General features: G+C 35.7%; 1 protein-coding gene across 1 annotated transcript; it reads left to right on the top strand.

The window, feature by feature from the left end:
• Positions 1 to 34,458: 34,458 nt before the first annotated feature.
• LUL4 (RING/U-box superfamily protein) lies at positions 34,459 to 68,250 on the top strand. The gene is made up of 3 exons (XM_089999941.1): positions 34,459 to 35,226; positions 64,499 to 64,970; positions 67,924 to 68,250. The coding sequence occupies exons 1-3, from the start codon at positions 34,664 to 34,666 to the stop codon at positions 68,020 to 68,022; spliced, it is 1,134 nt and encodes a 377-aa protein (XP_089856067.1). The 5' UTR covers positions 34,459 to 34,663; the 3' UTR covers positions 68,023 to 68,250.
• The last annotated feature ends 3,839 nt before the right edge of the window (positions 68,251 to 72,089 follow it).

Genomic DNA, 72,089 nt, shown 5'->3' with positions numbered 1-72,089 from the left:
AACATATCATAACTTAACAAATATTTTACTAATTCACATATATAGTATGAAGTTCGCATGACAAAACCTATGAACTTTTTGTAATTAAAACATGTCATAACTTCATAAATAGTTTATTAAATTCACATATATAGTACGAAGTCCGCATAAACAAATCTACAAACTTCCTATTATTGAAACATGTTGAAACTTCGCAAATATTTTACTAAATTCATATATATAGTATAAACTTTTCATAGAACTTTGCAAACTTTTTTAAGTAACTAGTCCTCATGGAGATCCGCAAATATGGGTCGATCTACACAAAATTTTGACTCACAAATTTTCTTATATTTGCATACTTGAGTCATAAATATAGTCATTTTAGTCTTGTTTCTTTTTCTCGTTCGTTTCTAAAAAGAACCCTAAACTTTTTCCTTCTAAAACCCTTAGCATTTTCTCTCTCCTCTTGTGGTGATTCTTCTAAAAAAATTTGTTGCATTATGACAAAGTTGCGGTATCCTTAGCATCGACTTTCCAGGTTAGGTCAAAATGTGAGTTCCATACAAACAACATATATGCATATTATTTTATTTCATTTTGAACTTTTTTTTTGTTTGTAAATGTAAAGCCCCAAAATTTTAACACAAAATACATTATTATTTTTTTGAAATACGATGTCTCATTAATAGTATTGCCTTAACTGAATCAAGCTCTAAGAAGTTAGTCTGCACAAGAAGTGGTGTTTACTAGTTTCTTAGAACAACATTCAAGATAAGTTCAAAAATACATAAAAAAAAAATATGAAGTCACAGCAATGGCATTATCTTAACTAAATCAAACTCTAAGGAGTCAGCCTACGCAAACATCAACATTTACTAGCTCCCTAGAACAACATTGAAGATAAGACAACCAACTGATAAAACTCGATTAGTTTAAAATCATAGTGAAAATATTGTTTTAAAATCGCTTAAACATTTTGAGTGAGTTGCAGGTAGGTAAAAACATCATCACCAAATTATAATAAATTCAAACCATTTATTTTATAAATCAATTATTTATGAGTCTAAATTAAATAAAATAAACAAATCTAAAAAGTCTCTCAAGGATCAATAGTTGGTTCACATGGCACCCCAGCAGCATCGCGCAATTGCTCCAGCTCAACTATCTGTATCTATTCATTTTAATATGGGGTTAGACTTTCACGGTCTAAGTAGCAAAATACATCAACAATGCATATATACATAACACAAAGCATATATGCACATGCAATTGATAATCACAAGCATTCAATCAAACAATCAAATTCAGGGAACATGATATCAAAATATATCACAGTAAAATATCACATAAGTAAGAGCGTGCTTTAAATACAAATGCAATTATGAACATGCATGCAATATTTGTAAAGTGTATCTACTCAACTAATGCATTGTTTCACTTTTTAACAACTCAATGGGTATGCCAAAGAGCCCTATAACCCAGTCCAAACCACTTGGGGTATATTACTCAATGCATTTTAATTAAAACTGAGCGACTGGCTAAGCTAAACCCACCTGAGAGGAGTTCAATGTCGAGAGAAACTCACCAATGACTACAAATATGATCGATTTGACTCTTCAAAGACATGGACATACCGCCTAGAACTCATTTAGGTAGTTTGCCTCTAACTTCGTGGACTGGAGACTAGTGAGACCTTATGCTCACAAAGAAAAACAAGGTCCACACAAGTTGTATCATTGCTCTCTCCAAGGCAGGCCAGAAAAGTCCAATCATGTGAGTTCAATGACTAATTCTGCCTAGAATAGCTAATGTGATTCATCATCCTGCGATTTTAACAACTAATCCCGCTCGAAAATTGCCAAGAGGGTTTCCTTTACTAAGGTTATAGATCAATATAACTGGACTGTTCACCCACACTATGTGTTTTAGGTCCATACTTACAAAACCAAATACATGTTTGTTATTATGCCCCCCACACACATGACAATTTCTATGCATGAACACGACATACTACACTTAACCATAAACACATGCACATTAAGATATCATATGCAATAATCACATAGCCACATACTATATTTCAAAACATTTTATGCAAATATAACCTCATATGCACCATATGCCCACTTACTACATGTCATAGTCCTATATGCATTGAGACATATCATATGCATACATAAACATGTTATTCAATATAAGCACATATAGTATATATTCATGTTAATCATTGTAACATAGAGGCATGCATAATCACAAGTGCATATCATAAACATCAATAAAAATATATATTAATATTCAACCATTTGTATTTTCATTTGGTTTAGTTTTGGAATTAAACCATGTCCCAACTAGTACACTTTCAGAACCTGGACAACATGAGCACAAAAGTTTCAACTCAGAACTTTAAAAATTGAATTTTATTAGTCAATATAAATGTTGTCCCAATATGATTATAGTGAGGAAAAATTTGAACATTTAATAGTAGATGCAGGTTGTGTTAGCTAAATATAACCACAAATCTTATCTCAATCCGAGTTTGAAGCAGTGATAAATAATTATTTTATTAAGTATGGTTTTTCTACTTTTGAATTGACATATCGGGTTCAATCATTCTAAAGAAGCAATGATTCAATATCTTTATAGAATTAGAAAAATTATGTAAAAATTGGTGTAAGTAGATGGACATATCTAAAACAATCTTCCATAGAGATCATGTTCAAAATCCATTGGATCTATGAATTAAAATTCATGAATTGCATCCTATTCAGGTTCTTAGACAAGCAGAGCTCTTGAAATTTTAGGTTTATAGGATAAATTTTTTGATTTTTAACTCACAAACCGTAATGAATCTGTACACTAAATTTTTATTGGGACTTTCTCAACATATAATCTAACACACATAAATTTTTCAGCTATAACCATAAAACATATTTAAAGAAATAAAATTGGCCAGACAGTATAATCGAAATACATGATGTCTGTCAAGACAGAAATCTTGTAATGACTTTCGGAGACCGTAACTTTTCATCTAAAATCGAACGGAATCAAAATTTCTCTTGAGACTTTTTAATGAGTATAGAGCATTTTTTTAAAATTTGAGAATTTTTGGCCAAGCCGTTTGAGCGTACAATAAAGTTCTTGAAAAGTATCAAGGACTCTAAACATCAAGACAATATGCTTTTTTATGGAAATTCATGTATATTTCATATTTTTTACAAAATAAATATAACAACACAATTTTTCATATATATCAGATCTAGTATGATAAATAAAATATGGTTGATCATGAATTAAGCAAATACATATCATCGATAGAATCATATAAATCATATTTTTCTAAAAAAGACTCATAAACCCTAATGGATATGATATACATAATTTATTTATGATATTTAATTTTAGCAATCATAAAATCATGAATCACATATTAATATGGTTCAGATAATTCAATACATAAATATGAGCATGAATCATAACAATAAATGAAATTTAGACATAATTTTTCAAAAAGAAACCCGAAATCCTCAAAATCGATCTTCAATATTTAGGGTTTTATTTTTTTTCAGATTTTATTCAATTAAACACCACAAATATCAATTTTAATATGATTTAAATATGATTTAAATATGTTGATCACATCAAATATGCATCCAACATAATATGAAAATATAAATCATGTTTTTAAATTTACAATCAAGAAATTGGGTTTTCTAGAAATCATTTTTGGTAAAATAACAATTCGGGGTCCCGTAGACCTTCAAAAACACCGAATATTGATATGAGCTCATGTTTGGGGTTGATATCACCTTTATTATAGCATGTGGATGCACCTATGGTGCTATGCATACATGCATAAGTTGAAGGTTTTCTAACTAAAATCACATAGAATGAAAAATCATCGAACGATCAATGTCAATGTGATGCTTTACCACCTTCATGTGAATGCCGTAATAGATGCCACATGACTGAATAGGGTTTTCCTATAAGGCATGAATATGAAAGAAGATGAAGTTTTGAGAGAAAGAAGAGAGTTATGAAGGAAATGGAAGAGAGGAGAGAAAATAAGAGAGAGAGATGAGAGTTATGATGAGAATAAAAAAGAGATGAGAGGGGGTCCTTTTCATGAGACAAATTTATGACAAGATGAATAGGAAATAGGAGGGAGAAGAGAGAGAAGAGAGTTCAGGTTTTTTCTCAATATAATTTGATCGAGACAGAATTTATATTGACTGATAAAATTTAGTCTCTGCAGTTTCAAGTCAAAACTCTTATGCTCATGTTGTCCATGTTATGAAAGTGGATTAGTTGAGACATGGTTTAGTTCCATAACTAAACCAAATAAAAATATGAATGATTGAATATCCGTATATAGTTTTATTGATGTTTATGATATGCACTTGTGATTATGCATGCCTCCATATTACGATGATTCATGAATTGATATACTACATGTGCTTGTATTGAATATCATGTTTATGTATGCATGTAATATGTCTCAATAAATATAAGGCGATGACATGTAGTAAGTGGTCATATTATGCATATGGGGTTCTATTTGCATAAAATATTTTGAAATATAGCATGTGGCCATGTGATTATTGCATATGATATCATAATCTGCATATGTTTATGGTTAAGTGTAGTATGCCATGTTTGTACATAGAAATTGTCACATGTGTATGTAGTGCATAATAATTAACATGTATTTGGTTCTGAAAGTATGGACCTAAGACATATAGTATGAGTGAAAAATCTAGTTGCACTGATCTACGACCTTAATAAAGAAAACCCTGTTGACAATTTTTTGGTAGAATTAGTCGATAAAATCACAAAATGATAGTTCACATTAGTAATTTCAAGTAAAATTAGTCACTGAACCCACGTGATCGGATTGTCCTACATACCTTGGAGAGTACAACTTGTGTGGACCTTGTTTTTCTTTGTGGAAGGAAGGTCTCACTGGTCCTCAATCCACAGAGTTAAGGTCAGACTAGCTAAACAAGTCCTAGGCAGTATGTTCATGTCTCTATAAAGTTCAGATCGAACCTTTTTGTAGCTATTAATGATTTTTTCTCTACCTTGGATCACTCTCAAGTGGGTTTAGCTCAATCAGTCAGTGGATTTTAATTAAAATGCATTGAATAATATGTCCAAAGTGCTTTGGACTGGGTTATGGGGCTCTTTGGCATACCCATTGAGTTATTAAAAAGTGAAACAATGCATTAGTTAAGTAGAGACACTTTACAAATATAGCATGCATGTTCATAATTGTATTTGTGTTCAAAGCATGCTTTTGCTTATGTGATATATTTGGATACCATGTTCCTTGAATTTGACTATTTGATTGAATGCTTATTATTATCAATTTCATGTGCATGTATGCTTTGTGTTATGTATATATGCCTTGTTTATGTATTTTAAAATCAACATATATAAATAGTTGAGCTAGAGCAGTTGCAGGATGTTGCGAGGGTATCATATGAACCAACTATTGATCTATGAGAGACTTTTTAGATTTTTAGATTTATTTTATTTGATTTAGACTAATAAATTATTGATTTGTGAAATAGATGGATTAGATTTATTATGGTTTTGTAGTATTGTTTTTACCTACCTATAACTCACTCAAAATGTTTAACCGGTTTCAAAATAATATTTCTATTATGATTTTGAAACAATCAGGTTTTATCAATTGGTCATCTTATCTTGAATGCTATTCTAGGGGACCAGTAAATGTTGGTGCTTGCGCAAGCTGACTTCTTAGAGATTCATTTAGTTAAGACAATGCAATTGATGAGACCTCGTATTTCAAAAAAAACATTCTACATATCTTTTAATTAAAATTTTGGGTCGTAACAGTAGATATGAGCATTTAATATCCTAAAGCGTATTTATGTTTGGTTGTTGTTGTAGACATTTTTTGTGTATTTTTTATGTTTTATTTAATATTTATCACTAGATTTACCATTTAGGGTTTACTATGTTTAGGTTTTTTCATATATATATATATATATATATATATATATTGTGTTGTAGATAATTTTTGTTTGTTTGTTTATCTTTTAGTCAATATTCAGTGTTTTGTGTTGGTATAATGGGCTAGGGTTTACTTTACACAAGCATTAAATAGGGGTTAGGGGGTTATTGTAGGTAGTTGGTTTTCACAGTGGTTGTAGATAATTATATTAATTGAATGTATAAATTGTATATGAATGGCCTCTTGTCATATAATATTTTAATTAGATGAATGATATGTTGTGTGACTGGTGTCGGCAATTAATAATGACCTCTGAAAGGGTTAAAGTATACTACTGCAACATTGATCATACTAATTAGAGATCTATATTGGTCTAAAAAATAGTAGCTTTAACAAATTTGTGGCTTTGATATCTTGTAAAACCTATTATGTGGAAGAGTTATTGAGCCTCTAGTATAATTATTCTCCAAATATAGATAACCAACAAATATAGATAGATATTTTAGATGATGATGATGTAGAATCAATGTTATTTAGTTGTGATATTTACTTAGTTGCTTGCAAAGCTGAACAAGAAGTTGTTTGTGAAGTTAAACAATCAGTTGAAAGTGATGTACAAGAAGTATTTTATGAATGGAATGATGAAAATCCTATAGAGAATGTGCATCTATCTTAGGCACCATTTATCAAGCTCAGTCCTTTGGCGAACATTCAACTGTCTAAAGCAAATGACAAAGCTAGGTACATGTTATTGGAGTTTGAAATTTATGCTTGATAAATAGATATGATGATAAATGTTATATTTTTATGGTTAATCTTGAAAGTAAGAAATGCAAAAATGTTACATGCATGAAAGCAAATGAAGAGATAGATACAGTGAATTTTGATTTAGTTTGTGTAATAGAATAGTCAATTAGTGGTAGCAGTGATGATATAGACGATGAAGAATTGAATGATATTGATGATGATGACTATACCATGCCCATTGATCCGTACTCATAAACAATAAGATATGACCAAAACCCTGATGATATTGGACAAATAATGGCGGTTGAAAATGTTGCACAAATAGCAATTGAAAAGTCAAACCATTGGTATGTTGTATAAGCTATATGAACATTTATTAGGTAGCAGAACTATTTTATATTTTTACACTAATGAGACGTGGTTAAACAGGTTCTCATTCATTGGATTTTCATACAATAAAGAGCAATAAAAAACCATTGAAGCAGAGACATCTCAGTTGTATTATTTGACGAGTTGCGTAACAAAAAACTTAATGATTATGAATATTTGTAGTAGCTAACAACATTCTCAAACAATCGAGAAATTGCTTTCTACAAAAGATTTAATTATCCTAATCACTGTTGTGAGTTTTTAAAAGATCATGCGATTAGTAATGTCAGATCCACAAATTTGATGAAATTATAATCAAAGTAAAGAGAATTTCTACGTGATAAATTTGATCTATGAAAATATTGATCAATTTGGCAACTTAGTATTTATCCTGACTAATTAGATTTAATTAGTATTTATTGAATTAAATACTAAGTATTTAATTATTAAGTATAATTAATTAGTGTTTATTTGGTAATTTACCAACAATTAATTATAAACTATGCCTAATTAATACTAAGTGGATAATTGCACTTGAATTATTTATTAATTTATGAATTTAAGATAAGAAAAAATTGTGAAAATATTAAAAAGGAATTTAATATTTTTTTAAGAGTTTGGATCTAGCTTGGATTTGGTTTGGATCTAATTGGAGTCGGATCCAACTAGAGGGTCCAAGGTAAAAAATTTATAATTTGGAGTATCTAAAAATAATATAAGACCCAATGTGGAAGTTTCATAACTTAGAGTTTCTAAAAGTAATAATAAGAAAAGTCAAAACTTGTAAATAATATATTATTTTTAAAAGGTAACTAGGAGTTAGACATAGTTGGAATAAAACTAACTAAAGCCCAACCAATTTGGGGGGGGGGGGGGGCGATTTGGACTTAGTTCCTGCATTGGAGAGTATGAGGGGTGAGAGCCAATGAGACTCATGGATCCCAATGTAGAATCTCTATAATTCCTACGAAAAACAAAAATGGAAAAGACTAGAAATGATAGCATTTTATAGCTTACCAAATATGTGAAAGTAATCACATGACTAAAAGGAGTCAAGGGTCAACCTTGGGAACATTTTTTTGAGAGGAGAGTTAGACTCTATCTCAATCCTCCATCTCCCTTCATGTAAACTCAACCACACATCTCACTTACACATGAGCATTTGGCTATAAATACCTCTCAAAAAGTAAAAGAGAGGCATTATTGAGCTCTCACTCTCTTCCAATGTTTTTGGGGTTTCTTCATTTCTCTCTACTCAAGTGTAGTGTGGGGAGCCTTAGAAGGACTCCATCCTACACAAGTTGTGGTAGTAAAATACATTTTTTTGTTAAAGATCAATCTCCATTGTATCTTGAGTATTATTTTAAAGCTTCTTTCCTTCCAATCCATACTAACATGCATTCTTGTAATGCATGTGGCTATGAACAAAGATTCTCATGGTTGAAACCATGAATATATATTCTATGTGATTTTCCTTAATTTTGATATAAATGCATGGTCGATGTAGATGTACACCAATACTAATGTTGTTTCATCATTTCGATTCATGATTCATGTTAGAAGCATGGTTCATAAGTGATTTATGTTGGTTTATCATGTTAAAAATATTGTTTATGCAAAATGCATGGTGTGTTGTCATTTTTTAAACACATTTAGGGTTGAATACCATGTTTATGCAAAACGTAGTGTGTTATCATTTTTGAAACATATTCATGGTTAAATAACTTGTTTATTCAAAACATATGGTGTGTTATAATTTTTGAAACACATCCTTGGTTAAATATCTTGTTTGTGCATTATAGATAGTGTTTATCATTTTTGAAACACATTCATGGTTAAACTACCATGTTTATGCAAAATGTATGGTATGTTGTCATTTTTTAAACACATTCATGTTTGAATACCATGTTTATGCAAAATGTATTGTGTGTTATAATTTTTAAAACACATTCATGGTCAAATAACTTATTTATGCATGACGTATGATGTGTTATCATTTTTGAAACACATCCATGGTTAAATATCTTCTTTATGCATTATAGATAGTGTGTCATTATTTTTTAAATACATTATGGTTAAACTATTATGTTTATGCATTATGGATAGTGTGTTATCATTTTTGAAACACATTCATGGTTAAACTATCATGTTTATGCATTATGGATATTGTGTTATCATTTTTGAAATACATCCACGGTTAAATTTCTTGTTTATGCATTATGAATGATGTGTTATCATTTTTTAAACACATTCATGGTTTAATATCTTCTTTATACATTATGTATAATGTGTTATTATTTTTTTAGATATATTCTGTAAAACCCACAAATTTTTGATATTTTTATAATAAATAAAGGCAAATTTAAGGCTAAAATATTATTTAAAACTAAGATGAGAATTAAATTGTAATTCAATCATTTATTAGGATTCAAAATAAATTTCAAGTTGAGAATTTATTCTAAATCGAGTTTTTGATTTGTAATCAAATTTAATCTGGATTTAAGTTGAAATTAATTAAAATTTCAATATTAGTCTGTATTCAAATTGAGTGTGTATTTGAATTTAGAGTCTCATTGAGTTTCGCTTTTAGTTTTTAGAGTTTTATCAAATTTGGATTTTGATTTGGGAAATTGAATTCAGATCAGATTTGGATTTAAATTCAGATTTAATAAATATTTCTTGAATATTATACTTAAATTTGAGTTTGATTCAAATCTAAATCAAGGCTTAATTGGATGTCAATTTAAGTTTGAATTATATAATAATTTGAATTTTTGTTGAAATTGAATTTGAATTTTTAAATTAAATTTAGAGGTAATACCTGTAATTCTTTAGGGTATTTTTAATAAATATAATAATATTAATGATGAATTTTATGAGAAAGAAGTATAAAAATATAAATTAGCCTAAGATGAATTATAAGAAATATCTTATAAAAAATTAAAGTTGATTTGAGCTTATTTTAGTGAAATTTGCATTTATAATTGAATTTATGAAAAGATAGAATTTAATAAAATAATTGATATATTTCCTCAAAATAAAGTCATATATGATTTTAGATGAATTTAAGATAATTTTATATGTAATTTTAATAAATTTGAATTTAGTTTCATGAGTTTGAAATCCAATTTACAAAAAATAAAAATAACAAAATTGTCCTGACAACCCTAATGAAAATCACATTCAAAATTAATTTCAGTAAAAATGACATCATTGTGATGGTAATTTAGATCATTATGAAAAATAAACATTTGAAAGAATTTTATATGAATTTGAAATAATTTGGTATATATATAGTGTCATTTTATCTAAATTGAATTTTAGTTTTAGGTATTTTTAAATCTAAAATAATAAATAAAGTTAATTAGTAAAATAATTAAAATAAAATAGAAAATTTAATTTAACTAAATTGCATAAATTAGTAGGGGTCCATAAGTGGGTCATCCTCTATGGGGCCCATCCTATGTGGCACCTCAAGGTTAAGTTGAGAAAAAAAATATTTTTTTAAACGTTAAAAACAAAGCCATTTAAAAGTTTTCAAAATTATCAATTTTAGAGGTTAAGTTCAAAGTTTTCAAAATTTCATTGAAGGCCCTCCCAAGGAGCCCATCCTAGATGGATCTAGGATGGGATGGGTAGATAAGAAAAAAAAAAGATAAGGAAAGTAAGGAAGATGGAAAGAAAAAAAAAGTAAAGAAAGTGATTAAGTAAACTTGCTTGCCAAGCAAGAAAGTTTGACAAAATTGAGAAAATTGAAAGGAGAAACCCCATAAGGGGATGGGGTTCAGCTTGTGGAGACTATATTATATACTATAGTATGTTATATAAAATAATAACCTAAGCTAATAAGATAAAAAAAAAGAGAGATAGACAAAGTCAAACTTTGGCAAGCAAGTTTGACATTTAACAATATGGAAAGGTTGAAACCCCATGGAGGTGTCGACCAGCTCATACACTCTAACTAAATCTAGTATGTTATATATGTGATATGTACATATGAATCAAAGTTATATATATATATATATATATATATATATATATATATATATATATATATATATAACACAAATAAAAAAAATATAAGAGAAAAGAAAATTTAGGAGGATTAAAGAAAGGAAACTTAGATGAATTAGATCAAGGGCTGAGATTTGTCCAGCCCCTTGATCTAATCCCTAAATAGTATAAATAGAGAGGAGGGGCTCACCCCCCCCCCCATTTTGCCTCTCTTGGAATTTCTAAGCCCTCTCTAGTTCTTTTTCTCTCCTCCCTTTGTTTCTTCTATCTTCCTCCTTGCTTGTGGTTTTCCTATTGTGCAACCAAGAGGAGAACCTATGTAAGTGGGTTGAGTGAGTAGATCATCTCGACACAACCACTCTACGAAGTGGATGGCCGGTTCGATTGAGAAGTTTGCCTTTTACTTATCGAAAGAGGTGTTTTACACAAAAAAGGTAGGGGGTTCTATTCTCTAGACGTAAATTGAAACTCATCGACACAAGTTATTATGATTTTTAATAGGAACAAACCCTATACCAAACCCCCCATGTGTGGTATTGGTGTGGGGTTTGTCGAAAAATTCAATAGAGAGGGTTTTCAGAAGAAAACCTCTCTCAAAAATCATTTTTATCAAAATCAGATTTTTGAATCTAAATTAAGATATTATAAAAAGAAAGTGCTTTCGTAAAATATAAATTTAATTAATGAAAGGGGGTTGATTCAGATTTTCCCAAGAAGGAATCGATTTCACCCTCTAAATGGTTGAAATTCTGAAATTAAAAACCGAACAAAATTAGGTAATGCTTGTTATGGATTTTGTCATAAACAAAAATCATAAATTCTTGGAATTCATGTAATGTTTATTGATTTCTTGCAAAATTTTTACTTAGAAATCATAGTTTAATGTTCAAGTACATGTGTTATGGTGCTTAGTATGTTTTGCTTTTTTTTCATGAAAAAATACATATCTTTGTGTTTATTAATGCAAAAATACCAAAACTATTTATGAGAAAATAGGATTCAGAGAGATGGATCGATTTTCTGACCTAACAACTATGAAAATGAGATTCGTCTATGATAGGTTATTTAAAATTCATGTGATGTTATTTTTGAAGTTATTTGTGATGTGTTCATGTGAAAAAAATGAAAATATGAATTCGGTTGGTCTGTTTTGGCCCACCCGAATGCGTATTGCCCATTAATACGTATTTTTAGCCTCACACCTGATCGATAAATCATTTGTATCTGTCTCATCCATCAAATTTTTTATGAATAGCTTATTGCATTGGAAAGCTAACAAAATTTTACGTCTGTAAAATTTTGAGCTCTGTTCTCGAACTGAGCATTGAACCATGACAGTCAAAACAAAAAAATATAAGCATGCACCAAACTAGTTATATCTCCCTTATTTAGAAGAATTTTTATGAATGGTTTGTTGCATCAGAAAGATGAATGAATTATCTATAATCTGTAAAAATTTCAGCTTCGTTCGATGAATGTATATTTTTTCTGTGGCCTCTAAAACAATTAGACAAAATTGAGTTTTTATAAATCCTAAACCGGTTCAAGACCTGGTTAACCTGTACTTATGATTTCTATGTGTTTTTGTGTGTGCTTTTGCAAATGAACATCATATTGTATATGAACTATTAAGGTCATTTTTCTATAGGGAACTAAGTGCCAAATATATGGCACAAATTGGATGATGTGCTAAGGCACTAGCTTGCTGGCGTGGCCTCTCGCTAGTGAATGGGATGAATAGAGTTTGCTTTAAATCGAATACAATTGTTAATGCCTTATGCACACTATTTTAATATGTATGACATGTACATGATGATGTGAATAATTGAATGCATTTAGATGTAAAAGAATTCAATGTTTTATGCTGCATATATGTCTATGTTTGAAATGAAAGACATCATGCACATTGATACTAAATCGTGTGTTACAAGTATGCATCCATGGGCTCTGAAGATGCCAAGTCCATAAAATAGGATTCTTATGTGGGTGTTGCATGTTAACTTAAAAATTTAAACATGTAACACTAAAAGATCAATACTTACAAAGAGTAGGTATATGGTACTAGTGTGGCTTCGTGGGTATCATAATTGAGCACAGAAAATTGCTCCTCCCCAGCCACAAAGATATGGCAACCCTCTACATTTGACTTAAGCGTGGAGGCATAGAATCTCATGAGTAAAGTCTGATGCATTGAAATGGTAGTGTGGGAGCTTCTCTCGCTCTTGGCGCTCCTCACTCGGCACTAGTGAATGATGCTCGGTCAGGCCAAGGCTACCCTGTTTGAAATACCACCTACGTCATGGCCCTAACCCAAGACCACTGCCTGTGTTTATACCCATAGGGATAAGAACTGTAATATAATTTGATTGCACATTAGATAGGCATGACATGAATCATATAAGAAAGAAAATATAATTAAAGATAATAAATGACTAATGCATACAGTCAACTCCTATAATGGTAAGTGCATACAGTTTTAACTGTTCATGCATCTTTAATTGTTTGTAGTTAAGTGTACGATTGAATAAAATATATTTCATGAATGTATGCTTGAATGACATATTAGAGATTTATGCATGTTAATTCTAATGTATTTAGTTTTATTTGAATGTGTGAAAGATAGAAGTAATTCTTGTCTACTTGTTTTAATTTATATGTTTTGAATAGCTCTACCCTACTCAGACTTAATTGCCTAACCCTATTGAATTTGATTGTTTTCAGGTAGCAAATGAGTTCACATGCGATGGTGGGAGGTTGCACCATGGACTTAGCCAAGTCTTTCTTATCCCTTCAATTATTTTGGATTATGGGTATTTTATAATGATAAAGATCTGATTAATTTTTGAATTTAAAGGATTGTTATTATTAAATTTCAATGTAATGGATATTTATTCAATTATGGATGCTTAGATTTTTAAATTTAATGCATGCATGGAAACTGATGTATCAGTGAAGTAACACATCAAGTTTTTGTCTCATTTGAATTTCTGCTACAATTTTATAAAATCGTTTAAAAAAAATCTACACGATTTTTGTGATACAAAATTTAGGGTGCTACACATTCATGGTTGAATGTATTGTCTATGCATTTTGGTTAATGTGTTATCATTTTTTAAACACATTCATCTTTAAAAACCTTGCTTGTGCATTATACATCATATGTTACCATTTTCAAAACCCATTCATGGTTCAAAACAAGATTTATACATAAATATCATTTTTAAATCCCATTTATGGTTCAAAAACTTAATTTATAAGTCATGGTTTTTACACTCATTCGTTTATGATCTTTGAAAATTAGTTTGTTTTCAAATAAGTTTTCAATCATAATGTGAAGTAAAACATTTTTAAAAAATATGGTTTATATCTGAAGCAAGGACTCACCTTGCTGGCTAGACCGGCCTGGACCATGCCATGGTTTAGACCTGGACTAGACTGACCTGACTAAGTTTAAACTGTGCCACGATTCAGACTGAGTCTCAATTAAAATATATCCATGTTCGCTATCGTGAGGTGGGTGGTTGAGTTTCCTACTGAGACTTGTTGTTTGTCTCAACCCTGCTTACTTTACCTTTTTTAGGTACCCATGGGTAGGCATGCTTTGGTAGCGATAGATGCAATAGACTTGAGTATATCTAGAGCTAGATCATAGACCTTTCTATTCTTGGGGCTCTATATGTTTTTGGATTATCACATATAGTAATTCAATTATAAATTTTATAAAGGAATATTTATAGTTCACCCAATTTTTTTATAAACTGAACTGGGGAATCAATGGATGTGCTTGTTTTGAATCACTCTATTCAATATATTTCTTTTTTATTTGAATTTCTTTCATAATATTTTCAAAGAAACTTTAAAATAGTTTTCTTTCACTATGTACTCAACTTAAAAAAGAACTAGCTTAATTTTGGGTTGTCACAAACCTGGTATTAAAGCAGAGTTCCCAGAAAACTCCCAAATTTGATCTAGAAGTTGGAGATCCACATCTTGCTAATGACCTGATCCTATTAGTGTGGGTAGTGGATCGGTGTAGTAACACTTTGCATGGATACTTGATTCAATGTTGCTATGATTGGTTGTTTGCTTTATGTATTTATAGTGCAACCTATAGTCATTATAGTGATTGAGTTGTGCCTTTTCATTTCTAGATGTTAGGGTATCCCGTGAACTTGATGAGCCACATGGATTTCATCTTGAAAGCCCTTGCCACCCTTACCAGATAGTTCATACTCGTCGCAGACATCGCAGGATGTTATGTATATGCAGTTCATGGATTTCGATCCATTTCGTTTACGAAAAAATTAGACCCAGAGTGGGACGAGTTTTGGATCCAAGAGATCAAAGACATGTTCAAGATTTTGGGAGTACTTGATGACAAGAAGATCCTTTTTGGGTCGTACAGACTGGTCAAGGATGCAATGAGGTGGTAAAAGACCACTAAGGAGATCCATTTTAGTGGAGTTGCCACCATACCTTGGGAGAAGTTCATATATGCCTTCCTAGAGACTTACTTCCCTAATTTTGTTAGGGATAAGAAGGCCTAAGAGTTTTTTGAGTTGAAACAAGGTAGCTCTACCCTATTAGAGTATACAAGCCATTTTTTAACATCTCAAGTGATATTGCCCTAATACATTCCCAACAGAGAAGGCTCAACCACTGAAGTTCACCCATGGGCTTTGTGATAGACTTCACAACAAGGTCTTCATGAGGCAACCTCATGTGACAAACATCATCGACAAGGACTGAAGATCCTCCAAGAAAAGTTAGAGCAAAGTTGAGCCACTACCATCGTTGCCAGGATCGAAGAAGGATTCCCAAAAATCTTTTAAGAAACCATTCCAGAAGAACCATCATAAGAAGAACTACAAGCCAACCCCATACCACAAGCAGCATCAGTTTTGGGGTAGACAATAGCAATAACAATAGAGACAATTTGTTGGGAGATGCCACAAATGTCAATGAAACCATGCAAGACACCCGTGTCCTAGGAAGACATATGTGTGTCTGTATTGTGGCCAGAAGGGCGAGTACATCAGGTTTTGTTTGCAGAGGTTGGTGGCATTGCAATCTTTACAACAACAACCATTGCTACAACAGATTTAGCTTTAGTAGACTCCCCAATAGCAGTCCCAGGCAGCCCAGCAACAAAAGAGAACTGCGAGCTGTGTATACACAATTATAGCAAATAAGGCAAGCTCGAGTCATCCGGTTATCAAAGGTACTTTGAGCATCACTGACTTTTCTACTCGTGTGTTGTTTGATTTTGATGCGATACATTTTTTTGTGTCAAAAGCATTTGCTTAATTGTTGGACACTCCAATAGTTGAGATGGATAGTCGTGTGGTGATAGCCACACTGTTAGGAGCAAAGACCTATTAAGTGTTATATCTGTCGAGAGTTGCAGTTTCGATAGAAGATCAAGTGTTTTCGGTGAACCTTATCCTTCTTGAAATAATTGGCTTTGTGAATACTTTGTTAGTTTAGAGTGTCATGGGCATAGGGTCCTGTTGGAGAGACCTGGTCAGCCCATAATGGAGTTTTGCGTAATTTGACCTTTCAGTGATGGGAGAGTGATCTCTTTATTGAAATCTTCAAGGTTTGTGCATTGCAGAGGTCGAATGTTCTCTGCTAGCGTGGTTGCCTTGAACCACGAGAAAACATCGATCTACAATGTGGACATTATTTGTGAGTTCAATGACGTGTTTCCCAGAGACTTACCCGGTTTACTGCCACCTAGAGACATGGAGTTTTCTATCGATTTGATGCTTGGTACAACCTTTGTATCTAAAGCACCATGTCATATGACACCAGCAGAATGAGCAAAGTTGAAAAAGCAGTTGGACTAATTATTAGAGCAAGGTTTCATCTGGCTAAGTGTTTCACCGTGGGGAGCTTTTGTTCCATTCGTTAAAAAGAAGAATGAATCTTTGCAGTTGTGCATCAATTATAGGATGCTCAATCAAGTGATGATTAAGAACGAATACCCATTGCCAAGTATAGAGGATTTGTTCGAGCAACTCAAGACTGCTAAGTTGTTCTCGAAGATAGACTTGAGAACATGATATCATCAGTTGAGGACCAAAGTTGAGAATGTGCCAAAAATAACATTTTATACTCGATATGGGCATTATAAGTTCTTAGTGATGTTGATCGGGTTGACGATTGCTCCTGCAATTTTTATGGATTTGATAAATCGTGTCTTTTGTCAGTACCTGGATCAATTTGTGATCATATTTATTGATGATATTTTGGTATATTCTGATGTTGTGAAGCAACACCGAGTTCATCTTCGTATCGTATTGGAGATGTTGCGAGAATATATGATTTATACTAAGCTCTAATAGTATGAGTTTTGGCTTGATCGAGTGATGTTTTTGGGTCACATTATTTTTGGCAATGGTATAGAGGTTGATCAGCAAAAGTTGAAGCAATGATGGCTTGGGAACCACTGAAGAGTCACAAAAGCTCGTAGCTTCTTAGGTTTAGCAGATTGCTATAGACGATTCATTCAGGACTTCGCCAGAATAGCAGCCCCTATGACATAACTATTGAGAAAGGGAACCAAGTGTGTGTGGACTTTGTAGTGTGAAGAGAGTTTTAGGATACTTAGAGAAGCTAACTTCAGCCCCAATATTAGCCTTACCCAATGGTTTAGGAGGTTTCGTTGTCTATAGCAATTCTTTGGTTTTTAGCTTGGGTTGTGTGTTAATGCAATATGGTAGGGTGATTTCTTATGCCTCGAGACAATTGAAGATCCATAAGCGTAATTACCCGATCCATGTTTTAGAGTTAGTTGTAGTTGATTTTGCATTAAAGTTGTGGGGGCATTATCTGTATGGTGAGACTTTAAAGGTTTTCTGACCACAAGAGTCTCAAGTATATGTTTTTGCAAAAAGAGCTAAATTTAAGGAAGAGGAGATGGCTAGAGTTTCTAAAGAATTATGATTTCTCTATATTGTACCATCTAGGAAGTGCCAATACAGTTGCATATGTGTTTAGCATAAAGGCTTCAATTTCTAACTTGATCAGCCATGATTGGGATATTTTGCAGAGTTTCATAGATTGGCAATTTGTGGAGAGTTTAGATCATATCTTGTGCTCAAATCTAGTTGCTAGGCCAAATATTTTTTGCAGAATTGCTCTTGCCCATAAAATGAGTCCTAATTATGAAAATTTTGTGGTAGAGGCCAGTAAGGTTGATTCTCATTATTCATGTAGCAATGATGATATTCATTTTATGCAGAGATTATGGGTTTCTAATGGTCCTACCTTGAGAGAAGAGATTTTGGCAAAGGCCCATAGATCAAGGTACTCCATTCATCTCAGAAGTACTAAGATGTTTAAGGATATTTAGAAAAAAATTGGTGGAACAGTATGAGGAAGGAAGTAATCGACTTCGTTGCAAGATGTCTCAACTGCCAACAAGTGAAGATAGAGCATCAAAGTCTAGGTGATCTTTTGCAATGATTGGAGATTCTAAAGACCACAACCTATAATATCAGATTGTGATCCTCGCTTCACTTCATGATTTTGGAAGTAGTTCCAGAGTGCGCTTGGTACAAAGTTAAAGTTTAGTACAACGTTTCATCCTCAGAAAGAGGGTCAGTATGAGTAAGAGGTTTTATACGAGAGATCTTCTCAATCCCCAAATTGTTGGAGTGAAGTTGGTGAGCGAGCCCCAGTGTCAGCAAAATTATTCAACATTACTTTGATCTGGTGAAGATGATTCGTTAAAAGTTGTTGATAGCTCAGAGCAGACATAAGAGTTATGCTAACAAGAGTAACAAAGATTTGGTTTTTGAGGAAGGAGATCACATTTTCTTAAGGATCTCTCCCACTCAGAGACTTTTTTTCTTTAGAAGGAAGGGCAAGTTGAGCCCTAGGTATGTTGGACCCTTCAAGGTTTTGTAAAGGATTGGTGTTTTAGCTTATCGAGCGACATTACCGCCATACTTCACACCAATTCATGATGTTTTTCACATCTCAATATTGAGGAAATACGTAAGTGATCTATCTGATGTGATTAAGTTTGAGGAAGTTGAGGTGTGAGAGGACTTGATAGTGGAAACGAGCCTTATAGAGATTATGAACTGACGAGATAAGATCTTAAAGAACAAGGTGATTTCACTCATCAATGTAAGATGGTAGCACCAAGGCATTGAAGAATGCACCTGAGAGCCAGAAGCCAATATGCGTAACAGATACCTTTTATTGTTTGCTTAAATTTTGAGGATAATTTTTTTTAGTGGGGTGAAATATAAAATCTGATATTTTTTATTTATTTTTATATTATCTGAATAATGGAAAATTTGAGGCATTTTTCATGGCTTTCTTATGTATGGTTGCATTCTTACCCATTTTTTGAGAAGAACATTTTTTATTTCATTCAAATTAGAGTTAAAACAAGTTCAAAGCATGCTCAATAAGTTTTTGGGGGCATTGTGGGTATTTTGAGAGAGTTTTGGGGGTATTTTGTCATGAAGGTCATAGTTGTCCAACTCAAGGTTGACCCAACATGGTCAACTATGAGAATGCCATATCCGACACTTTTTAGTTTGATCAGATGGCATTTTAGTGATTTATTTTATTAAGAGAGGATAGAAATGGATCCAAAGGACACATTTGGGATTTGTTTGGCATGCAAGGGCAAAATCATCCTGGCAGGGACTGGGTTGCCACCTATTCCAGCCAACCTCAGTAGGTCAAACGCTGCCAGAGTTAGCTGGACCCAACCAGGTGGCAAGTCCCTTTGGGAGTTGGTTCCAACTTAGTTGGACCAACTAGGTTTGAACCTAGTAGGCCAACTAAGTGGGTCAACCCCTCCCTAGTTAGGTAATAGTTGGATCTTACTTGGATCCTGGATTCAAACTTGGGCCGCATGGGCCCAGATCCGATTCTCATTTTAAAACCCACTTTTTTCCCCTTATTCTCTCCATATTCTCACGATTTTACCCCTTTCTCACCCTCTCTTCTTGTCTTCTTCTTCCCCCTTCCCTCCACCATGGTGGACACTGGTGGTGCACCACCACTATTGTTGCCTCCTTCTTTATCTTCTCCTCTTCACCAACTGTGGAGGACAGCTGCAGAGCTGAGCCGCCTCTCTCCCTGTATAGACTTGGAAATTTTTTTGTTATTGCATATCACTATGTAGCCCTGTATGTGTTTGAAAAAAAATTGTAAAGGTATAACACTATGCTGCCCTGTATGTATTTGAATTTTTTTTGTGTAATGGTATATCCTATGCTGCCATGTATGAGTTGAAAATTTTCTTTCTGTTATTTTATGTCATGTTGCCCTATTGAGTTTTAAAAAAAATCTGACACAGTATATCACTATGCTACCCTGTTTAAGTTTGAAATTTTTTAATTAAATATGAAACAAGTTACATATGCTAGAAGGTACGTAGTGAACTAAAGTTATAATAACTGTAATTTTAAATTATAGGTTTTACATCCTATCCCCTTAAAAGAAATTTCGTCCTTGAAATTTTTACTCGTTTACAAACAATTCGGGCTACTTCTCTTGCATACTCACTTTATGTTCTCACACGCACTCCTCAGTATTGTGGTACTGCCAAAGTACTTTGACAAAATATGTGATTCTGTTCTTTCCTATCAACAATCAAAATCGACCTCTCGATAACAAACAGGTCCTCCCAAATATCCATATCCTTGTACTAAATGATATAAGAAGGGTCATGAACATATTTCCTCAATATGGACATGTGAAACACATCATTAATTTGTGAGTACTGAAGTGGTAACTCCACGTGATAAGCTGCTTTGCCAATCCTCTCTAAAGTCATAAAGGGACCAACATATCTCAAACTAAGTTTACCTTTTTTTTTTCAAAATGAAACATACTTTTAAAAGGAGAGATCTTAATACACACAAAGTCGTTTACCTTGAAAGTAAGCTCTCTATGATAATGATTTGCATAGCTCTTCTGAGGACTTTGTGCTTTGCGCAAATGATCCAGAATGATCTGGACCTGAACAATGCAGTGCTAAACTGCTATAGGTGACTCTACGCTATGACTGCTAATATTGTTCTAATAAATAGACAATCTACATGGCCTCTCATAGAGTGCCTCATATGGTGCTATGACAATGCTCGCATGATAACTATTGTTATATGTGAACTCTATGAGAATCACATGACTATCACAAATGCCTCTCTAATCCAAGGTGCAAGCTCGAAGCATATACTCGAGGGTCTAAATAGTCCTCTCAAACTGACCATCCATTTGAGAGTGAAAAGTCATTATGAATTTCAACTTTGTACCCAAGGCCTGTTAAAATTGTCCCTAAAATCATGAAGTAAAATGAGTGTCACAATTGAATATGATCGAGATATGTATGTTGTGTAAATGAACCACTCCCTTTATATAAAGGTCTGCAAGACTCTCGGGGGTTTAAGTAACTTGGATAGGTAAAAAATGTGCTGACTTGGTCAATCCATCCATGATTACCGAGATGACATCATGTTGATGACGAGTCTTGGGTAACCCCACAATAAAATCCATAGTGTTTGCCTCCCATTTTCACTACAGAATCTCAATAGGCTGCAATAGATGACACTTAGAAACATAAACTGCATCTTTTTTTATGTCATTTCACAAATACCTCTATTGAATGTCTTTAAACACCCTGGTACTATCAGGACGGATAGTATAGAAGTTTATGCTTCAACTTGGGATCATTAAATACCCAAATGCAGTCCTTCATACGAATACCTCCATACCTCCATCCTCTCTAAGGTGGAAAGAGGTGTCACTTACTTAAGTAAGGCCTTCAACTTCTCAAACTAAGGGTCCTTCTGTTGCACTGCAATGATCCTGACAAAGATATCAGGTTGCACGACTAGATTAACTATCTTGATCGTGCCTTGGCCCACATCAAAGGGCCTCTACACGATAAAATACTCTAGCATTTTTCATCCTTCACTAAGGCAACTAGATAAAATACTACTAGACTTTCTGCTGAGCGCATCAACTACAACATTAGCCTTACTCGAATGATAGGATAAAAAAAAGTCATAATCCTTAATGAATTTCAACCATCTACGTTGTCGCATATTCAACTCTTTCTGAGAAAACAAGTACTTCAAACTCTTATGATTCGTGAACACCTCAAACTGCTCACCATACAAATAACGTCACCATATCTTCAATGTGAATACTACAACGACTAACTCGAGATCATGGGTTGGGTAGTTGCGCTCATGGACTTTCAACTGACATGATGCGTAAGCTATAACCTTACCATGTTGCATTAAAACTCACCCAAACCCGTGACTAAAGAATTTGAATAGACCATAAAACCATTATTGATGGATGACAAAGACAAAACTGGGGTTGATGTGAGCTTCTGCTTAAGCATCTGGAATCTCTCCTCACACTTATCTAACCACTCAAACTTAACTCCTTTCCTCAGAAGCATCATCATATGAAAAGAAATATGAGAGAAGTCTTGAATAAATCAATGATAATAACCGACCAAACCAAGAAAAATCCTAATATCATAAATGTTTTGCGGTTACTTCCAATCTAACATTGCCTCAACCTTTGCAGGATCTATAGCCATGCCCTTTGCCAAAATCACATGGCCAAGAAAAGAGACTTCCTTCAGTCAAAACTCGCACTTGGAAAACTTATCTTAGAGTTGGTGTTCCCTAAGAATCTCTAATACAATATGCAAATGCTCTTAATGTTGACTTTCGTTCTCTGAATAGATCAAGATATCATCGATAAAGACAATTATGAAAGAGTCCAAGAATGGCTGAAAAATATTATTCATCATATCCATGAACACAATTGGGGCATTTAAAAGTCCAAATGGCATTGCCATGAACTCATAGTGCTCATAACGTGTTTAAAAAGCAATCTTGGATATGTCTTCTTCTTTAATTCATAACTAATGATACCCAGATCTCAAATCAATTTTCAAAAAGACCTTGAAAGATCACCAGTAAAACAAGTATCACAATAAAGGTAATGAAAGAATACATATCAAGTAAAAGATACAAACACAACAGTCTAAAGTGAAACATTACCTTAGCATTCTGCAACTGATCTAATAAATCTTCAATGTGAAGCAAATAATACTTATTCTTAATGGTAACTTGGTTAAGCATACAATAATCGATGCATAACCTCATCGATCAATCTTTCTTTTTTATGAAGAGAACAAGCGCTCCCTACGGTGATATTCTTGGTCAAATAAATAAGCGTTCTCTAAGATCTTGGAGTTTTTTTGTAGACTGAAGCAGTCCCCGACAAAAGTTCAATGTCAAACTCTATTGCTTAAAATGGCGAAAGTCTCAATAACTCATCCGAAAACACATCTGGGTAGTCTCACACTACCACAAGTTCCTCCAAAGATGAGACCTTTGACTCTTCTGAAGTAAAACTCATGAAGAATGTTATATCTCCTCTGCTCACATACTTTTGAGCCTTAAGAGATGAAACAACACAATGTCCCTGGAAAGGTCTAGACATACGATACAAAATTTTAGGACAATCAGATCATGATAAGACAACTTTTCCCTCTCAGCATAGGATTATAGCATAATGCTCATACAATAAATCTATGTCGATGATGACATCAAACTCGATTAACTCGAGCAATACAAGACTGACAGGTAAATTTTTCTCATCCAACTTGACATACATGTTAGTCATATAATAAGCACAGATACAGTTATTGCCTACAAGATTGCTAACATCTTGCACATGTTTTAGAGATTCTACATACAATTATAACTGACAAGCAAATTGAGTAGAGATAAAAGAGTGAGTAGCACCACTATCGAATAATACCAAATGACCCACAACCAAAATAGTACCTTAGATCAAGTCATTGTCCTGGTGGACACTCCTAGAAGTTATGTAAACTTAGCTCGCTGCCTTTTATTCTCCCTGTTGCTGAGGCTGCTTGCCCTTCGCTTTCTGCTCGCCTGTTCTCCTCCCATCATTTTGTTTTTTAAAACAAGACTGAACAAAATGGCCACCCTTGCTATAATAATGACAAGTGATAGACATGACATGACAAGGCTTGCTGTCATGGACACGAGTACACCTCGTATAATGCTCCTCCTCACTCGTCTGTCGATTGGGCTCCTGTTTTCCCTCTGAACCCATGAATGGCTTCTTGGCAGTCTGGGTGAATTTCTTTCCATGAAACTTCCTCTTTTGTTGCCCCCTCTAGACTGCTACCCAAAAGACTTCCATTGGACCTTCACATTAGAAGCTCAATCCTCCTCTAGAATTGTGGCCACTTTCATGGCCTTTAGGAGGGTCTTAGGTCCTCGAATCAGAACCTTGATTCAAAGTGTAGGCTTCAAACCCCATATGAATTGTATCACTCTCTCATCCTCGATAACATAGACATTAGGACATAATTGCTCAAGTTCTCTAAACTTGGTGATATAATCAGGTAGAGACATGGCTCCCTATAGGAGCTTTAGAAATTTCTGCATCTTTTTGGCCTTCTCATGGTTTAAAATGCAGGCCTCAAAAAATACATCAATGAACTGAGCCCATGAAATAGCCTGACTCCCAAACTTCACCAGGTGGACTGTCTCCCACCAATGCAGGGCCTTCTCCTTCAATTGATAGGTGAAAAAATCTACCTTACAATCCACATGAACACGAAGCACCCTAAAGATATGCTTTATCTCCTTGACCCAGTTCTCAACCTTGATCGGGTCAACCTTGCCCTTGAATGCAGAGAGATCCATATCTATGAAATTTTGTATACTCAATATCTTCCTATGCATTCTGATAATGCTTTATCATATTCTGCAAGTTAACCCCTATGGCTTCCATTACAATCGACTGTCTCTGCACCACCCCAACCACTGTGGCCAAGGTATATAGGAGATCATTTACTCTCTCTACCCACGACATCTAGACATGAGAAGTAACAACACACAAGCAATTTATGAGTCCTAACATATTTCTCAGTTCAATCACGCAATATCATATATCACACGTGTTTCATATTTAATATCCAAACATTTAGCATGAGTGCACATATATATTATTAATATAATATATATTATCCACGAAGGCAATCTTGCTTTTATCTCATGGTCACTATTATTCTTGCATTGATACCAATTGTAACATCACTAAAAAATCCAACCTTTTAATTTTTTTTTCAAAACCCAAAATTTTGAGAAAATTTAGATTTTTTTAGTTGTTATAAAGTTTAACATGACTCTCAAAAGTAATGTGTCAATGAGTTCATCTAGGGCCATATTCCAACCATTCTAAATATTAGACGACCCTCCAGAGCGCAAACACGATCGTATATTAGCCTCTTAGTATCATATACAGTACAGAACCATCCGTAGACTCAAACCGATTGAGGTTATTACTCTAGGAGAAATCACATATAAAATTATGAAAGATGAAATTTATTTAAGGGTTAAGACAGATGAGGAGTTACATAAAAGTTAAGATTTGCAATCATATTTTAATTATTGCATAAAAGGAAAGACATCATTCATAAGTTTATCTCATTTTAAAATATTTATAAGTTATCGAAATGGTAATGATCTAGAACAAAAGTTTAATGTTTACATGTTCGAGAAAGAAATAAAGACTGTATCTCCCAAGGGATCATAATGGGTAATAGTGTTTCTCAACCCATCCTTCGCTCTAATCTTCAAGGATGATATTTGTAATGTGGTAAGGCATTAACAACGTACCTGTAGAAAACCCAAAACCAAACTTGAAGAATACAAATTAAGTTTGTAATGGCACAATCAAAGTGTGATTCTCATCATTTATAACAAGGGTTAAGGGAATCCACATCATAGCAATCATTCACATTTCATACATTCATGACATTCATTCATTCCCATGACATTCATTTGTTCATTTTCATGGCATTAAGTCATTCATTCAATTCATGACATTAATTTATTCATTTCTATGACATTCATTCGTCCATTCCCATGGCATTCAGTCATTCATTAAAATAATAACATTTATTTACATAAATGAATAATTATGAAGTAATTAGCATATAATTGCATAAAGTAAATAGGTCAAATCCCATTGACCATGTTCAGCGTGAAACACACACATGCTTTTCAAACAAGTAAGGATATATGAGTCCCTCTCAAAACATAACATATGCACTTATAAAGTTGCATATGGCAAACATGTCAAAATTTTATTTGACTATTCCAGCATACTTTATACGTGCATATTTTTCAAGTAAATAAGACATACAAGTCTATAAAAAATGAAGGCATTCATATTCTTTTCTCAAATGAGCATAAACATGTCCATCTCATGACTATGATGTGCATTCTTACATTTATGTAAACATTAGGTCCGTTCTTAGGATCATATATGTACTTTTGCATTTTTGTTATATAGAAAATATGTCCTTTCTCTCGACCTTTCTCATGTGTCTCACATACACATGCACCTCACATGCATATTTATCAAGTTCGTGACTTGAATTCTCAGGTCAATCACATGACTCTATACATATCTTTTTTATAAGCATGTATGCTCATATGCAATAAATATTTAAACATTAGAAATTCTATATGTGTACTTTTATATGTTTATGCACATGATAATTATGATTCCACAAATCTAATGCATTATTTATGTTGATTATTTTAAATCCATCTGGTATAATAGAGGGTATAGCCACCCAAAAACAACCATATGAGTAATTATTATTTTATATATATATTTTTTCCTCCTATGGCTTAACTGGATCTATTTCAGGCGATTAACCCTGTAATGTAGTGATTGGGAGATGAACACAAAGTCTTTGTACTGGCCTATGCCCACATAAGTTGTTCAAGCTAAAAACAAAGGGAACGTCCTCCCTCACCCTGTATAGTTTTTTGCTCTACCTTGTGAATCCTCAAGTAGGTATGTCCCTATAACCTATATTGAGTGAGAGGCACACATAATCCTCCAACATCATAATACCGTACAAGGTATATACTGTCTTTTTCTCTCTAAGGAAGACATGAGATCGGGACAAACCTAGTCATCTCTTTGAAATCGGGACGAACCCAACCATCTCTGAGATATCGGTTTCACTGGCGCCTTATTTGGACCCGTGGTCCCAGGGTTATCTTTTATTAAAGTTATAGGTCATATTTCAGTACCATTATCTCACAGGATATAACTCTCTCATGCCCTTATGCATGATTCATGTCATATTTAATTCATGTCATCCTGCATGATACATGACTCATTCAAATATGCTTTGATGCATGATATATGCCATGATTCATTCATGCCCCTATGCATGAATTATTCAATTCAAATTCATATGCATGATACATTCATTGTATACATGGCAAGCTTCACATGCAAACATTTTGCACAATCATTTAATTCAGCCATGTATTCATATCAATCATGCAACATTCATTTCAATCATGCATATGCAAACATTTACTTGCAAAAGCACTTCATATTTCGCTTTCTAAAATCATATCAAGCATGATCTTCTGAACCTCAACAAAAGAACATTTTTATTCTCATACGTTTAAATCATGCTTCACATGATCTACGAACTGCATTTCAAGGTTTATACGATGCTTTTACTTCACACATACTCACCACGGATAGTTTAAACGATTTCATAAAAATTGCATTCATTTTCTTTTCTTTTAATACGCATTGACTTAATAGTCACTTTGCAATACTTAGCATTAAGTATCATATTTTTGCAGTATCTTCATGAAAACTCATGTACATGTACGGTTCAAGCATTTAAGCATTCTATATATATTAAAGATTAAATTAACACGCACATCTATGCACTAGCAATTGCTAACATGATCCACTGAAAGTTACGATGTGTGTATTAACATAGTTAACTATGCACATTCACGCTTTCTCTCATGCATTTTTTATGACACATTTGACATAATCAAAATCATGATGTGAAAGTGTCTAAAATTACTTAAAAACTAATTTATAAATACACATAATTCACTTTTAACATCTGATTTTGATCTCTCTCGGGCATTTTACCGAACACTTAGTGTGTGACACAATTCCTAAGGTAAAACTAAAATTTTAGAATTACTAACATGCAAAACATATTTAATTATATTAAATAATTAATTCTAATTATATGCTCATATTGCTAATTAATCAAGAATCAACATAATTCAGGTGTTAGACATATCAAAACCAAACTACGCTAACATGATACTACGCTATATGATTAGACTGACATAATGCTAAAAAAATACTCAATTGTGACCAAACAAACAAGACAACATTCAACAAGTTTAGTTAAGGGATCCTATCTTCGTAGATCCAGAATATAAGCATGGCGAAACCTGAAAGACCAAGGGGTTTCACGAAATCTATAACGAATTGCCTCTTTGGCAATTCATCGAACGCTTAGTGTGCGCGTGCAATACCAATAAGAAATAGTAATATGTGTTCAGATGGGGTGCTCCTCAGCTGTCAGAGGGTGCTATAGGGCTTCATGCAAAATGAGGTGTCAAAAATTAGATCCGCACCAAAATCGACCTACAATAGAGATTAAGTATGGCGATTTCTCAAGAAATTGAGCCAAACAAAACCAGAAGCAGAAATGATTGGGAATGATGGCTGGTTTTACATAGCTGAACACCCTCCACAGTCTGCATGCACCCCAAGATGTCCCCGACTTAGCATTGATTCCAAGGAGTTCAATTCCCAAGGTAGAATCAGGTTCTTTTAGGGAAAATCAGTCCAAAAGAGGTGAGAATCAAACAAGAAGATGAAGGAAACAAAATCTAAGCTACTGTTGCTAACGAAGATGGTGTCAATATGCTAGGACATGATCCTCAAGGCTGAAAATGGGCACAAATATCCAAAAATGCCTATTTAGGATAATTGGCTAAGGAAAAATCTCCTAAAAAGAGAGAAAACCAAGGGGAAGAAGAAAGAGATGAATAAAAAGAACCTACCTATGCATTAATGTGGTTGTGGATGGTGCAAATCCCAAGGAAACATGATGGACATGGTTTCCAAAGCAGTAAGCTAGAGGAAAGGAAGAAGAGAGAAGGTGTTTCTCTCAAAAACTAAAGGAGAAAAAAAAGGAAATGGGGGTGTTAACCTCTATGGAGTGAAAAAAGAGGAAAAGGGGTTGGGGTGCCCTAGTGGGCCCCATATGACCATTTTTTAACCTCTCTTGTAAGCCTATTCAAACTGGGCACAAATCGGATCCGGTTTGGATCCATTTCGACACAAACCCATAAATTGGGTTATGTGTTGAAATAAATACAAAAAATAAAACAAATGATCCCATATCTTATATATATTATTTCTAGATTAAAAATCAAATAATTTAATTCTCTTTAGTTATTAAAATCCAATAAAAATCCAATTTTGGATCGACACAATTGGGGATCAAAACTAAATCTTAGATTTTTGCTAAAACAAAATAAACTATTCTCACTCTAAATAGTCTATTGTTTTAGTACTTCTTAAATTAATAATTATATTTGATTAAAATATTATACTTAAATTATTTATAACCAAAATACCCTTTTAATAGAATTTCTTTTATATATTCCTTAAATATGTCTAGTTAAGCTTCAAATACTTTGAAAACACCTTGATAGGTTATAGACACACTAATAGTTTTAATTATAAATTAAATATTTTTAATAGTTATTTGTCTAAAATAATTTTAAAAATACCCATTATGCCCTTGCTGGCTAGAAATGAGTAAATAAACATGTAATATATCAATAAATAAAATTTAAAAGTTGAAAACACATTTCTAACTTGAGGATAAAGATGATTTCTTTATTTATTTATAGTCCTAAAAAATTACAGGTTTTATACTATACTTTGTAGCAACAAAGTATGATCCACATTCATTTATTCTATTTTGTATATTATGATTAGTTATTGATAACCAAATATTAATGTTGTGCAGAATAACCTGCACTCTGTGGAAATTGAAAGTGATAAAACATGTTCTTCACAAGAAGGCTCATCGATGTTGCAACGAGACATCTTTGCCAAAGTCCTTGGGGAGTGGTTTGAACATGTGAGAGAGATGGGTGCATTTACCATTCCATCCAAAGCCAAAACTCATGTTTTAGAGCTATCCTCTTAGCTGAAAAAGATGCAGTCGAAGCTCCAATAATTAAAAGAACAACTAGAGTGAAAGAAAGAAGACCAGGAACAAGAGAAAAAAGACACAGAGTGAGACATAGAAGAAATTAAGAAGTTCAGAGAGCAAATGCAGACTTTCATAGATTCTCTCAGACATAACCCCCCATCTTCAATCTCTCTTATTTTCTTGTAGACAAGACGGTTGGATGTATATTTGTTAGATAAATATGTCATAGTTTTTTATGTCTTGTTATGTTTTAAGGACATGTGTCTGTTTATAGTTTTTTTTTTGTTTGGCTTGTATTAAATCTTTTTTATAGTTAGTGTGAAATTGATTACATATACTGTTTTTAAATATATATAGATTGATATATATATATATATATATATTTATTTATTGAATTGAAGTTGATATCTTCTTGAATGTGAAAAGATGTGTTGTTAATGTTATCTTTATGCTTTTCCAGATTCTCATGTAAGTATAGAAAACAGTGAAATCATTATCGAGCCTTCAATCGTAATGTGATTAAAATATTTGTAAGTTATCAGACTGAATTCTTATACTGCTATCATGATCATTAACATTGTCATAATTGAATTGTCAGATTGAATGTTTGAGGGGGTTGAAGAAGATGAATATTTGAATGTATTTTTGAAGTGTATGCTTATATTTGAATGTATGTTTGAAGTTGAATGTTTAAGGAGGTTGGATAAATGTATGTTTATATTTGAATGAATGTATGTTTAAAGTGTATATTTAAATTGTATTTCCTGTTTTGTTTAATGTAATGTAAAAAAATTCAAAACTAATATAAAAATTTATTTTTGCAGATTTAAGGCTTATAACTGCGACATTTCTGTGTCATCGTTATAGGCCTTAACATTATGTTGCCGTTATAACTTATAACAACGACATAATTGTAATTGTCATTGTCATAGCCTAAAATGATGACTTCTCACCGTTATAGACTATAACAGTGAGTTAATTATCCGCGTTACATGATATAACAATGACACAAAAATGTCGCCATTATAAATAAGTTGTAGTTATAGGGTGGGTCACCGCTAGTGGTGTTCCCAGTTCTGACGAGATTCATTGATGGTGTTGGGTCACACATTAACAATGACCTATAAATATTGTCGTTATTACTCAATTAAAAAAAAATATCGGCTATTATCTGTTACCATTCTAGACCTATAACGCCGATAAATAGGCCAATATCAACAAGAAATGTCACTGCTGTTGACCCTCATCCTTGTAGTGTCAACCTAACCAACCTATCTTGCTAATTATAAACAAGCATAACTCAACCTAGATCATTAAAAAATCCTACATTGTAAACATGAACTGGATTTGGCATGGCTCTAATTACTATTGGCTTGACCAAGACTTTGCTTGAGAACTACCTCTTGGGGGTGAACAAGTGGATTCCATGATGGTCATGAATTTAACAAATCCTAAGGGTTGATTTGGGAGCACTCTTTACAATCCACTAGGGATTCCTAACTTGCACAACAATGTTACTGGGATGCAGTTTCTACCCTAAAAAATGAACTGATAAGGTTATTATCAGGTCATTGGTGTTACCATTAAGAGTGTCACTAGTGCAGCATTTGGTAATTACCACTTCACCTTAGTGGTAGGCTGGTAGCTAAAATGAGGAATTGAAACCATCAAAGGTCATACCAGTTGTTTATTTTTTCTAGCTCTCAAACAGTTTTGGAAGTGGAGGTTCCATACTTTTGACTCTAGTGACCTCCAACATTTAGCAACTTTTTGAAAGCTAACAATTGATCGAACAAATTGTGGGGAAGGTTTGGTCAATAAAAGGCCCAACCACCAAGTCATCCCAGCTCAACTAGCCAAATAAAAGTTTACATTTGTCACAATTTCAGCTTTTGCTACCTTCAATATTGTGCATGCATCAGATACAATGCCTCTAACTAAGAAAAAGTGGAAAACTAACAAAGTATGAGAGTGAGAATTTGAATTCTATTCGTGTGAATCCTCTCCACTTCTAGAGGAGTAAAGCATGTTTATAAACTCTGTATTTTTTTCACTGCAATTTTTGTGAGTTACCAAAAGCGAGCTAGATGTTGAAAAATTTAAGAAAGGAAAACAAGTGTAATCCTCTATGAGTTCAGATTTCAAAATAGCATTATCAAATATATCCTGCTTATGTACAATCTTGTTGTCTTGGAAACCAAAATCCTTGTCTTCTTAAGTTTATAAAAACTCTTCATTCTCGCCTTGTTGTTTGTCAGATTTTTTATTCTAAAGTTTTTCTTATTTTTTGTCCTTTTTGCTTTTGTTTGACTCGCAAGTTTGTGCTAAAGGTCACTTGGTCCTGCGAAGCGGTCAGACTCTCTTAAAGCCCAAGCCTAGTTGTATCCTAGAGACTCCCTAACACAAATCCTGGTTTGCATCTTCAGAGATCTTGAAGTGGGGTGATTGAAGTTCCAAAGATAGTGATCTTAAGACAATATTTTAAAGCTTGGGATCTCATATTTACAAAATCTTATTTTTTTGGCCACCATTCCCCAACACATCCATCTCAACATTTCTCGAGATGAGTGAACATTTTTCGAGATGAGTGTAAGCACCACACTCATCTCAAGAAATGCCAAGATGGATGGCTCTCAAACAAGTCTCTGCTGCATATTATGTGAAAACTGCCAAAGCCACATAACCTCTGACAAAAAAAATCACTAGTTTTAATTATATCATCTATTTGATATTCACAACCATACACGAAGTAAAAAGATTCCCTTACATGAAAAGTGTTCATCTAGATGCCATTACAATTCTCACTAATTTTCAACTTTATTTTTTCCTACATGGCCCATCTTTCTTTGCTTCAAAAGCGTGCTTCTATTAATCTTGTAGTCCACGTTATGTCCTTCAAGATACTTAAGCTCCCTCAAATGACATTAAGAGAATTTTTATGTTCTTGGTCAATGAGACACGTTGGTTGGCTCACCTAACCAAGGAGAGCAATCTGAAGTCTTAAAGCTCAAAGAGGAGGCATACAATGCATTAAAACCATATGGTATTATTTTATGCCCTTTTTTTCCGTATAGTCAAGGTGGAGATGGGATTTGAACTTGAGACCCTTATTAGTGCCATATACATTCCAAAATTTCTTGGTTTTGAAGCGTTTATTCGTAAGTATGTCTTGCTCCCAAAATCAAGAAAATTTTAAACCTTTTGACATTCCTGACAGAAGTAACAATCTAGGTAATCTAGAAGATTCTCTATTTTTATTTCTCAAAAAAGAAAATTCTCTAATTTAGAACGCTTTCATAAATTAGCGTCCAAACATCATAGAGATATTCCTTTTCCCGTTCATTTCCCTACTTATCTTTTGCAAGCAGAACACAAAGGAATTGTTTCAATAAAAAATTCGAATGCCCCCCCCCCCTCCCCCCTAATTGGCAAAAATGGATTTCTTTTTTTTCACCATTTGTGTGGTTATCTTTTCAAATAATTCAGATCTGGCTCTCGTCCTTGATTATTACAAGTGATAATCCAACGGTGGGGAGTTGAAGGGGGCCTGACTAAGAAAGAGTCAAGGGGAGCAGGGAGAGCCAGCTAGCTCTAGTGTTTGAGTGGTTCCTTAACCGCAACTACTGCTTAGATTCTTTTGTAACATGAGAAAGTGAAACTCACGATTGTGATTTGCACTTGAGAATGCTCTTTCCTTGAAATGGGCTGGGTTGGGTCGGGTCGGGTTGGGTCGGGTCCGGCCGTTGCTGAACCTTAATTTTTTTGATATTTACACAGAGAAACCACTCCCAAGATCAGAGATCTAGTCGCGTTGGTTCTGCCTTTCGTGCTTACGATTGTTGTCTTAGCAGCATAAAACTCTGTGACTTAGCAGCGTAAAACTTGGTGGGCTTACCTTACCCCTTGTCCCCATAAAGTTGTTAAGCTTGAGCTTGTGCAAAAGGTGCGGCCATTAGATTTGAACCTAGACCACCCGCCTAGCAGCCTAAGCTACAACCCATTACCCCAAACCCCTTTGGGGGCTCATTGCCTAACCTTATTTGACATCATGAAACATGGGCCGATCCGGTGCTTGTCTATCATACTAGCCGTAAGATTTTCGAGATCAATGGCCACAGCAGAGGGCACATACAGTAACAATAGGTCTGTCTCACATGCATTTCCAGCTTTCTCTCTAGACTTTAGAGCCGAAAAGTAAATGATCCAAAGGTTGAAGCAAAGTAGCGAATATAAGTCTTTTCTCTCTCTCTCTCTCTCTCATCGTTTCTTTGCACATCATATGAAGAAGAATTCTTTATAACCAATCACTACCCTCTATTTTCCTTCTTCCCTGAACTTCCAATGTTTCCCTTCTCTCTTCCCTCTGTAGGTCTCTCCCCCATTCAACGATTCCAATAGGAACCGTTCATACCCATTATCAGTAGAGGGTGCGTCTACCCAAGAGAAAGATGGGTTCTTCCTCGAGCACACGGAGGAGAAACGATCAAGTCCCCCCTCGTCCATTCCCTCGTCCAATCTCCACCTCTTCTCCTCCAATTGCCCTCTTGCCACCACCACCGCCGCCTCCGCTGCCTCCACCACCATCACCTCCTCCTCCACCACCACGTAATCGCGATGGGGTTTATTCGTCTCCACCACTTCCCCCACCGCCCTTACCTGCTTGTGCCTTTCCCCCCAATACCCCTTATGTGCCGCACTACCCGCCCAATTACCTCCATTACTCTCATTATTCACGCTATTCCGGTGGTTATACTCTTCCAAGTCCGGCAGCTGGGCAATCGAGCCACCCTTACTATGTGAACCCGCGAGGTGGGTGTCCGTATGCTCAGCCAATTCCTTCTTACCCTGTTCCGCCTCCGCGCCCGCCAACCCCTTATGTGGATCACAATAAGGCAACAACAATCAGGAATGATATCAATTTGAGGAAGGAAACGATCCGGTTGGAAGTGGATGAGCAGAATCCTGATCACTACTTGGTCACGTTCACTTTTGACTCCACCGTTGATGGAAGGTACTTTTGCTCTGCTCTTCTTTATAGTTCTTCGATAGAAGTTCTGTCAGTGTTGCTCCTTCTGTGTTGTTGAATAAGGTGACTAGAACCAACTGTTTAATGGGTATATGTACATTTTTATATTTGATTTTAGAAATTTGGTGTTTTAACTTGCCTTGCCGTTCACCATGTCTGTTGCCACTTCAATGTAGGCGATGATTTAAGTTTTGTGGATTATTGGTGCATGTTGGGGTATATTGTATTTGTTGTGGAGATTTGACAAATTCATGCTTATCCAAAACTAGTTCATTGCCATTTATGTGCTTTCATTTTTGTGTAGCTATTGCTTTTAGCTACTTCTTCTAGTATGTGGTAAATGTTATACTTGCTCTGCATTGCAAACTTTTAATTGCCATGGATTTGCAAGTATGACACATGCTTCCATTCTGATTTTGATTAAGCAGTCAAGTAGTCATTACTTTTTTTTTAAATTTTGTTGATGGTGAGCAAACGATATAGCCATGCTAACCATAAACCATTAGTATATGCTATTTGAAACATTGCATCATAATTGAACTAGTTCATAACCTCATGAGGTTTGCTTGGTTATTGCCAAAAACGGAAATGTTGGAAGTTTGAGGGTTTTATTTGTAGATTAAGTTGTAATGCAAGAGTAAAAAAGACACTTAGGTAATGTGGAGGCACATCTATTTTCTCACCTTAGTTCCCTGCACTTTTGGATACTATGTTATTTTTTTCTTCGATTTTGTAAAATCAACTTTACATATGCCCAAAGAATCCTACATTCACATCCCAAAATCAAGTGTATGTTACTCTGTGGATCTTGCAGTTGTTCACATTTTTAGCATGTTTTATACTAGGATTGGAAGGAGATGCCATCTCCCTCTAGATGAAGTGATTGAAATGCAAGGAAACCAAAGGAAAAGAGAAATAAAAAGTTTGTGTATGCGATTTTCGGAGATGGAGTTGCTTGTCAACCTTTGTAATCATGAATTGAGAGAGAATCGAGGATTTTGAATGGAAGAAACTCAAACAAAGATTATATTATTTCATAGTTTAACAACTCTTGTGGATTATGAATTGTTTGCTATTTCTTTAATAACTTCTAATCTATAAGTGTATTAGCATAAGAACTCGAAGAGTCCAATATTTTTATGTATTGTCACCACCTTGTGTCAGGATTGGGTAATTTGCGCACATGCTGCCTCGTTGGATGTGGTAGCCGTTTCGCAGGCTCCCTCTCCAGAATCGAACCCTAGTTATCTGTCACCCAACACTACCATGGTAGACCACTATCCTACCATCGAAAGTTGATAGGGTAGAAATTTGAATGATGAGTCGCCGGCACGAAGGCCATGCGATCCGTCAAGTTATCATGAATCACCAAAATATCGGGCATAGCCCGCATTGACCTTTTATCTAATAAATGTGGCCCTTCTAGAAGTCGGGCTTTGATGCACATAATTTAAATTGTGAAGTAAAAAGAGAAGTCTAGCTAGTATGCTATCATATCATGCAACCCACACCTAGAAATCAACTGGATGATATTAGTTTATGTTGCTCACCTTGGTGATATTTGATGGAGCATCCCTTTATTGTGCTCTTTTGTACCCTATTCTCAATGGTACTTGTTGTCTCTTGCCTTGATCTCTGCAACATCCTCATAGACTAGTAGTGGCAACAAGTGATGATTAACAGATCAAACTAGACCTCCATCCTCAATTATGTTGGCTTACGTTAAGGCCTTGGGTTAAAATATGGACTCAATTAAGTGTTAATAAGATTCAAGTACATTCAAGCCAAAGCGAAAGGGGTCTTCGTTGTTCTTGCATGTGGTGGAGGATGGGTGTTCAATTTGACTGATATAAACCCCAAGGTCGTATCAAGAGAAAAATGAGGGAGAGGGAGAAAGAAAGGGGAAGAAGGGACTTATGGTTTTCAATGAATCGTAGCCTCCTATTCTAAATTTCTGCTGCTTAAGAAAGAAGTTCATTTGTCGATTGAGAACACCTTACAATGCTAGTATTATAAGTCTTATCAATCCCTAACCCTAATTAGACTTGGAACTTTACTAGACTCTAATGAATATAGACCGATCTGGATGCCCTCAAACCAATCCAAACAAATGATAGTCCCAAACCAAAGTTTTAAAATCCAATTAGATTAATTTTAACTCAGCGAGACTTGACCCATTAAACTCAACCCAATCAGACTCGACGTGACTTCAACGCTACTCTAGTGAATTGTAACATCACGCTTCTGCACACACCTTGTCCTTATCTACAATTTTTTCTTTGTTCTCATGTGTTTCTTCCAATTTTGTCCCACTACTGCAACCATTGCTCTAGTGTATCTTGTGCATGATATAAACAAGGTAGGTATGGATTTGGAGGGTCAACTAGTGGTTGGATCCAATCAATAAGGTCCCAATCACGAGCAGTAGAAGGGCTCAATCCAATTCGTGATTGACGCAGGGGCAAATAGTTTTGCATTTGGTAACTAGGCTTTGCTAGGAAGGTCCATATGAAGTTGCTCTTGGATCCCAAAACCTGCAATGGATCCAAATTAGTCTTAACTGGATCTAGGTTTGTGATTGGTTTGGAGTAGGTTCAACATGGATATGGTTAAGTCAATGGTTTTATGGAAGCTAAATGCGTTAGGTTTGGTTCAAGGGGGTTCAAAAGGGTATTTGGGTTCAAATGGTTTGGTTTTGATCAGTGTTGTGAAAAGCGTTGAGGCGTAGCGAGGTGCTCCACCAAAAACCGAGGCGAGGCGTAAAGCGTAAGCCTCAAATTTTTTTGAAAACTTAAAAAAATTATAAAAAATATCTAAAAATACAAATAAATAAAGAAATGCTTTATTGATGAAATAACAACCAATAAGAAATAGAAAATCTCAAATAAGTACTAAAAATATGAGATTAACATATAAAAGTAACTAAAAACTGATTATATAATTGGAAAATATATGAGATTATCCAAAAAAAGTTAAAATATACTAAGAAACTTATTACATAACTGAAATAACTGGAAAATATATGAGATTAACCAACAAAAGTTAAAGTGTATGAGATTATTCTAAAAAATATGAGATTAACATATAAAAGTAACTAAAAAAATGATTACATAACTAGAGATTAACCAATAAAAGAAAAAATATACTAAGAAACCGTTTACATAAGTGGAAAATATATGAGATTAACCAACAAAAGTTAAAATATATGAGATTATTCTAAAAAATATGAGATTAACATATAAAAGTAACTAAAAAACTGATTACATAACTGGAAAATATATGAGATTAACCAACAAAAGTTAAAATATACTAAGAAACTGATTACATAACTGAAATAACTGGAAAATATATGAGATTAACCTACAAAAGTTAAAATATATGAGATTAACATATAAAAGTAACTAAAAACTGATTACATAACTGGAAAATATATGAGATTAACCAACAAAAGTTAAAATATACTAAGAAACTGATTACATAACTGAATTAACTGAAAAATATGAGATTAACCTACAAAAGTTAAAATATATAAGATTATTCTAAAAAATACGAGATTAACATATAAAAGTAACTAAAAAACTGATTAAATAACTGAAAAATATATGAGATTAACCAACAAAAGTTGAAATATATTAAGAAACTAATTACATGACTGAAATAACAGGAAAATATACGAGATTAACCAACAAAAGTTAAAATATAGTAATATACTAAGAAACTTATTACATAACTGAAATAACTGGAAAATATATGAGATAAACCTACAAAAATCTTTTTGATTATGTCTCAGAAGTCTTGTTGTAAATTTTTTTTTTTGCACCTCAAGGTGCGTTTTTGATAACACTGGTTTTGATGGATTCTGGAGCAAAGTCGGGTTTTGAGGTGAAACCAATGTTGTCAGTATTGGTGTGTATCAACAAAAAATCTATACGCTTCACCCATGAATCGGTTATTTTTTAATAAATGTAAAAAAGTACTTAAAATTATTTTTTAATATTATTTTGATATCTTTAACACGTGTCATGTTCTGATTGACACTGAATATTTTTTTAATTAATTTTTGGCCGTTTCAGAATGATTCACTTGAGTATCGATATCAGCAGGTGAACAAACGATACATGGCCGATACCGATACTAACAACATTGGGCGAAACTATGACCAAAGCTAGTTTAAATGTGTCAAAAAAAGAGAGAATTGGTTATAGTCACCAAAATAGATTCTTAATTCGGATTTAGGGAGACAGTGGGGATTTATGTTTGGCAATCCTACCTTATGCACTGCCTTTTGTTAAATTATGTATTCAAACCATGTAACCTATTATATATATTTTATATATATAAGGTAATACATATACATATATTAATATATATGTATATGTATCTACTTATTATATATATAAAATATATATTTTCTAATAATAGTTGTAGGGGTAGTTTGATCTTTTTACGCATATTCATATTCTTGAATATGATTGTAATTTATTTTTGCAATTTCTTTTTCTTTTTCTTTTAAATCTTTTTATTTCTTTTTAGTACAATGTACTTTACCTTGGGGGGGGAAACACACTAGTCGTTGGACCTCTTCAACGGTCACATTTGTGACCGTTGGAGGGGCTCCAACAACTATGTGTGGAGCCCCTCCCAAGGCTCTCTCTTGCCCTATAAATAAGGGCCTCTTCCCTTGTATTTGTAAGCTTGTGGGATTATAGCCCAAGCTCTTTTAGTGGAACTTATGACTTTTGGGTTCGCATTTGCGCATTTGTGAGTTTGTATTGTGCTCTTTGTGCACAAGTGTTCTTGTTGTGCGTGTGTGTTCACATTTGTTTCCAAGAATATTGTAATATTGTTTTTGGTATCTTGTTGAAGATACTTTTACATGGTATCAGAGCCACATTAGTGATAAAGGATCGTGGATTTGTTTGATTTTTGAGTGCCTCGAAAAGCGTGCCTTCAGATATTTGAAGATTGAAGTGGTGGAGCTTACAAACAACAACAACAACAACTACGCCTTCATCCCAAAATAATTGAGGTCGGCGATATGAACCAAAAAAGAAAATCATTATGGGTCTTCCACATGAATCCTTCTCCTCCAATCATTTCTATCCAATGCCATGTCCTTGGTGAGGTTCAAAGCATTCATATCCTTTCCTATCACCTCCATCCATGTCTTCCTAGGCCTACCCCGACCTCTTTTAACTAATATATTTTCCCATTTCTCCATCCTTCTAACTGGAGCATCATTAGGCCTTCGCCGAATATGTCCAAACCATCGTAAACGATTCTCTCTCATCTTATTTTCAATGGGTGCAACGCCTACCTTCTTACGTATCTCCTCGTTCCGAATCTTATCTTTTATTGTATTTCCACACATCCATCTCAGCATACGCATCTCAGCTACACTCATTTTTTGAATATGATGTCTCTTGGCAGCCCAACATTCCCTACCATATAGTAAAGCAGGCCTAATAGTCGTCCTATAAAACTTTCCCTTCAACCGCAATGGCATTCTACGATCGCACAACACTCCAGTTGCACTTTTCTATTTCATCCACCCAACCTTTATCCTATGATTTACATCTCCATCAATTTCTCCATACTTTTGAATGATAGATCCCAAATATTTGAAACAATCATCCACCGGTATTTCTTGCTCACCAAGCTTCACTACACTCTCATCATTACTTCGTTGCTTACTAAACCGACATTCCATGTATTCTGTCTTACTCTTACTCAACTTAAAACCTCTTGCTTCCAATGTCTGTCTCCATAATTCTAACTTAGCATTAACCCCAGCTCTAGACTCATCAATCAAAACAATATCATCAGCAAACAACATACACCACGGCACATTTTCTTGAATTGATCTCGTAAGCTCATCCACCACTATAGCAAATAGGAAAGGGCTTAAAGCAGATCCTTGATGTAACCCAACCGTTATAGGAAAATTGGTTGTCAAATATTTTGAAAGAATCTTGCGCAAGAAAGAGTTTTAAATTTTGTGTTGGTGCGTATTTCTCCCTCTCTCTTTACTCCTTAATGGGTGAAAAAGAGTCATTTTGCTCTCGGCTTTAAGCTAAATGAATCCAATTATCATGTTTGGGCCAGGAACATGGAGGCTCACATAAAGGGGAAGGGTCTATGGGGCTATGTGCAAGGCACAATCCCCGAACCGGAACAAAAAATTACCATTGTTAACGAGGGTGAAATCAAAATTCTCGATGGAGAAGAAAGAATCAAAGCTCTTGAAGAATATTAAAAAAAACATGAATGAGAAATGAGGAATTTTAAGATCTTCTCTTGGATTTTTTCCTCCGTAAAAACAAGAATCAATGCAAATATCATCAAATTCAAGAAGGCCTCTCAAGCTTGGGAATATCTTGAGAAGATGTACACGTCTAGAGATTTATCCCATAAATATTATCTTTAAAAGAGAGCGCTAACACTTCAACAAGGGGAGATATCTATAAGAGAGTACTTTGCCGAACTCTCTTCTATTTGGGATGAGCTTGCTATGCTCGAACCAAAATGGAGTGGAGAAGCAATCGAGCTTCGCCACAAACAATTGGAAAAAGATAGGTTCTTCAATTTTTTGAATGGGATTAGGCCCGAATTTGAACAAATTCGGTCTTCCCTTCTATCCGCTTTCACTTTCCCTTCTCTTGAAGATGTAATTACTAAACTTAGTGGGGGAAGAGACTCACATGGGTATTAGCAAGAACCATCTAAGTGTTCTTGCTACTCCTCACATTGAAGAGAATGAAGGTGTTAATGCCATATCAAGACTGGGGAGTAATTTAAAGTCCTACAAGCCTCTTTATTTCAAGAATCAAAACTCAAGTGGTCAAGGAGTGAAGAAAGACTATAGCAAGCTTACATGTCATTTTTTTAAAGAACCGGGTTACATTAAACCTATATGCCCTAAATGGAAGAAAATTCTTGCTATGGCCATGACATCTCAACCGGAGGAACAACCATCAACATCAAATGGGTCTCTTTCTCTTCATCAAATTGTAGAAGCTTTGCAACCTTTTCTCAAGGGAGGATCTTCCGAAGCCGCTATGTTTACCTCCTCGCCTTCCGATAAGATATCTTGGCTTTTAGATTCCGACGCATCTTTTCATATGACCCCAAGTGTTTGTTCCCTTTCCGATTTTTCTAAAAATTCTATTCTATCATTTGTCTCAACGGCGGATGGAACACCTCTTGAAATTAAATGAATAGGAAATTTTGAAAAACAAGATTTTTTTATCCCCAAAATTCGTCTTATACCTAAACTAAATTTAAATTTACTTTCGGTCTCTCAACTCTCGGATCATGGTTGCGATGTAAAATTCACTTCTGATAAATGTTAGATTCAGGATCGCCAGTCCGGGAGATTGATTGGGGAAGGCTCTAGGAGAGGCGACCTCTACTACATTGACTTTCTTCAAGTCCCCAAGAATCAATTTTGTAATGTTGTTCAAAACAAAGATATTCATGTATGGCATAAGAGACTAGGTCATCCCAACATTGTTAAAATCTCTTATTTGCCTTTTGTTAAACATCTTTGTAAAGAAGATTTTGTTTGTAATGATTGTATTCTTGGGAAAATGAAAAGTTTACCTTTTTCTCAAAGATCCATGTTTTCGACAAAACCCTTTGAAATTGTTCATTCCGATGTATGGGGTCCCGCTCCTGTAATATCTAAAGGAGGATTCTCGTATTATGTTATTTTCGTAGATGATTTCACTAGGTTTTGCTGGATATACTTTCTTAAACATAAACATGAAGTTTTTTCAACTTTTAAAACATTTCATATGATGATTTTAAATTAATTTAATGGAAGTTTAAAAATTCTTAAGTCCGACTCTGGTGGTGAATATCTTTCAAATGAATTCAAGAGTTATCTTGAAAGTTATGGTATTCTCCATCAGAAATCTTGTCCAAAACCCCCGCAACAAAATGAGTTAGCTGAACGGAAGCATAGGCATATTATAGAAACTACTAGAACCTTGCTTATTTCGCAAAACATTCTAAAGAAACTCTGGGCTGAAGCCGCCCTTATCTTGGTATATCTCATAAATAGACTTCCATCGAAAAATTTAAGCAAAATTTCTCCTTTTGAAAAGTTATATGAAAAAGAACCTGATTATAACAGGTTAAGGGTGTTTGGATGTAAGTGTTTTGTCCTTACAGATAGAAATGATAAGCTTTCGCCAAAGGCCATCCCTTGTGCCTTTCTTGGGTATTCAGAAACCCATAAGGGTTTTCGATGTTATGACATTAAAAATGACAAACTATATGTTTCCAGAAATGTGAGTTTTTTGGAAAATCTTAGTGGTTTTGAAAGTTCCGAATCACATAATGAAAATGTTGACTATTTCTTTCTATTTGAACTATTAGCCAAAGATGATGATTCTAGTGATGATGAGTCAAATCAGAATGACTCAAGTGATATTGATATTTGAGGAAATCTCCTCACAACAACCTATCAATGAAGGACCATCTAGAGATCCCATCACCTATATTCATAGAGATAGAAACACCTTTAGAAGTGCTGTTGAAAGATATGATAGTCAGACTGTTCCTCATGAAGAGGAAAATCTTTGTAGAACTGAAAGACACAAAAAGGCTCCATCTAGGTTCATATCGTATGACTCCTTTTCACCCAGATATAGATCTTTAAGCGAATTGAAATAAGATTGAAAATATAATGCATTTTTGACTATGGTCATTGAATGTATTATATAATAATATATATTTAAATTCAGGTGAAGAATAAAATATATTTCGGTGCTTTTATAGAGTTTAAAATGAAATTAACTCTCAGTATATCCTGACTATGGCCATTGATATACATTTTGAGTGAATTTTAAGTTAAACTCTAATAAAAGAAGAAAAATATTTGAAAATATGATGCTTTTTGAAAGAGATCCAGTGTGGATCTAGTGTTATTCCCTAAGAGATGAAAATCCTAGGTTTTGTTCATACCTTGAGTATGACCATTGATGCAAATCATCAACTTAGGATTTAATCACCTCTTATAAAATGGTGCACGTGCCATTCGTGTTTCACCATTTGAGGATTTTGAAAATAAAGAAAAATGACATGAAAAGAGGTAATTCATGATATTTACATGCTCATACATTCTACTCTAATATTAGAAATGTGATTTTCTTATTGATATCTAGTCATTGCAGCATTGATTCAAATTCCTAGACTAAGGAGGAAAACAAAATTTTCTATATAACCCCTGCAAAACCAAGTTAACCAAACATGAGCATAAGAGGAAATGGAGGAAGTCATATTGTATATGTATATACTGCTAGGATGAGAGAGATTGCATATGCTATCGGGATCTATATGTTGTTGAAATGAGAATTGTCTACACCATTGGACCAAAGCATGACGTATACATCAAGTGAAATTACTACAAATAGGATGCACAAGTGGGAATCATTTGCATTGGCAGTGAATATACAGAGGTGGCGATGTACTGTAAGTATAACATCTGTATGTGCATTGGTAGATTCATCCTTATGTAGAACCTAGAAACTTTGCGAAAGCTAGTAAAAGGCCTGAATGGATAGTTGCGATGAAAATGAACTCAAAGCTCTAAAAAGGCTAAGACATAGGAATTTCAAGATCTTTCTAAGAGTAAGAAAACAATAGGGTGTAGATGGGTCTTTAAGGTTAAAACTAAGAGCAATGGATCTCTTGAGAGATATAAGGCTCAATTAGTTGCCAAGGGTTATAGTCAAGAGTATGAGATTGACTATGAAGAAACTTTCGCACCTGTGGCCCGAATGGTCATTGTTCGATGTCTCATCACTGTTGCATCCATTAACAATTGGAAGATCTATCAAATTGATGTTAAAAATGCCTTCTTGAATGGTGATTTGAATGAGGAAGTTTATATGGATGCTCCACCTGGAATGGAAACTCCCAGAGGGAAAGTGCTTCGTCTTAAGAAATCACTCTATGGCCTAAAGCAAACCCCTAAGGCTTGTTATGATAGGTTTAATTCTGTGATGTTGAAAAATGGTTTTTCTTCTTGTTTTACTGACACTACTTTGTTTGTTAGAAAATCCAATGCAGAGATTGTAATTTTGCTGTTGTATGTGGATGATATGCTCATTACCGGAAGTGATACTAATGAGGTTAAGAGTATAAAGTCAGTTTTAAAAGATAAATTTGAAATGTCTGATTTGAGTTTTCTAACTTATTTTTTGGGTATTAAAGTAGTTTACTCTCATAGAAGGTATTTTTTATCTCAAACTAAGCTTGCTTCTGAGATCAACAGATGAAAAGGTTTGTGAAACTTCTGTTATAGTAGGAGTAAAAATGAAAATTGATGATGGTGTTCCCCTTTCAGATCCTACCCCCTACAGACAACTTATAGGATCTTTGATGTATCTGAGTATTACCAGACCAGATATCTCTTATGCAGTCCATACTGCAAGCCAGTTTCAACATGCACCAACTTCAGTCCACATGAGTGCCATCTTGCGAGTCGTAAGATATATAAAGGGCACTCTAAATAAGAGAGTTTTTCTTTCCTCTTTTTTAGATTTAAAGTTAATTGCTTATACTGACTCTTATTGGGGAGGTGACCCAAATAACCGTCACTCCACCACTGGTTTTTGTGTTTTTTTAGTAGACTCACTAATTTCGTGGAGATATAAGAAGCAACAAAAAGTTTTCATATCTTCGACTGAAGCTGAATATCGTGCCATGACAACTACTACCATGAAAATTGTATGGATTCATCAGTTGCTAGAAAACATGGGAATCAAAATAGAAGGGCCTACCAAGCTGTGTTGTGACAACAAAAGTGCAATTTATATTGCCAAAAATCACACTTTTCATGAGCGGACTAAACACATCGAGATAGACTGCTACTATGTTCGTGAGGCGTATCTCAAAGGAATCATTGATCTTCCATATGTCACGTCAGAATACCAGTTGACAGATTTCTTCGCTAAAGCTTTGTGTGCTCCGCGCTTCAACTTCCTCCTTAGCAAACTCTCGGTCATCCTACCCTAAGTTTGAGGGGGGGTGTTAAATTATGTATTCAAACCATGTAACCTATTATATATATTTTATATATATAAGGTAATACATATACATATATTAATATATATGTATATGTATCTACTTATATATATAATATATATATTTTCAAATAATAGTCGTAGAGGTAGTTTGGTCTTTTTATGCATATTAAATTTCTTGAATATTATTGTAATTTATTTTTTCAATTTCTTTTTCTTTTTCTTTTAAATATTTTTATTTCTTTTTAGTACAATGTACTTTACCTTGGGGGGGCCAACACACTAGTCGTTGGACCCCTCCAACGACTATGTGTGGAGCCCCTCCCAAGGCTCTCTCTTGCCCTATAAATAAGGGCCTCTTCCCTTGTATTTGTAAGCTTGTGGGATTATTGCCCAAGCTCTTTTAGTGGAACTTATGACTTTTGGGTTCACATTTGCGCATTTGTGAGTTTGTATTGTGCTCTTTGTGCACAAGTGTTCTTGTTGTGTGTGTGTGTTCACATTTGTTTCCAAGAATATTGTAATATTGTACTTGGTATCTTGTTGAAGATACTTTTACACCTTTCAGGCCCAATCAATAGGGTAAACAATGTGTACCGCCTTGTCCACGTCATGGTGGTGTCTATCAAAACCCTTCTTTGATGATACCACCATCCTCTTTTTTAGAGGCTTCTAATGCTATATGGTCCTCAAGTCGGTGAAGCTTTTCATCAAATGCTTGGCTTGTCTTCATCATCATGTTAGGTTGGTTTTGTATTATCGGCAAAAAACGACGGAGATAGCTGATTTGAGGACCACTTATTACATGCTTGATCTGATCATTATACATTTGTTCTAGCCAGTTAAGTGATTGATTGACGACTAGATCAACTCACATGTTGGAGAGGACAACAACCTGGTTGAAACACCAATAATATGTTTGTTCCCACTTGCCCAGCTTGGTTACACATATAAGCTAGTGGGCTAGGTGGGCTTTGACTTGACCACCACCACGAGAAGAGGAGTGGACTATCTACTGCACCTCAAGAAGATGGAAAGATCTAGCTGCTCTCTTATCCTCCTTTCAGAGAATCATTGATTTGACCTGCACAAACGCCTTCATTCTTCAGGAATTGTTGCCTTTGATGCTAATTGATACAAACCCTCAGGCGTAACCAAGAGAAAACCAAGGGGGAGAGAGAAAGAAAAGGGAAGAAGACACTTAAGGTTTTTGAGGAACTCTGCCTTCTGCTTTGGATTGCTTCAGCCTAAAAATTCATTCATTGATTGGAAACACATTACAATGTTAGTAATATTAGTGTCATTAATTCCTGACACTAATTGGACTTGGATCTTTACTGGACCCTAATGGATATAGACCGACCCAGATTCTGATGACGACACCGAACTACAGGAGTCGGTCTTGCGCGTATGCGTACACGCCAAGTGTACGAGGCAGAAGCAACTACTTTCTAAACAGGAAATAATTTTTTTTGAAAACAATATTTTTTTGTTATTTTAGAAAATAAAGACCAACTATGCTAATTTCAACTAAGGACTATATATATATATATGTATATTATAAAGTGATACACCTTCCAACTGAACCGAATATATATCAGTCCGTGTATATATATTCTACCTATCATATACGTAGATATATTCACACACACACACACACACACATATATATAGGTTGAAACTAGCATTAGGATAGGTCTGTCCCGCCTTGAAGCTTATATATATATATATAGGTAGCCATGTACCTTTGTCTAGTTTCTTAGTCCTTAGGGTACGCAGTATAGTTTTAAATACTTTCCTAAATAACAAAAATCCCCAAAACATAGTTTTTTTAAACCACTTTTCTCATTTAGGGTTAGTGTTTCCGCATCGTACACTTGGTGTGTACTTGTGAACCGACTTTCCTAGTCGGTCCACATCAGATTCCCTCAAGCCAATCCAAATATATAATAGACCCAAACCGAAGAATCAAAATCCAATTACATCAATTTTGACCTATGTCATAGGGACTCAGCTAATAGGCTGCCGGACCCGATGCAACGCGACGTGACGTGAGTGTGGGTGCCGCACCAGGTGTTGTAAAAAACCCCTGGGTGCGATCAACGCGCACATAGGGTCATTTTTGTTCAAAAAAAAAATCAACTCATTTTTTCTTTTTTTTTATGTCGGTGAAAGGCAAGGAGGAGGAGGAGAAGCGGAAGAGAGAAACAAAGAGAGAAGTAAGAAAAAGAGGAACAACGAGAGAGAGAGGTACCTTCTTTTTTGTTCATTCTTTTCCTACTCAGAGAGAGAGAGAGAGAGAGAGAGAGAGAGAGAGAGAGAGAGAGAGAGAGAAGCGGTGGGGTGGAGTTAATAAGAGAGAGAAAAGAGGGGTTTGGGTCTGAATCTAGATCCATATTTAATCTAGATCCAAACTCTCTTTCTGTCTCTCTCTTTCTATCTTTATATATATATCCTCCCACACCCAAATTTTTTTAAAGTACCGCATCGCCGCACCTGTACCCGCACCTATGTGACAAATTTTAATTCAACTAGACCCAACCAGACTTGATTCAAATCCATCCCTACTCTAGTGAATGGTAACATTGACCCTTTGGTGGTCTTTAGTTCTAGCTAACCATGCCTAGTAAGTTATGGTGTCAATTTTTATCGAGCTTAGGCATTCTGGGAAGAACTATCTCTTTTGGAACCAAAATGGCACTGTGCTGAGGATATTGAGCCTCACCAAAAGCAACTCGATGCTGAACATTTCTACCAGTTTATAACTGGGTTAAGGCTAGAATTTGAATCCACCAAATCGGCCCTCCTTCACTGTGGAAAAGTTTCCACTATTGTGGAAACTATTGAAGAATTAACAATGGAGGAAAATCGTCTTCGGAAAAGCACCCCTAAAGCTGATGATGATTCCGTCCTAGCAGTATATAGGCCTGAGAATCATACTCGTACTTACAGGCCACCTCACTTTGGAAGACAGAATGGTGAGTTCGACAAGAGGAAAGTTATTTGCCACCACTGTCATGAGCCAGGGCACTACAAGCCCCAATGCCCTAAACTAAAAAGGAGGGATGAAAAAATGGTTGCTACTGTTGAAGTCGAGCCAAAAGATCAAGATGTGACTGTTTCCATGGCTCAACTGATGGAGATCCTCCAACCTTTTCTCAAAGGGGTATCATCTTCAACTGATGCCTCAACTGGAGCGGCAATTGCATCTCTTTTCGGTCCAGGTAATTTTCATTGGCTTTTAGATTTTGGTGCTTCGTTTCATATGACCCCAAATGACAAATGCTTATCCGAATGTCTTAAAAACAACTCAAGTAAATCAAAAGTTTTCAGAGCAGATGAAACATCTCTTGAAATAAAAGGAATAGGCTGTTTTGAAGATTATCAACGTTTTTGTATTCCCAATGTTAGATATATCCTAAAATTAAATTTGAATCTTCTATCTGTTTCACAAATTTCTGATTATGGATGTAATATATTCTTCTCTTCTAATGGTTGCTGGGTACAGGATCGTCAGTCAGGAAAGCTGATTGGGGAAGGCCATAAAGAAGGAGGACTATATTACATGGACTTTTTGGAATTACCAAAGAATGTTTTTTGTCTAAATGTTCAGAAATTGGAGATAAAATTATGGCACAAAAGACTTGGCCATCCTCATATATCTAAAATTCAATCTTTCCAAGTTTGGGAAATTTTTGTAAATCTAAAAATTTTGCTTGTACAAACTGCATTCTTAGTAAAATGAAAAGATTACCTTTTTCTAGTAGAACCTTTGTCTCTACAAAACCCCTTTTGAGTTAGTGCATTCGGATGTTTGGGGACCCGAACCAGTTATTTCTAAAGGCGGTTATGCGTATTATGTCATATTTGTTGATGATTTTTCTAGACACACTTGGATTTATTTTCTTAAGCATAAATCCGAGGTTTTTGTTTATTTTCAAATATTTTATAAAATGATTATTAATAAATTTCAAAGTAATATCGCCATTTTTCGCACCGATTCAGGGGGAGAATTTATGTTCGGAGAATTTAAAAATTATCTTAATCTACATGGCATCATTCATCAACGATCATGCCCACACACACCTCAACAAAATGGTCTTACTGAATGCAAGCACCGCCACATTATGGAAACCACTAGGACTTTACTAATTGCAAGTCAAGTTCCAAAAGGGTTTTGGGCTGAAGCAGTCCTAACTGTCACCTATCTCATCCATAAAATGCCATCCTCTTCTTTGAAAAATATTTCTCCTATTGAGAAACTTTATGATTTAACACCAAACTACTGTAGGTTGAGAGTTTTTGGTTGCAAATGTTTTGTATTTACAGTCTAAAATGATAAAATTTTCCCTCGGGCAATCCCATGTGCCTTTTTTGGATATGCTGAGAATAAAAAAGGTTACATGTGCTATGAACCTGAAGGCAAATGCAGAGAGAGAGAGAGAGAGAGAGAGAGAGAGAGAGACGACTGTAGGAAACAATAGAACCAATACTTTGATTAGGGCTCCTCTCTATGTTAAATAGAGAGAGAGGCCAAAGAAGTGAAATTACACGTAAGTCCCTCATTAGAATAAAAATTCAAATAGCCTCTAGTTTAGGAAAACTTAACCATAAAACCTCTTAATCTCAACACTCCCCTCAAGCTGGAGCATAGATATCGATCATGCTCAGCTTGTCACAACAATGGGAGAAACTAGGCCTCACAAGGGCCTTGGTAAAGACATCAACAACTTGATCTTCGGAAGATACATGATCTGTGCAAATATAACCAGCCTGGATCAAGTCACGTACATAGTGACAGTCAACTTCAATATGTTTAGTCCTTTCATGAAAAACTGGGTTGTTGGCAATATATGTAGCAACCCTATTGTCACACACCATCACTATAGGTAGGGATACGTTCACCTGAAGTTCGGTCAAAACTGATTTTACCCACATGATCTCAGCTGCGGTCTGAGCCATAGCTCGGTATTCTGATTCGGCACTAGACCTGGCTACAACAGTTTGTTTCTTACTTCTCCAGGTAACAAGATTTCCTCCCACAAAAACACAGAATCCAGTTGTTGACTTTCTATCTTCGATAGACCCCGCATAATCTGCGTCAGTGTAAGCAACAACGTCCAAGGAAGGATTTTGTTTAAATAACAGTCCTTTACCAGGAGATGACTTTAAGTACCTGAGAACCATCATAGCTGCATCCCAGTGAGCTTTGGTAGGTTTATCCATGAATTGGCTAATTTTACTCACGGCTAATGAAATGTCTGGTCTAGTAACGGTCACATATAACAACTTACCCACCAAGGATCTAAAACTGGTACTATCCACATATTCAGATTTCTCATCGAACATATGAGTTTTGGGATCCATAGGAATGTTAGCTGGCTTCGCTCCTAGCATTCCAGTCTCTTTTAATAGGTCCATCACATACTTTCTTTGTGACAAAACTAAGCCCTCTTTGTTTCTTGCAGCCTCAATACCCAAAAAATATCGAAGGGAACCAAGATCTTTAGTAACAAAATGTTCCTGAAGATGATCCTTTGTTGCGGAAATATCTTGGGCACTGCTTCCTGTTAATATGATGTCGTCGACATATACCACCATAATCACAATTCCAGAACTAGTTTTCTTGATAAACAAGGAGCGGTCTGAGGCTGACCTGACAAATCCAAAATTCGACATTACCTCAAATAATTTTTGAAACCATGCCCGAGGACTCTGCTTCAAGCCATAAATAGCCTTATTCAGCTTGCACACTTTCTGACACTCCCCCTGAACCTCAAAGCCTGGGGGTTGTTGCATATAGACTGTTTCATGTAAATCTCCATACAAAAAGGCATTCTTGACATCCAACTGAGACAAGGGCCATCCATAGTGCACCGCAACAGAGGGAACGAGACGAATAGTGCCAAGACGAGCGACTGGGGAAAAAGTTTCAAAAAAGTCAACACCATAAGTCTGAGTATAGCCTTTTGCAACCAACCGGGCTTTGTACCGTTCAATTGACCCATCCGAGTTATATTTAATGGTATATACCCATTTGCAGCCAACAATATCTGCATCAGTTGGAGGATCAACCAAGTCCCAAGTGCCCCTAGAGCATAGGGCATCCATCTCATCCTGCATAGCATGCATCCATTTGGGGTCGAAGAGAGCCTGACTGTGATGAAGCGGAATAGAGGAGACAGACAAAGCCAAGATAAAATTCTTCATAGATGCCCCAAGATTAACTTCAGAAACAAACTGAGAAATGGGATGAAGGGTGCACTGTCTTTTCCCTTTTCGCAGAGCAATAGGAAGATCCTCATCAAGAGCAGAAGCTTCAGTATGCTCAGAGATACTTATCTCAGGAGAAGGAGATAATGGGGGCATGGAGGTAGGTGGTAACCTGTGAGTATACACTATAGGAGGGTTTCTATATCGAGACTCCCCAGATGATGGAGCCACAGGCTGTGGAGTGAACGACTCTAAAGGAAAAGGAGGAATTGGCAGAGGAAAGACATCACCCTGACTCTCTTGTAACCTTGGAGTAGTACTCGTGAAATATGGAGTAGACTCAAAGAAGGAAACATCCGTACTGACATACTCTTTATGGGATATAGGATCATAACAACGATATCCTTTTTGATTCTTAGGATACCCAAGGAAAACACATTTAGTAGACTGTGAAGCAAGTTTATCTCGTTCAGGACCCAGCTTATGCACAAAGCACACACATCCAAAAACTTTAGGGGGGATGGGAAAAAGAGGAGCCTCAGGACGGAGAATTTGGATTAGGATCTGTTCTTCTACAGAACTTGAAGGCATGCGGTTTATAAGAAAACCAGCAGTCAAAACTGCATCTCCCCAGTATGACGCAGGCATATTGGATTGAATCATTAGGCATCAAGCGACATTTAGAATTTGTCTATGTTTTCTCTCAGCCACACCATTTTGTTGGGATGTATGAGGACATGTAAATTGAGGTTGAATCCCTTTATCAGAATAGAATTGAAGCAAGTCTTTGGATTTGAACTCAAGAGCATTATCTGTGCGAACAATTATAACACACACGTCAAATTGAGTTTTTATTTCAACAATCAAAGATTTAAGAATGACAGGGCCTTGAGACCGATCTTTTAACAAGAACACCCACGATAACCTTGAGAAGTCATCAACAATGACCAAATAATAACGACACTGAGACCTACTAGGAATCCTACTCGGACCCCATACATCGACATGAAGGAGGTCAAACAATCTTTGACTCGATGGACTTTGACTAGAGGGAAAAGAGCTTCGGCAATGTTTTCCCAATTGACATGTTTCACACTGAAGAGAAACTGAGGGAGGTATATGAGGAATGACACGACGAAGTTTTGTCACTGGAAGGTGACCCAAACGATGATGCCACAAAAGAGGACTTGAGGATGATGTAACAGCAGAATTGGCCGAAACCTCTAGTTGGTGTAGGTAATACAGACCACCTTCCTCATAGCCACCACCAATCCTTCTCCCCGTCAGCAAGTCTTGAAAGGTGCATCCCATAGGATAAAAAATTACTCTACAATTCCACTCTTTTGTCAATCGACTGACAGATACTAAATTCTGTGGAAACGAAGGAGCATGAAGAACATGCGACAATTGAAGAGTAGGGGTAATAGACATGTTTCCTTGCCCTACAATTGGGGAAGAGCTACCATCAGCAAGACGTACCCCTTTTTGACCTGTCACAGGTTTTAAACTCACAAAGTTGCTCGAGTTTCCGCACAAGTGACCAGAGGCTCCAGAATCAATGACCCACCTACCACCTTGGCCAAGAAGGCCATCTCTTGCCGAGCCTGCAACCTCTGCACCAGGAGGCTTCGAAGCGGATGAACATAAGGCAAGGAGCTCATCATATTCAGCCCTGCTAAGAGTTACAATCATTGGAATAATTTTCGCCTGGTTTAGCCCCTTGAGCCATAAGATAAAATGATGGGCTTGATTAAAAAAAATACAACCACACGCGCACCCAGTTTGCTGAAAATCCAAATCTGATTCACAACCAGCTATACAACTGGCTATATCTAGTTTTAATTTCACAGATAAACCCTGAGATTCATGACCACCGACTGTAATATGACGACTATTCAGACCCAATATATCACATCCACCTTAACAATGAACTGCTATAGGCAGCATATCACACCACCACCAGAGATAGCACTAAAGACCTGCTCCACACTCCGCAGATCAACGACAGCTGATGGCCTTCACCGAAATACCTTGAAGCTTCAACACAACTTTCTTCCAGACTTGACGTCAAACCTAATTCCAGATCAACGTCTGAAAAAAAAACTTTCAGCAATCCAGATCTCCACCTGATCTGGTTCCACGATCATTAGATTTTTCTCTCTACCTTCACGCGACTTCAACCTTCACGCTATCTCCTGGTTGGGTCTTCAAACAGTTTCCAGATCTGATTTTGAGAAATCTGACTTTGATAGAGAATATCAGATCTGAAGGAATATGCAGGACCACGACTTATATAAGAATCCCTATAGTTTTTTTTCTTCGACAACCAGAACATTAAAGGAATGGCGATATAAGCAGATTAACATCTGTTCTCACAGCACTCCTGCTACTGCCAAAAAAAATATCACGACACATCCTGCTGCTCACGCCTGCTGCTTCCATGAACAGAAATCGTTATTAACATTCTGTTTTCACAGCACTAATGCTACGACAAAAAAAAACACGAACCAGCAGGAATCACGCCTGCTGATATTCATGTTCTGAAAGTGAACAGCCAAATAAGATCCGAGAAGAACTCGGCACCCAGATTCACAACCAATGACAGCATGTTATTTAAAAAAAATAATTTCAGGACTCAGCAGGGAACTTGGCAACAATATTCATGACCCACGATGACAGGCGCACGCAGAAGCATAGAATCACGACATCCAGAAACTTTCAGTTGTTTTTTTTTCAGCAACAACCAAAAACTTTTCATATCCAGATCTTAATGACACACACTCATCGTGTCAAAGATCTATCATCAGAGAAAAAAAAAGGAGCGACACACCTGTTTCCACCTCTTTCAGTTTTATTTGAATATTTTTTTTTGTTGAGTAGGTCGATCACGCTCCCGGGATCTACCGCTCTGATACCATGTTGACGACCTGAAAGCAAATGCAGAAACCGAGAGAGAGAGAGAGAGAGAGAGAGAGAGAGAGAGAGAGAGAGAGAGAGAGAGAGAGAGAGAGAGAGAGAGACGGCTGTAGGAAACAATAGAACCAATACTTTGATTAGGGCTCCTCTCTATGTTAAATAGAGAGAGAGGCCAAAGAAGTGAAATTACACGTAAGTCCCTCATTAGAATAAAAATTCAAATAGCCTCTAGTTTAGGAAAACTTAACCATAAAACCTCTTAATCTCAACAATATTCAAAATGACATTATATGTATCAAGAAATGTGTCTTTTCTAGAAAAAGAGAATTCTTTTGAGAGTGAAAAACCTAAGGATATTACTGAATATTCCTTTCTAATTGATTTAACCTCGAAATTTGGTGAAGAAGATTTCGAATGCAACTTTGACAATGATCAAAGCCCCGTTGTTCTTGACACTCATAGCAAAGACCAAACTAGTAGGGTTGTTGGATTGCAGTATACAAGACAAAGAGTTGGAGAACCGCACCCTCCATGTGCATTAGAAAGGTTCTCCGAAGTTTCTCCATGCCGGGCTTCTAGAATTTCTAGACCTCCCCACAAATTTGTTTCTTATGACTCCTTTTCACCATCACATAGGGTTGTCTTAGCATTAATCCAATCCTACGTTGAACCTTCCTCCTACTCTGAAGCCAAAAATCATAAAGAATGGGTTGAAGCTATGAAAGTGAAATTGGATGCTTTAGAAAAGGCCATGACTTGGTCCTTTCAAGACCTTCCTCTTGGAAAGAAACCTATAGGGTGTAGATGGGTTTATAAAGTCAAAACCAAAAGTGATGGGACCCTAGAAAGATATAAAGCATGACTCGTAGCCAAAGATTATGCTCAAGAGTATGGCATTGACTACGAAGAAATTTTTGCTCCTGTTGCCCGTATGACTACTGTCAGAACCCTAATCGCCTTGGCTTCTGTTAAAAGGTGACATATTTTTCAAATTGATGTCAAAAACATTTTCTTAAATGGGAGGCTTGCTGAAGAAGTATACATGAAAATTTCACCTGGTATTTGTATTCTCACGGGTAAAACTCTTTGTCTTGAGAAGACTCTCTATAGTCTCAAACAAGCACCAAAAGCCTGGTATGACAGGTTTAGTCATGTTATGACAGATATTGAATTTCATTCTTGTTTAACTGACACTGCTTTGTTTGTTAAGAAATCTGATGCAGTTATCATCATTCTTCTCCTCTATGTGGACGATTACTGGTGATGACAAACAAAGAGTGAAAAATATCAAAAGTCTTCTTAAAACTCATTTTGAAATGTCTGATCTAGGATTTTTGAGATATTTTTTAGGAATAGAAGTTGTTTATTCTCCTCCGGGATATCTGATATCTCAATCTAAATTTGCTTTTGATATTGTTTCCAGGTCTGACATTACAGATGAAAAGACGGTGAACACCTCTGAAGTAGTCAATGTTAAAATGAAAATTGATGATGGAGAGCGTCTCAATGATCCTACCTCCTTCAGACAGCTTGTTTGACCACTCTCTTATCTTTCCATCACTAGGCCAGACATTGTGCATGCCTTACATACAACCAGCCAGTTTCAGCATGCTCCCACCTTTGTTCACATGGGAGCAATTTTACGTATTATTAGATATTTAAAGAGTTCTCTTTCACGAGGACTCTTCTTGTCTGCTTCATCATCATTAGATTTAATTGCTTATACTGACGTTGGCTGGGGAGGTGATCCTAATAATAGGCACTCAACCACTGGTTTCTGTGTGTTTTTAGGTGAATCCAGTGTTGTGAAAAGTGTTGAGGCGTAGTGAGGCGCTCCACCAAAATCTGAGGCGAGGTGTAAAGCGTAAGCCTCAATTTTTTTTTTAAAATAAAAAAAACTATAAAAAATATTTAAAATTATAAACAATTAAAAATTGCTTTATTGATAAAGCAACAACCATCGTAAAATCAGTAATTTCACTGGTGACAAAATAATATACATGAAAAACATGATGCATCTTTCCTGCACCAACACCCGTACCAAACCCTATGGGGTCAAGGTATGGCGATAAACAAGGAAGTCCGATTAGAACTTGGGTCAAATTCAAAAGCACTGACTAATATATGGAGCTGGGTATGGTTTATAAAATTTCATGGGGCCCGACCCCAGTTTTGACTAAGATCCACAACTTTTCAATGTAAAAAATATAAATGATATTATTTTACTCGTTATGGTTAGAGTTTGGTTATGCAATTCCTATATGGTTCGACTATGAATTCTCGTGGTAGGTCTCACTAAACTAGAATCCGGACCCGGTACCGGTATCATAAATCAAATTTGGGTTTGAACACACTTGAATCCAACGAAACCCGACCTTTTGACACCCTTAATTCTGGCTCAGATGATTCAAGCTGAGTTTGAGCTCAGCTCGTGCTAGCTCATTTAGTTTAAATAACTGAATTTTTTAAAGGTCCGTGATGAGGATGTAACCATGACCCATTGGCTACAAGAATACCGACCAACTAATTGAGCCAACATATTATTTTTTGTATCACGTATGCTCATTTAGACAATCCTAAATAAGTTGTGTTCGACTAGGCTCGTACTACATGAGCTGCTCAGTCTTGTTTGCTGAGCTCACTTAGCAGTTGGTTTGCCAACTCTCTTCAAAGAGGGTTGTCGTATCGTATCGGCAGAAAATAGATACCTTTTACCCTGAATTGGTTATTTTTAATAAATATAAAAAATACTTAAAATTATTATTTTAATATTAATTTAATAAATTTAACATGTGTCATGTTTTGATTGACATGTAATCTTTTTTAATTATTTTTTAGTCAATTTAAAACTATTCACTTGAGTATTGACATTGGTCATTCACCTAGAATTGTCGGCCAAACAATACAGGGCCGACACAAATACTGAATTAAACTCCCTTTTTCTTGATCCACTGCCAACACCCCCCTAAAAAAATAGGCAATTCTACAACAAATGGATAATATCGAATGCGTATCTGATTCCACCAAAAAAGACTTAAAATATCTTAATTCAACCTTCGGGTCTTTAAAATAATACCCCTGTTTTTGCCTTGATTTGCAACTTCACTTAGGAAACTTGACCTTTGTGTTCTTTCATTTTCACATCCCACTTTTAATCATTTTGGCACGACCCCTCAACCTCAACCCCTTTCCCTCTTCACCTTGGCTGTTTTCACAGAGAGAGAGAGAGAGAGAGAGAGAGAGAGAGAGAGATGAACAACGCGTTCAATGTGTTCAAGGCGAGGGTGGGTATCGAGTGGAGCCCCCACCTATACATAACGTTGGTGAGAGGGCTGCCAGGGACCCGAAAGCTCCACCGGCGGACCCTCGAGGCCCTCCGCCTCCGCAAGTGCCACCGCACCGTCATGCGATGGAACACCTCCACCGTCCGCGGCATGCTCCAACATGTCTTTCTCTCTCTGAATGAATGGATGAATAAATAAGATTAAAAGTGAGAGCCGTATACACCTCACCTTGAGGCGCGCCTCAAGGCGTATGAGGCGCACTCCTTGGGGCATTTGCGCTTTATGCTTGCGCCTCAAGGCACAAAGGCCCTCGCCTTGAGGCGAGGTGCGCTTTTTGCACCTTGAGGCGCGCTTTTAATAACACTGGGTGAATCTCTCATATCGTGGAGGTGCAAGAAACAGCAGAAGGTTTCCCTGTCCTCCACTGAGGCCGAATATCCAGCCATGGCAACTACTACAATGGAGGTCGTATGGTTCCGTCGTCTGCTTGCGGACATGAGAGTTGCAACAACACATGCTTCACGAATGTGTTGTGACAACAAGAGTGCAATCTACATTGCAAGCAACCGGATGTTCCACGAACACACCAAACACATTGAAATGGATTTTCACTATGTCAGAAAGGAGTACTTGAATGAAACCATTGATCTGCCATATGTTACATCAGAATACCAGTTAGGAGACTTCTTCACCAAGCCTCTTGCAGCCCCCCGATTTCACTTTCTCTTAAACAAACTTTCGCTCATTGTACCGTAAGTTTGAGGGGGAGTGTTAAAATGTAAAATATTTTTTTGTATTTTTTTCTTATTTATTTTTTGTATTTTAACTATCTAGTTCAAATGGAACTAGATAGTTAAGGTTTTGGTCAAGTTCCGGTTGGAACTTGACCAAACTCTAGCTGTTGGAGCTAGTCCAACAACTAGAAATCTAGCCGTTGGACTAGCTCCAACGGCTAGAGAGAGAGAGCTCCTTATGAGCTCTCCTCTCTCGTATAAATAGGGGTGCATACCCCATTGTATTTCACTTGTAGAAAATGCTTTTAAGCATTTCACATTTTAATAAAAATCCTTATTTTATTTTTGTGTTTTCCATTTTTACCCTTTTACGGGTCTTGTGTGAAGTGTCTTTCTAGACACTTGTTTGCTTGGTTCAAGTGCTTTGGTGGAACACCACCACTTTCTTACACTAACCATGCCATACATGAGCATGTTGTAAAATATCTAATTGTAATAATAATGTTGGCAAAACTACTCATGTTTACAAAAGAAGCAAACAATTCTTATTTCCCCAAGTTTTGGAAAGAAGGAAGAACTAATGCCAATTGGCTTAATCCATCATAGTTATGAAGACTTATAAAATGACATAAATTAACTCAAGACACTGTGGTGTGACTTCACCTGAATGCAACCAAGACTAGGGTGGATCAAGTATGGGTCTAGGTTTTCAAATGTGACTAATTTATCCTTTTGAATCAGATCTGACTCATATAATTGACCTCAACCTATGTTACATGGGTGCGGGTGCGGGGATTCGGCACTTCCAAAAAACCCGGGTGCGGCAGGGGAAAAAATGTAATATATATATATATATATATATATAAGGGGGGTCCGGGGTTCCCCCCGGCGCGGGGTTATAGGGGGGCAGCGCCCCCCCCCCCGCCCCAAGTTTTTTTTTTTAAATTCTGCACCCCATTTCATAGGGCAATTTTTTAAAAAAAAATCCAAAAAAATGGACCGAAATGACCCTGGGTGCAGTCAACGCACCCAGGGCCGGGTTGACCGCACCCGGTGCCGCACCAGCACCCGCGTCGAGTCGCGTCGACGCGGGTGCGGCACCCTGCTAGCCGAATCCCTGTGACATAGACCTCAACTTTACCTGATACATCTATATCCCTTCCCAACTTCTTGTCTTTTCCCTCCTCTCCTTCAAGAAACTGCTTGCTTCCTCCTACTCAAACCTTCACTTCTATCATTCTTCTCCATATTGATCTTCTTAAAGAGCTAGGCTAAAGTTAGGGTAGTTGATTTCTTTTTGGAAAATATAGAAAAGCTAAGCTTTTGTTGGACATGAGCTTTACTTAGGCCACAAGTGCTTCTACGACTCCAACGATATAGAGATTGCTGGCCTTGTAATACATGAGAAGGCAGCTTAGTGAAGAGTATTTTTTGTTGTCACTCAGCTTGCCCATGTTTTAATAGCACACTTTCACCAATGACCATGGGGTTTAGTCTTTGGCCCAATTCAATATTAATCGGGTATCTTAAGCCTATTGTTGTAACAAGGGAAAGAATTCCTCATAGAGTTGCTGTGCTCCTCCTTTTAATATAGTCAAGTTCTTTCTCCCTTGGGTGGGGGAACCTGAGCCACAAATCCTTGATTGGCCAGGAAACACTGCACAGCTTGGGGTCCAGGAAGCGAGGGCAATGAGCTCGGTTCTGTAAAAAGTCCTTGCAAACAATCAAGTTTTCAAATAACTTGATACTTCAAATGATAGCATAAAATAGCATTCAAATGCTTTACACCACAAAAGAAAAGAAGTGCAGTAATTGCACTGTTTTAATAAAATGTGAGGAGACAAAACTCCTCTCTGTATTACTCTTTACAATGGGCTCACATAGCCCTTATTTATAAGGCTTACCAAAAGAGTCGTTGGGCTATTCCCAACGGCTCTTATTAGAGCTATTGGGAATCAGCCCAACATCTCTAATTTCAAACTGTGTATAACAGTCAGTGGCTGACTGTTGTACACTGTACACTGTACACAGTCAGCTACTGACTGTGTACAGAAATATTACATAAAAAAGAACAAAAATAAAAATGAAAAATTACAAAAATAAGAAAAATTAAAAAGGAAAAATTACAATCATATTAAAAAACATGAATATGCGTAAAATGTAGAAATGGCTAAAATACCTCTACAGTTAATACAAGAAAGAAATATATATTTTATATATATAAGTAGATGGATACATGTACATATATATGAAATATATATATGCATATGTATCTTCTTTGATATATATAAAATATATATAGAAAATACATTGTCTTATGAATTACAATTTAACAGGTTCTCCTCCATACTTTCTTTTCTCTGCTCCCGTTTCGCATGCGCTTCACACGCCATTGGTGCTTTGCTCGCCTTTTATTCTTCATTGGACGGTTCAGATGGACTTCTTGCTATAGTTTATCAAACATTTCATCGCCCAGATCAAATGGAACGTTATGTAATCAAACTGATGGTTGACACTGTAGAGAATATAAAGCCTGACCATTAGAAATATCTTCCTTTTGTTTATCAAATTTCACCAGAATGGCCCTCCAAAAGTCGTCACATTTTAGAAAATTGACATGTTGACTTTCAAAAATGGAAGAAGTGCATGGGGCTGATTCATATCTTCCACATTCCTCTTTGGAGACCCTAGAAGGTGATACGATCGTCTATTGCACTGGTGGTTGCTGGCTATAAGGACTTTGAAAAATTTCTTTCAATGGCTTTTAGAGCTTTTGGATTGTTATCTTTCTTTTTAAACCATGCTTTGCACACAATATGGAAGGTGTTTTTTCTTCTTATTATTTTATACATTACCTATTACATTGTGGATAGGAAAGGTCTAACCTCTTAACTTGTAGGTAAATTGTCATAACCTCCCTTAGCTTTTTTTCTCTTCCCCATCTTCCATCTTATGTGTTTCCTATGTATTCTCCTTTGAGCAATAAGTGGTTGCAAAATCCCATTAACATGGGATTAATCTTTTAGGCTCTATTTGGGAATTGATAGTTGGGATGGGAGTTGATGCGTTTGGTAGAAACATGGTCAAACTACCTTGGTAGTGAATGTTTGGAAAAGTAGCAGATGGGATGGGAGTCTATGCAGCCACATATAACAAGCAACAGAAATACAACTAAAATTGTTTTCATTCTAGCAGCTGGACTAAATTCTCATCATAGTCCAACCCATGCTCTTGAGTGCACCCCTTTGCAACAGACCATGTCCTAAATCTCTCAATGGTGCCATACATTTATACCCACTTGCTGCGAACTATGTTTTTATCCTTGGGGCTTTCAACTACATCCCATGGCCACATTCAAGCAATGTTTGCATCTTTGTATTCATGGCTTCAAGCCTTCAACCCATCTAGTGTTGGTGCATTCTCATTATAAGTTTTTGGTTCTAAATTCCCAAAGAACTTCCAATGAGAACATAATGTTCTATAAAAAATGCCTTACAAATCACCCATCTATCAACAAAATGACATGGTCTAGATGATCTTTATGGTCCCTGGTCAACATGAGTCAAAAGTATATCTTCTCAACTCAGAAGAGCCTTAGCAACTGTTCAGTATTGGAGCTCTCTTGTGCATGCTTTCATCAATAATAGACAATGGGGGGACCATGGCGCTTCAATGCTGTGGTTGTCATGTCACGAGTGGATGAGTTAGAAGTGCAACCAGCGCTTTGATCTTGTCAGTCAGTTCCTTTAAATCCCTCTTGAAATTTGGTCCTACAGGAACCCTTTGTTTAATGATGCCTTGCCGACTATGTCACATAGGTGCGGGTATGGGTGTGGGTGTGGCGATGCGACACTTTAAAAAAACTTGGGCGCAGGGGTTCCGGAGGGCATATATACCTGCATAGCGTTGCGTCGATGTGGGTGCGGCGACCTCTATGCCGAGTCCCTGTGACATAGTGTATGAGATACAACCCTTTTTGCATGCTTGTACATGTATCTGCGTATGTGTAGAGATGTGTATACAAAGGCAGGAGGAAATACCATGTATTGTGAGCTTGTGGAAAAAGTAATGTAACAATGGCATAAGATACTACACCATATACATGTGAAACTAATCATGAAATATAAAGTGCGAGCCTCCAAGATTTAAGAGAAGAAAATTGGGAGTTGACAACATATTTTTAGTTTCAAGACACAAATTTTTTGTACATTTATATGTTTTATATCAGTTTAAGTTTTCTATAGTCACTTGTACCTATAATTATGTACATATATATATATGTTTTATTTCAGTTAAAGTTTGCTGTAATCAATTCTACCTATAATCGACCTAGCAAAAGAATTTTTTTTATTGTTTTGCTTTTTTTTTTCTGTTAAATCTAACTTTGTAGATGAAGTCTACATGTTTTTAGTAGGAACTTACTTTTGACATCTCCATTTCTTCACACACACACACACACACACACACACACACACACACACACACACACTATTGAATCTATATCATTATATATTATTGCAAGTTCCATGTTTTTCTTAATTTTTTTTTGTTGCCCCAACTAGGCTGACTAGTCTGGCCTAGGGCTTTCCCATGTCTGCCATGTAGGCTCCAACTAGTACTTTTGACTGCATATAAAAGGATCTCGTATGACTTCCAGCTCCAGACTTGCTTGCATCATCTTTTGGGAACATCACACTTGGGCAGCATTACACATATAGTGTTAATGAGTATATCCTGTTCTACAATCTAAAGCCATTTGATTCTTTTTAAAGTATCTTTAGTTTAGAGTAGCTTAGAGGTTAGAGCTGTCATGTGATATTTTCTGAAATTTAAGATTGACAACCAAAATCAGGACTCAGGTATAGTCCTGTTGGATTAGACGAACTTGGTTTGATTGCATCCATGTGACCACAGATGTGGACATTTCCGACTGTGTAAGGTATCATAGGTCGTGTTGTTCTGTCTTTCTTCAAAATGATCTATGGTGATATCTTCTCTGTTAATTTTTAAACTAAGTAGCTACATTGACTGCCTCACAAGATCTTAATTGTAACGAGCTTTATTTTTTAAAATACAGCTTCACTATTTTTTACATGGCAAAGGAAGGAGACGAGTGTAGCTTCTCTCCACAGGATCCAGAGGTTTACAAACCCATCACTTTACCTTTCCAGAAAGGCCTCGGTCAGAAGTTTTGTCAGCCTTCAGGGACTGGCATCGATCTTGGATTCTTTGAATTGGATGATCTCTCGAAGCCATCACCTGATGAAGTCTATCCTCTTGTTATATCAGCCGAAGCGTGCTCACTGCCTCCTGCTACTAAGCCACATGCTCAGATCACTCTAGCAGTCCTTGAGAAGAAGGAAGGTGGCGAGTTTCAGGTGAAGGTCATCAAGCAGATACTGTGGATAGATGGTGTTCGTTATGAATTGAAGGAGATTTATGGTATAGGCTCATCAAGTGAAACAGAGTTCGATGATGATCCAGGAAAAGAGTGTGTGATTTGCTTGTCTGAGCGAAGGAACACAGCAGTAATGCCTTGTCGACACATGGTAAGAACTGGTCTTTTGAAACCATAGATGATCTGATATGGGATTTGGTGGCCTATGTTGATTTGAGAGGAATCTGAATAGAGTTTGGACCAGAGTTACCGGAAGCTTCTTAGGTAGGTGGGAAGCTCGCTTCCCGGAAACTCGCTTCGGAAGAAGGATACTCCTCGCTTCCGAAACTTTATGGGAATCTCGATTCCCCCACGCTTCTTCTATGCTTCCCACACACATGGTCTATAGGGATGGCAATGGACCGGGGCGGGGGTGGGGGACAGGGTCTCCACCCCCGCCCCATCTCAAGATTAGAACCTCCATCCCCGCCTCCATCCCCGCACAAGGATGGATTTTAACCTCCATCCCTGCCTTCATCAACGTTTCATGCCCTCCATCCCCAGTTCAAACGGGGATGACCGGGGCCCGTTTTCCCATAGTCTATTGCCATCCTTTAGAAGGACTGGGGATGGGGCGGGGCAGGGCTAGGCAGATCGTGGCGGGGACGGGGCGGGGCGGGGAAAAGTGTAAGTCCATCCCCGCCTCCATCTCCGAACAGGGATGGATTTTAACCTTTGTCCCCGCCTCCATCCCCGTTTCATACCCATCATCCCCGGTCCAAACGGGGTGAAGCGGGGCCCCGCTTTCCCCCGGTCCACTGCCATCCCTAATGGTCTATGCTTCCTATATGCTTTTCTCACATTTTTTTTCTTCATGTTTTTCATATATTTTCTCTCACGCTTTCCCTCACTTTCCATATACTTTCTTTAAATTAGTAACCATCATTGTTAGATTTTAACAAAAAATTAACTATTTTACTGAAAAATCACGAAATATAAGAATGATCAATTTTATCTTAGTTTTTATTTGTTCTTGTTTGATTCCTATCCAATTACCATATTGCTTCATTTTTTAAATATTTTGCTTTTAAATTGCTACTTCGCTACCCGCTATAAATTTTAAAATGCTTCGCTTCTCGCTTCCGCTTCCCGCATCGTTTTTTGCTTCCGCTTCCTAGTTTGACAACCTTGGTTTGGACACTGCTCGTGGTTCAGACTGACTTTACCCAAGATTCATTTTTGTACCTTAGACAACCATGAGAAGGCAGTCTTGGTTATTCTGCTTCATTTTAGTCTTGGTTATTCGGCTTTATTTTTCTGTTTTTATTTTGTTCCTTTTAAGTGGCCAAATCCACTGCACACACACACACACATATATATATATATGTATATATATATATGTATATATATATATATATATATATATATATATATATATATATATATATATATATATATAGAGAGAGAGAGAGAGAGAGAGAGAGAGAGAGAGAGAGAGAGATGGTCCACCCACCAAATGGTCCATCCCTTGTCCTCCACTTCAAAAAGTGTATGTTAGATATATTTTTTGACAAATCTAACCATATGGATGTGATCTCCATGGTTGAAAACATATGAATAAACTCTTGAAACAAACTTTTTTGATGTGTAGGTAGGATTTTATAAGGATTAAAAAATCAACGGTTTTAAAATTTCTGAAAATTTTTATTTTATAAAATCTTTCATACACATAAAAAAAAACTTTGATCCAAGAGCCTATTTATATGTTTTCAACCATAGAAATCACATCCATATGGTCAGATTTGCCAAAAAATATGTATTACAGATTTTGAAGGGGTGGACCATCCCTTCTCATATATATATATATATATATATATATATATATATATATATATATATATATATATGGTTAATCTAACATTAAACTAGTTGGGTTTAACATTAGATGGATTCAACCTTATTAAAATAATTAAAATAATTAAAATAATTAAAATAATTAAAATAATTAAAATACCTTTGAAAAATGATATTTTTTAAAATGCATGGTTATTTTTTTGGGCATTATTGGTCTTTTGAACTTAAGGGTATTGAAAAGTCAAACACCTTTTTCAAAAAAATAAATGAACCAATCAAAATTACCTTTTTGACCTCAAAAAGCAACCTTGCATTTTAAAAAATGCCATTATTTTAAGGGTGTTTTAGTCATTTTCGTAAGGTTCAATTCATCTAATGTTAAACACAACTAGTTTAATGTTAGATTAACTTTATATATATATATATATATATGCTCCGGTGCTCCGGGAGCACCTACTCTCACTTACTAGAAATCATAATTGTAGGTTGCAACTTCTCAATCAAACCTTATAGATGTACTTAACATAGTTTATTTGATAAAAATCATGTCTTTTGGACATAAAAATAAAATTTTTTAAGTGATGAAATTTTGGTATATTGTGAGCCATTGATTTTTTGAAGATCATAAAAAAACTGCATGTATGTCATAATCACATGTTCCAAAATTGTTTTCCACTAAATAATGATTGTCGATCATAACTGTAAGGTCTGATCAACAAAAATTGCTCAAATTTTTTGAAATTTAAAAGCTTTTATTAGGTGGGAGTAGGTGCTCCGAGAGTGCGCTATATATATATATAGGTTAATATTTGGTGCCTTTGAAGTCACCAAATTATATGAAATTATTGAGTTAAAAATCATAGGTTTAAGCTTTATCGACTCAATCTGACTACATAGATGTGTTCAGTAAGGTTTGTTTGCTAAGGATCAAGCCTTGAATCATGTTATTTCGATCCAAAAATATTTTTTTGAGTCATGAAATTTTAGTGCATCTTAGACTGTTCAGTTTTGAAGCCTTTAAAAAACCTGCTTATGTGTCACAATCGTATGATTCAAAACTCACTTTCCACCAAACAAACGTTGTAGATCACATAGATCACATCCGTAATATTTAATTTACAAAAAAGACTAAAACATGATTTTCAGCTCAATAGTTCCATATAATTTGGTGCTTTCAAAGGCATCAAATAATAACCCTATATATATATATATATGATTTTACTATGCTGACTTTTGCTTCTATGGCCTTGCTACTGCATTGTTTTCTGCAGTGTATGTGCAGCGAGTGTGCAGAAATACTGAGGCACCAATCAAATCGGTGTCCGATATGTCGTAATCCTGTTGAGGAACTCATGGAGATCAAAGTGTAAGCTTGAACGGTGACTGAATGTTGTGTATATTGCATGTGCTTGAATTGCTAGTTATGTCTGATGCTATTCTTTTGTATTGCTTATATATCTCCATGTGTGTAAATAATTTATCAGATTGGTATTTTTTTCTCTTGAAAATTTATTTGAGGATAATACTGATAGCACAGAATAAACAGAAATGGTAACGGTTGTTTATTATCAATCCAGTTCCAGTTTCTTTGTTTACCATTCACAAAACATGAAAAATCTCAAGAAATTCATTATCAAATTTCACCATATTGTGATTGTAACACATTCTAAGGATCCAAGTTCTTTTCTACTATTGGTTTTCTTTATTTTTATGATTTCAGTGTTCCTTTTTTTCTTTTTCTGGGATATGATTGTTCAGAATTTTTTTCTTCTTTTATTTTTAGATCCAAGTTCCTTTTGTTTTTAATCTCACGAGGCTTTCCTTGCCGAGAAATTCCTGAAACTGAGATTTGTCGTTGTCCATTTTGATGGCATGACAATGTAAAAACAACTGCATCCTCAATATTTTGATAAAAGAAAGCTTCGTCATGGCAGTCTGCATGACTCCATGGATTCACCCTCCCTTGTCCATTTATGTAGACAGGATTTGAATCCAACGGTTTGCCTGAACGCCCAACCCAGCAGTCAGCTCAGGAGAGAGAGAGAGAGAGAGAGAGAGAGAGAGAGAGAGAGAGAGAGAGAGAGAGAGAGAGAGGATCATGTGATGTCAAGTGATGACTTCTATTTAGGTTACGGTGGCTACGTTGTGAGTTTTCAGTTGGTGCCTATAATTTCTACCATATGTTCTAGCTAACCTGTCACGATGGTGCCTATAATTTCTACCACTTCATCTTTCATTCTTCTCTCCAATGTTGCCAGTATGGGCCCTGAATCGTTTGGCCACCGATTCAGCTGTATCGGCCGATACCAATAATCAAAATGGTTCTGTATTGGCCAAAAAAACATTGCGTCACCTATTAAAAATATTAAAATACTATTAAATAATTAATTTTTAGCATTTTTGTATTTATTAAAAAATAGCCGATTCAGGGTGAATCGAATCAATTTTATGCCGATGCGATGTATATCGGCCACCGATACTGATAACGTTGCTTCTCTCAAAAATATTTTTTACCACTTTGCCATGCTTTTGCCTCTCTCTCTCTCTCTCTCTCTCTCAGGCAGTTCTGGATGTTTGGCAGTGAAAAAGTTCGGTAGTCCCAAGGTGCTCCACACAAGGGGCTGGTTTATAACTTCATGGCATGCACATCATGATTCTTGTTTGTCTAGACCCCCAACCTGAAACCTTACTAAGCATACGGCTGTGCCTTACTAGCTAGCCATACTGTTTCAACTTTATATATTTTTTCGGACGAAAGAAAGTTGGGGTTAAGCAGACCCCTACATGTTTATTAACTGAGAATTAAAACAAAAATTTACAAAGGGGCAGTCAAATCTAGACTCATATCCGAACACCGACTATCAATGTCGCCAGTGGCATTCTTGATGAGCTGAACTTCAGAATTTAGCATTGAAGCTGGGATCTGAGATTGATACTTCTTGAGACAATCTGAACTTGAGACAATCTGAATGAATGTTTGCCTGCTTCCGTGCTATCATGGAGCTGGTGCTTCGAAAGATCGAACACTCCCGTTTTATAAAAACGTCGAGAATGAGCTGAGGCAGACACCTAACTTTGGATGGGTGTCCTCACCCTAGAGTGAGGCTAGAGTGAGGTTTTCTCTTTACCTTCGTTAATGTGAGCAGAGAAAAGAAAATGTGGAGGATCGGCATTTTGTGTTGAAAATTTTACCTTAGTGGGTCAGGCAACTAAGCTTGAACTAGGTGCACTCGAAGACATGCATATACGTATGCTATCTTTCATGCGATAGTTGCCCCACTTAGGATCAAGTCCTCGGTGCAATGGGTATTCGTGCAACTGCGCTTCCAGGATACAATCAAGCTTTCGTTAGCTTGTGAAAAATTGATTCACGCTTTGTACTAGGTGAAACCAATAACCTTGACACGAACCACCTTAAACAACCTCTTGATTAGGATAGGAAGATATAGGCTCGATTTGGTTATGGATTTTGAATACAAGTGGGCATGGATCCAAACTATAACTAGATCTGAACTTCAATGAGATATGAATCAGAATTGTAGCTGAATATGAATCTGAATAGCAACGGGATCAAGATACTAATTGTAACTGGATCTGGATTCAAATATCAATTGAATCAAGATCCAAACTATAACTGGATCTGAATCTGAATATCAATTGAATCAAGATCCAAACTATAACTGAATCTGGATTCAAATAGCAATTGTATCTGGATCTGAACTTTAACTAGATCCAGATCTAAATAGCAGCTGGATAAGGATTCAAGCTATAACTAGATCTGGATCCGAATAGCAACTAGATCTAGATCTGAATTGAAATCTCAAAAAACCAAAAGAGGAGAGAGAGCAGAGCGAAGCTCGTGAGAGAAAGAGAGATAACTCGTGAACGAGGAGAGGAGAGGAGAGGAGAGGAGAGAATGAGATGACAGAAATGAGAGAGAGTTGAGGTTTATATTGGCCTCAACCCCCCTTCCACCATAAAGGCCATAATGGGTCTTTAAGAAGCCCAAACAACTAGAATTAAATAGGTCATGGCTGGCCAAAATGGCCAGCCATAAAGGCCCAACCATTATGAAAACAAGGGCACCAAAATTAGATAGAAACGACCCTAGGAAGGTCAAATTTGACCTTGACTAAATCAAAAGTCAAAGGTCAACCAAGCCAAAGATAAGGGGTGACTTATGGACCATTTTAAACCTTTAATGCCTATGCAAAACCATTGGGCAGGTTCAAATGAATTCTGATAAGATTCAGAAAAATTCGAAAAGGATTAATGCTGGGTCAAAGTCAATTAATGGGTTGGTCAATGGTCAGTTTTAGACTTAGGGATTAAATTCATCCAAGTACTAAAAAGATAAGTCAATGGCTAAACTCAAAGCCCAAGGTTCAAGGTTCAAATCTAAGTCTAAAGTCAAAGTCAATGGTCAAAAGTCAAGATCAAGGTCAAAGATCCAAGATTAAAGTTATGCACAAACCCAAGATATAATGCTCTTGAGGGCCTTGCCTTTTAAGGCACCACCCCTCTATATATGGACAAGAGTTTTCCCAAAAACCTTGAATGTGGGACTAAACATTTGTAGAGAACCCATTACCTACAAACTTAGTGAAAAATGGTAAATAGAGGGAATACATAGGGGTAGTTTTGAGTCAAATTTCAACAATCTCCATGCGAATCAAAACTATAGAAGATGACTCAAGAGGCTATCCGTGAAAATTCAGTCCATAAGTGAAGGTACCTTTTGGGTTTGAACTCTCACATTATTATTACTCAGTCTTAGTCAGTCTGAGATCTTAATAGTTTTAGCTTTGAATTGAGAATCCTAATTGACATTCCAAACACCGTAACACACACTTTCACTTCAGGTGGTCATAATGTGTCTACCAATATATAGAAGCTGCATATTAAGAGTCCTCTGTTGTATCCCAATTTCATGAGTACTCTAGAGACAAAATTCAAGTCACATAGAAGGCGACCCCCACCTTCACACTCGCATAGGTAAGTCCATCAAGGATATAAACTTATTTGAAACACCTAAACTATAAGACCTATGAATCTTATTAAGAGTTCAATTCAAACTCAACCTCCTTACACAAGTTTCAAGCACTTGACATAAAGAGAGAAAATATTAAGTGCTCAATTCAATCACCCAAAGACTTGTTTTTCTCATTGAACCACTCAACATGGTTTTACCATTATCATGTAGTTGGGTTTCTGTCAATGGTGATTGTTTTTATAGACTTTAACCCCATTCTCCTCGATGTCTTAAATATGATATCTTGAAAAAGTTTCTTTGTCAACGGATCCACTAAGTTTTGACAAGATTTCACATATTCAATTGAGATTACCCATTGCTTGAGTAAACTATTCACATAATTATATTTTAGAATGATATGTCTAGATTTTCCACCATAAATATTATTTTCTGCTTTGTATATAA

The sequence above is a fragment of the Nuphar pumila genome, chromosome 1 (genome assembly GCF_984573655.1).
Source record: "Nuphar pumila chromosome 1, dmNupPumi1.hap1.1, whole genome shotgun sequence".
Lineage (NCBI taxonomy): Eukaryota > Viridiplantae > Streptophyta > Magnoliopsida > Nymphaeales > Nymphaeaceae > Nuphar > Nuphar pumila.
The sequence above is the reverse complement of the archived record's forward strand: the minus strand, read 5'-3'. Positions and strand labels throughout refer to the sequence as shown.

What these genes read in the sequence shown, in the direction of transcription:
- LUL4 (XM_089999941.1), top strand. Translation starts at nt 34,664, where the DNA reads ATGGGTTCTTCCTCGAGCACACGGAGGAGAAACGATCAAGTCCCCCCT. An exon ending in GACTCCACCGTTGATGGAAG is followed by an intron (nt 35,227 to 64,498) that starts GTACTTTTGCTC and finishes TTTAAAATACAG; the next exon opens with CTTCACTATTTTTTACATGG. An exon ending in TAATGCCTTGTCGACACATG is followed by an intron (nt 64,971 to 67,923) that starts GTAAGAACTGGT and finishes TGTTTTCTGCAG; the next exon opens with TGTATGTGCAGCGAGTGTGC.